General features: G+C 36.3%; 3 protein-coding genes and 3 non-coding genes across 11 annotated transcripts in view; 5 read left to right on the forward strand and 1 right to left on the reverse strand.

The window, feature by feature from the left end:
* The first annotated feature begins 3,630 nt into the window (after positions 1 to 3,630).
* Positions 3,631 to 6,779, forward strand: LOC113281696 (pantoate--beta-alanine ligase-like). Of its 4 annotated transcripts, none has more exons than XM_026530496.1 (5): positions 3,631 to 3,649; positions 4,535 to 5,174; positions 5,511 to 5,624; positions 5,790 to 5,921; positions 6,484 to 6,779. In XM_026530496.1, exons 2-5 carry the CDS (start codon positions 4,596 to 4,598, stop codon positions 6,598 to 6,600), a joined length of 942 nt encoding a protein of 313 aa, XP_026386281.1. In that variant the 5' UTR covers positions 3,631 to 3,649; positions 4,535 to 4,595; the 3' UTR covers positions 6,601 to 6,779. The 4 variants fall into 4 exon arrangements, with proteins under 4 accessions (XP_026386281.1, XP_026386279.1, XP_026386280.1 ...); XM_026530494.1 differs by lacking the exon at positions 3,631 to 3,649 and adding an exon at positions 3,733 to 4,427; XM_026530495.1 differs by lacking the exon at positions 3,631 to 3,649 and adding an exon at positions 3,733 to 4,179.
* Positions 6,780 to 10,268: 3,489 nt separating this feature from the next.
* LOC113281700 (KH domain-containing protein At4g18375-like) lies at positions 10,269 to 14,079 on the forward strand. 3 transcript variants are annotated; one of them, XM_026530497.1, is made up of 8 exons: positions 10,269 to 10,362; positions 10,722 to 11,382; positions 11,687 to 12,121; positions 12,210 to 12,464; positions 12,552 to 12,878; positions 13,071 to 13,132; positions 13,372 to 13,445; positions 13,630 to 14,079. In XM_026530497.1, exons 2-7 carry the CDS (start codon positions 10,798 to 10,800, stop codon positions 13,418 to 13,420), a joined length of 1,713 nt encoding a protein of 570 aa, XP_026386282.1. In that variant the 5' UTR covers positions 10,269 to 10,362; positions 10,722 to 10,797; the 3' UTR covers positions 13,421 to 13,445; positions 13,630 to 14,079. The 3 variants fall into 3 exon arrangements, with proteins under 3 accessions (XP_026386282.1, XP_026386283.1, XP_026386284.1); XM_026530498.1 differs by having other exon boundaries at positions 13,633 to 14,038; XM_026530499.1 differs by lacking the exon at positions 13,372 to 13,445 and having other exon boundaries at positions 13,630 to 14,038.
* A 1,212-nt stretch (positions 14,080 to 15,291) lies between these two features.
* On the reverse strand, positions 15,292 to 17,773 carry LOC113281701. The gene is made up of 7 exons (XM_026530501.1): positions 17,619 to 17,773; positions 16,451 to 16,614; positions 16,211 to 16,273; positions 16,063 to 16,110; positions 15,907 to 15,960; positions 15,711 to 15,774; positions 15,292 to 15,595 (listed from the first exon to the last, which is right to left on the reverse strand). Exons 2-7 carry the CDS (start codon positions 16,595 to 16,597, stop codon positions 15,552 to 15,554), a joined length of 420 nt encoding a protein of 139 aa, XP_026386286.1. The 5' UTR covers positions 16,598 to 16,614; positions 17,619 to 17,773; the 3' UTR covers positions 15,292 to 15,551.
* A 53,901-nt stretch (positions 17,774 to 71,674) lies between these two features.
* LOC113285008 lies at positions 71,675 to 71,765 on the forward strand. The gene has a single exon (XR_003328524.1). It is a non-coding gene; the product is annotated as a small nucleolar RNA R44/J54/Z268 family (small nucleolar RNA).
* A 105-nt stretch (positions 71,766 to 71,870) lies between these two features.
* LOC113285009 lies at positions 71,871 to 71,961 on the forward strand. The gene has a single exon (XR_003328525.1). It is a non-coding gene; the product is annotated as a small nucleolar RNA R44/J54/Z268 family (small nucleolar RNA).
* Positions 71,962 to 72,055: 94 nt separating this feature from the next.
* The window catches only part of LOC113284982, a 72-nt gene continuing 38 nt past the window's right edge, over positions 72,056 to 72,089 (forward strand). Inside the window, exon 1 of the small nucleolar RNA XR_003328501.1 lies at positions 72,056 to 72,089. This exon is cut by the window's right edge and continues 38 nt beyond it. This is a non-coding gene — a small nucleolar RNA (small nucleolar RNA Z267).

The raw sequence follows: 72,089 nt of genomic DNA on the forward strand, positions 1-72,089 counted from the left end.
AGTTAAAAACCCTTACATCACAGAAAGTAGATTTATCCAATGTAGGCATGACTGAGTTCATCCTAACATTAGATTTATCTACTTCAAGAGCATTTGTAATACAAGAAGGTGGAGTTCTACTCCAATTCGAAGTTTGTCTAAAAGCTTTTGCCTCTTTTGCTAAGAGGTCTGCTACACTATTTGCAGCTCTTGGAACATAACTAAAACCCAAAAAAGACTGATACAAACTAAAATCATTCTCGACTTCTTCCATTCTGGACTGGTTTCACCATTCAATCTCTGACTCTTTTCCATTGAGGTAGTCCATTAGACATTTGCAGTCACCTTCCACCAAAAAATTCGATAGTCCCAATTCCATTGCCCATTTTGCTCCCTGTTGTAGAGCTATTGCTTCCGCTTCTTCAGGGGAAGTAGCTGAGACTGACCCTGCTTTACATTGTTGGAATTCACCTGCATCATTTCGTAAGATTAAAGAAAATCCTGCAGGCATAGTCTTTGAGATCCATGCTGCATCAATATTAATTTTCCATTGATTTTTATTAGGAGCAATCCAGGAATCAGGAACTTGTTTTTTAATTTTTTTTCAGAGGCTTAGAATGTGTATTCCAAAAGTCTAAATGTCTTTGGATTTCTAAACTTAATTGAGAGCTAGATAATGAAGTTTTTTTGAAAACTTTATTACATCGTTCTTTCCATATAAACCATGCTTTGGTTAATATGAGCTCTAAAGAAATAGTTTGATTAGGATTTTCCATCCAATGTTTACAGATATCTAAGAAAGAGATAGTATTCGGAAAGCAAGCAATCACATGATTTGGTTCAGATGCCCAGATCTCTTGAGCATAGGGACAAAAAATTAAGAGGTGTTTTATTGATTCCTCATCCGGGCAGCCAAAGGAGCATTGAGGATGTACATCCTCCATAAATTTAGACAATTTTTGGTTCGTTGATAAAGCGTTTTATAAGCATTTCCATGCGAAATTTTTTATTCTGTCAGATATATCTAGGTTCCATAGTTTTTTCCAGAAAGAGTCTGGTTGTCCTAGATTGTAGTGGTTCATGGTCTTCTCATTTAGTTTGTTATACATAGATTTAACAGAGAAATTCCCAGATTTAGTAAGAAGCCACCTCAAAGTATCCTGTTTACCTTTTGTTATTCTAGTATTTATAATATTTTCAGATATATGATTGGGGAACATTCCTAAAATTAGAGTATTATTCCACTTCTTTGTGATGGGATCCATAAGATCTTCCACAAGTGTTAAATGGTTGTTAGTTGTTGATTTCCAGTTACTAAGATTGTTTTCCAGATTAGGGATCCAATTGTTATCCCAAATACTAGTTTTTTTACCATCCCCTATTTCTCATATGCTATTATGTTCAACTAATGTTATACCTTTAAAAATACATCTCCAGATCCAAGAACTAGTGGTAGGTTTTTTGGCTCTAAAGGGAGAAGTATGTCCAAAGTATCTTGGTTTCAATTGAGAAACCCACAGTGCATTAGATTCTGATAAGAGTCTCCAGGCTAGTTTAGCTATCATGGCCAAGTTAAACTTATGTGCATTTCTTAGACCTAGCCCCCTTTATGTTTAGGTTTACACAGACAAGAGTATGATCTGGGGTAATAAGCTTTATAGTTAGTTTCTTTACCCCACCAGAAATCTCTTTGGAGTGCATCTATTTTATTAGTAATTTTTTTGGGTAAGATGAAGCAGTCATTTGGTAGCTAGCCATACTAGTCAGAGTTGCTTTATTGAGAACAAGTAATTTGCCCATCCAGATTTTTATTTTAGTTTCCATCTTTGCAACTAAGTCTTCAAACAATTTAATTTTTGCTTTAGTGATAAACATAGGTGTTCCTAAGTAAGAGTCAAGAGGATTAATTTTTTTTATTTTTAGAATTTTACTTATCATTTTTTGATGTTTAGGTTGCACTTTTTTACTAAAGAAGATTCCAGATTTCTCAAAGTTTATAAGTTGTCCTGAGGCTTTGCCAAAAGAGTCTATAATAGACATAATATTGTGGCATTCCTTCAAGTCAGCTCTAATAAAAAACAGGAAGTCATCTGCAAAGAAAAGATGAGAAATTGGACTGTTCTTTGGGGTTATTTTGACACCATTGATTAGCTTCTTCTCTTCTCCTTCTAGCAGCATTCTGGAAAAGATTTCCATACAAATGATGAATAAGTATGGAGACAGGGGATATCCTTGTCTAAGTCCCCTGGAAGGTCTAAAATATTCCTCTGGGCTTCCATTTAGCAAAACAACAATAGAAGAAGTAGAAATACATTGGTAGATGAGATTACAAAAGTTATCATCGAAACCAAATGCTTTCATAGAGGACATTAAGAAGTTCCAGTCTATTCTATCAAATGCCTTTGACATGTCAATCTTAATACCCATTCCAGCATGCTTGTCCTTCTTCTTTTTAAAAGAGTGAATTATCTCTTGAGCAATGATTATATTGTCAGAGATTTGTCTTTTTGATAAGAAGGATACTTGAAATTGGGAAATTAAGGAGTTTAGAAAGGGTTTCATTCTGTTTGATAAAATTTTGGCTATTATTTTGTAAATAGTGTTACAAAGACCTATTGGTCTGAAGCCACTAGGATGCTTAGGGTGTCTAGATTTAGGGATTAAGAAGAGGAAAGTTTTATTTAGTTATGGATTTAAAGTACCAGTTTCAAAGAATTCTTGAATAGAAGAAACAACTTGATCACCCACAGTTTCCCAGTTAAGTTTGAAAAAACTAATTGGGAAGCCATCTGGGCCAGGGGACTTATTGGGTTTTAATTTCTTTATAACTTTCCATATCTCCTCAACTGAGGGGACAGAGTTAAGAGTAGAGTTCATGTCAGAATTAATACAAGGGCTTATATTTTGGAAAATAAGAGGATTGGGATCAGGAGGAGGAGAAGGGGAAGAAAAAAGAGAGGAGAAATAGTCTATTAAGGACTCCTGAATTTCTTCTCTCTTAAAGGAAAGCACATTGTCCTTCCTTTTAAGACACTCAATAGTGTTCCATTTTCTTCTTTTCAGGGTTTTAGTGTGGAAAAATTTAGTATTTTTCTCACCTAACTGAACTAAGTTGTCTTTAGATTGTTGTTTAGCTATGGCTTCTTGAGTTGCATATAAGCTTTCTAATTGGGAAAGTTTTTCTTTAATTTTGTTTTCCTTTTGATAAATAAAGTTAACTTTGTTAAGATTATCTATTTGGGAAAGTAATTGTTTAATTTGTTTAGAGGGTAAGCCAAAAACATGTTTTCTCCGGGAATCTAAATTAGTTTGTACATTCTTGAGGTTCAAGATTAGAGAAGTTGTAGGATCTCCATTGATTACATGGTTCCATGACTCTCTAATGGTTTGAACACAAGAGATATCCTTTTGCCAGGTATCATAAAATTTAAAAGTGTGAAGGGCTTTAGTAAATGTAGTGTCTAAATTTAGAGCAATAGGACAATGATCAGATCCTACTGCTACAAGATGAGATAATTCTGCATTTTGGAACTTATCACTCCATTCTAGATTACAACTGCCCTATCTAGCCTCTCTTGAATGTTAGCTGTAGATTCCCTGTGATTGTTCCAAGTATAATCAAACCTTTGAAGCCAATATCATGGAGACCTGCTAAATTTAGAATATTTTGGTAATAGTCACTATCAGACTTTTTGAAGGGTAATCCTCCTAGTTTGTCTTCCTGACTAAAAATCATGTTGAGATCACCAAGTAAAATCCAAGGCATAGAATTTCTATTGACCTGATTAGCTATTTCAGAGATGAAGTCCCATGCTTCATTTTTGTTAGATGGATAAGGACTACCATAGAAGCAAGTTAGAAGCCAAGGAATAGAGTTTGTATTGGTTTGAACTATGATATTTATCATGTTTAGATTCCACTGCACAATTTCAAATGAGAATCCATCAACCCATCCTATAACTAGCCCTCCTGCTGCTCCAATTGGATCAACTATATGAGTATCAGGGAAGTCATTAAGGATACTTTTCACTACGTGTCTTTTAGATTTAGTTTCGGATAAGAAGATGATTTCTGATCTATCCTTACTTATTAATTAATTTAGGTGATTTTGTGTGAAAGGGATTCCACACCGTTGGACATTCCAAGCAATAATTTTCATGGTCAGCCAACAGGAACTTTGATCAATGCGCAGTTTTTAGTGTATTCAGATCTAATTCTCTTTGACATTTGGTCAATTTTTATGCTTACTTTTCATACGTTATTGTAATTTCTTTTTTTGAACATTTGATGGACTAACATTTAACATTTTAATATGGGTTCTGATTTCTATTTTATCTTTTGAAGTTTGGAGACCTTTAGCTATAGATTGAGTGAGATCTTTAGTTATAGACTTTTATGTTGGTCAGGGTTAATATTGATTATGAGTTTCTATTTTCTTTATGCATGAGGTGGTTTTTCCTTTTCTTGTTTGAATGAATGATTATTGTGAGTTCAGGAAGAATCCTTTTAATGAATTAATCTATGTTGATCAGTTAGGGTTTTATTTGTTTTTCAGGTATTGTAAGTGCACAAGCGAAGATTTTCAGTAGTGAACAAAGAAAGAAGCAGAGAAGGCCATGGTAGAGAAAGAGATAGAGATAATTACAGACAAGGAGGTAATGAGAAAATGGTCAAGATCCATGAGAGTTCAAGGCAAAACAATAGGTTTAGTACCTACAATGGGTTACCTTCATGAAGGTCACCTTTCCCTTATCAAAGAAGCGCAAAAGCAAGCACAAGTCATTGTTGTCTCAATCTATGTCAACCCATCTCAATTTGCCCCTTCTGAAGATCTTACAACATATCCTTCTGATTTTCATGGTGATATTCAGAAGCTTAAGTCGATCCCTGGTGGTGGAGTTGATGTTGTATTCCACCCTCAAAATCTGTACGATTATGGAGAATTCATTGACAGTTATACTAATAAAGAAGAGAAGGATAAAGGAGTGGATTCTTGTATTGGCGGAGAAGGGAAATTAGGGCACGAAACGTGGGTGAGAGTTGAGAGGTTGGAGAAGGGAATGTGCGGAAAAAGTAGGCCTATTTTTTTCAGAGGTGTTGCTACTATTGTTACTAAGTTGTTCAATATAGTTGAGCCTGATGTTGCTGTCTTTGGCAAGAAAGATTATCAGCAATGGCGAATTATTTGTCGGATGGTTTGTCTTTCTTCTTCTCACTTACTTATTTTAACGATGTTATGTTTCAGGTTATTTTCTTAGTGATCACTGTTTTTCTGCCAGTATATATGATTATACATGTTCTAAGTAAATTATATATGGATCACAAGATCAAAATTGTGCTTTACCTTATTTTCAAGAGATGAAGATGTAATAATTCTTTTTGTAAAATTAAATAACTTTGCAGGAAACACTTTCGTTTCATATGGGAATCCTATAAAACAACATACTCACCTAATGTGAGAAATTAAATATTTTCTATATGAGTGTATAAGCGTATTCGGTTGCTTCACTTGTTTAACCAATTCCTCTCAGGTACGGGACCTCGACTTTTCTATTGAAATAGTTGGTTGTGACATAATGCGTGATGCTGATGGCCTCGCGATGAGCTCGCGCAATGTGAAACTCTCGCCTGATGAGCGGGAAAAGGTTAGTCTTGACATACTTAATCATTTTCTCTTTGTTCTTCTGATTCCGTCGTGAAACTTGCAGCAAGTAAGAATACTCATAATGTTCAAAATCAACTCCGGAATCAAAATGGTTCGCATATTCAAATTGTCGGTAATGTGCACGATTATGTTCATTTGTGTGTAGGCCTTATCTATCAGCAGATCACTCTCAAGAGCTAAATCTGCTGCAGAAAATGGTCAAATTTCATGTACAGAATTGAGAAACTCCGTAATCCAAGCAATTCTTGAAGCTGGAGGGAAAGTTGATTATGCTGAGGTAGGATCTTGGTTAATCTTTTCACTATCTTGTTATCACCTTTCTTGTACACAGAAGTTTCTTATTAAGTATATTCGTTGATGTTTGAGATTAAACTCAAGAAGATACTTAAGATACTGGGTCCTACCTGCGGAACATTGACCTTCACATTTGCATTATTTATGTGGCTCAGGAAGAACACTAATGGCCTATGATTTGTGTTTCAAATTATTGTCTCCTCGAATCTTTTGTAGTTTTGACACCAGTAATCCCAATGGATTGCTTTGTTAGTGGGGCATATTATTGCCAACTGAACATGCAATGTAGACATATATGTATTTAAACTTCTTGCAAAAAGGTTGAATAAAACTTACGAGTCAATTTCAGATGCCTCGACTCATCACCTTGATCTAAATAAGAATGTGCTTTCTTCATACCCAGAAATACCACATCGATGTATAGAAGACTGCTGTTTTCTCCTCCTCCTCCTCCTCCTCCTCGTCTTCTTTCATTATTATCTCATCTTATTTTAGTCAGGAGATTTAGTCATTGATCATATACTGAACATGATATTTATATGCAGATTGTGGATCAGGAGTGTTTGGAAGCAATGGAAAAAATACATTGTCCAGTCGTGTTTTGTGTTGCTGCCTGGTTTGGGAAGGTTAGACTTATAGACAACATTGAAATCAATCACTGATCAACCGTAGCCTGTCTAATATCTGGATTCTGGTTATAATAAGATGGAACCTTAAGTAAGTTTATGTTAGTCTTTTGCGTGTACCAAACTAGCATCTCGGATTGTAATAATGATCCCTCAACTGTTATACAAAATTGCATTTTGAGGCCAATTCTTTATACGTTGCTCCTTTTCTTCAATTTTGTTAATACTGCAATCTTGATTTCGAACCAAGCAAAGGAACGGGAATGCAGTTCAGTTTCTGAAGGGTCATACCAAATATTGAATAAACAAGTAGGATCTTTTATCTTTATTTGACACTGACAAAATACTGAACACCCAGATGTAGTGGTTGTGGTCTGTGGACTGCGGCTACTATTAGTTGTAGTTTAACCGTTGTCTCACATGCATCTAGTTTGAACTGTTGCCTGGGTGGTTCATCTTCCATAAAATTGGTGAATAATTAGAAGACACAGAAAGAACTGCTGTTGTTGTCTTTCTGGATTGATGTGCTAGGAATTAGGATCTTACAAAATCTAGAAATCATGAAAGGATATGGTTGCTGTAACTTTATCATTCTTTACTTCTCATTGTTAGTTATTGTTTAATTTGATCTTATATCCTCCTACTCCTAAGGATTTTCTGGAACGAATAGAACTTTGAATACGACTACTAGAAGATCTTTTAATTATAATGAACTTCTTGATTATGCCCCTAAAAGTCTTATCACACTGGCGGTGAAGATGACTTGGTCGATGCTTTAGATCATGAATTTGTAGTGAAAACAGAGTTAGAAAGAGAATCTGTTGAATATTAGGTTAAATTGCTAGAAGAGAAGGTTAATAATCTCGAAAAAGAGATTGGGAGTTTAATGTCGCAGTTACGGACCATACGGTGCCATCTGCTAGAGAAGCACCTGGGCAGGAGAAATCCGTGTTGGAAGAGGATGTTAAATGCTTTCGTTATTGTCTTATTGAGATTCCTGGCAGAATTGAAATTGTAGACTAAGGATTAGAAGAACCAGAGAAAGAATTGGATGCCAAGTTTCAAGGAAGGCGTAGGATTGCGGCTAAAAATTGAAGAAGATTATTGGAGCACGGACTCTTTATTGCTAGTTTGTGAGATGCAGATAGGGTGAAAAAGGAGTCACAAGCTGTTGACAGGGATAATACAAATGCTGAAGCTGTAACAAACGGATGGGATCTTGACTCGAAAATTAGCCACAAGTTCAAGGAGCTAAAGAATCTTTCTGTCGAATGCAACCAGGCCATCAGGAGGTAATATTCTTATACTCTTTGACATTGTTAATTATATCCTAAAATGCGTTTCACTTGAAACTTTTCCAATACATATTGCACCAATAATGAGCAGTTTTGAATGCCTTCATTGTCGTAATGATGCAAGTTTCTCATCTCAATATGAGTTTTGCTAAAACTGACACAACTATTAAATTAACCCAATAGGTAGCTTAACATCTTAATACTAGTTCTCTTTGTTGCATGGGTGAAAATTAGCATATCAAATTTATTTTCTTAATATCAAAACTCAAAACAAAACTTAGAGTTGCATGGTTTTATCAATTTTCGCTTGTTTCTAGAATGTGTATAACAGATAGGAAAAGAAAACATTCTTTAGTTGTAATCGCACCATCTAGAAATCATCGTGCAGGTTTTGTAGATTTCCACCGTTTTTGACTAAGGCAGCACTTGTGGACACTTGGTCGGGGGTGGGTGGTGGTGAATCCACATCATAACCGTTTTTGACTCGCTCTATTGCACATAACAATGTTTGAAGATTCTAGAATCTGGAAGTATTTCAGGTTAAGTTCCGTTTGGTTTTAGCATCAGATCTAAATGTTATATACCAGCTTTCTGACAGCTTTCAATGGTTGAATTCAGGCCCTGGAGAATGTTGAAGAAGCTGTAAAAAGGTTAGAGCAATTGCTTCAAGAGTTGCATGTCTCCAACTCTGATAATGGATAGAGCATTTAGAAGCTGCTTGCTCTGATGTCGAGAGGATAAGGAAGCTAAAAAGAGAAGCCGAATTTCTGGAAGGGTCTTTCAGGGTTAAAGTGACTTCTCTTCAGCAGGTTCTTATTCATTTCTCGTTTAAGCACATGATCCACAGTAATTATTGTTTATTGGTTGTATCATAATGTTCACTTTGGTTTCTCTCTCGTCATACTTATTGAGCGAAGAAGAAATCTCTCTGGCCTTTGCTATTTTCACTTGAATTTCTTTATTTATAATAGCATATTCTGATGTGCTTTTTTAAACAAGGAAAACGAAATAAGTGATAATATGGATGGTAGTGTTAGAGATGGAACCCCAGCAGATAGGTTTGTTGTCCGGTCTTGCTTACAGAAAAAAGAAACTAAGCACTTTTGTACTTGGACAAGTGTATATGCATGTTTACATGTCTGACTGTTTTAGTGTTCTTTTTTCCCAATAAACTTTACTCTATGCCAACTGTATGTTCACCTAAAAAGGCAGTATATGGCAGCGCCAAAGTGAAGGTGATATAACCTACTGCTGGTTTCGCTTGGAGATCTGCAACAATACTCGAACTTGTTAAGAGGATCAATTTTCTGTGAAAGGGATATAACCTTTTTTCTTTTGTAGGAATACGGTTGTTCTATACTGCTGCTTCTTGGTCTGTGTTCTATGACTTGTATAAGGCAATTTGCAACCTAATTGTCTTTCATTCTTGGGACGTATCCAAGTTGTGTAAAATATTTTGTAAAGAACTACTACTTCCGTTTCCGGAGAAGTGTTACTTTCACTTTTCCAGAAACGAAGGGAGTATCATTCTAAAGTTTAACCATACACATTAATTCTGGTCATGGACGAAAATGCTTTGTGCCCCCAAATCCTCCCCCAGTTTTTCCCACACTCACAAAACACACTATGGAGATGGACCAGATGGTCCAGCAGTGTTTGCATATATAAGAAGCCGTTCCATTCTTTGGAAACAAGAACAATTTGTCGTTGCCTGCTGTTAATTTTACTGGGCACAGTGTTTTAAAGTGGAATGAGCTTCAATATTGAGCCTTCACTGAAGTAGACTCTCATGTAATATTTGATGCATCAGATTTTTGATTCAACCTCTATCAAGCAGGAAGCATATTTTAGGCAACAATTTGAGTTCTTTGATATCAGTAGCGCGTTTTCCCTTCATAAAAAGATCAGTAGCGCGTTTGGACATCAGATTATCCAGGAAGTTAGAAGCAAAGATACTTTGCTTTACAAAAAATCGAACTTTTTGCTTCTAAAATTTATACCCAAATTAATTACTTGCTTTTTGACTTCTAAAAATCAAAAAGTTACTTACAATATGTATCCAAACGCATTATTAGTTGTCATTTGGATGCCCATCTGATCTTGTCTGCGGAGGTTTGCAACTTTTTGTGCCAAATGAAGGAGGGTCAAATGCAGTCCCTCCTGTAGAAGTTTTCAACTTTTGACTTCTTTTAGAAGTAACTTTTTCTTGTGAAAGGACTTACTGTGTGCATGTGTAACTGTAAATTCAGTTTTGCACGGGTCCGACTCTGACAATTCTGACCTTTGAAATTTTTTTCCATAAGTACGGCAGTAAACGTCACGTGATTACGGGTTTCCTGATTTGTTCAAGGACTTTTCTGTACATTACCACCTCTAATGTCAAAAACCCTAAATAACAAACAAAATTATCGAGTTCTTGATAATTCAGAGTCTTTCATGTCCTCTGGGATACACATCACTTTCTCTCTCCTCTGGTCTTGATTCACTTTTTTTTCCTAACAAGGTATGAACCGTTATTATGTTTATTCTGGAAATATTTTAAAGTTGGAATTTTTCTATTTTCTGTGTGAAATTTGTTGTTTTTGTGAACGTTTGATCGACTTTTGTAGCTTGTTGACTAAAATCTCACAATGGGTTTCCGATTCTAAAGTCTGGACACCTTTAGTTATAGATTTGTTGAGATCTAATTCTTGTTAGGGGTATTATTTGTGATTTGTTGATGCAAAAGGAGATTTTTTTTGGGTTTTTTTCGTGAATTAATGGTAAAGGTGACATCTTTTGTAGTTTAGAGGTGATTGTGTTTGAGTTTATTGGGAATTTTTTTGATTTAGGGTGACTGATCAGTTAGTTTTTTTCTTTCAGGTATTGTAATTTGTAAGTGGAGAAGCTGAAATTTTTGGTTGAGTAGTAAGGGTTGTATAAGTTCGATTTACAGATTATGGCTGGTCAGAGGAATAAGTATGGTAAGAGAGATCACTCTCAGGAATATCCAGATAATGGAGGAGGAGGTAAGAGGAGAAACTCTGGAGGTGATGATAGACATAACTATGCACCTGGACCAGAGGATACTGTATACCGTTACTTATGCCCAGGAAGAAAGATTGGTAGTATAATAGGTAGAGGTGGTGAGATTATTAAACAATTGAGAGCAGATAGTCAATCTAAGATAAGAATTGGGGAGGAGATGCCAGGTTGTGAAGAGAGGGTTGTTACAATTTTTAGTACGAATAGGGAAACTAATACGTTTGAGGACAATGGTGATTTGATCTGTCCGGCACAAGATGCGTTGTTTAGGGTACATGATCGGCTTATAGCTGACGAGGCAGCTGCAGCAGATGAAGATATTGAAGGGGGTCAGCAATCTACGATACGTTTACTTGTGCCGTCAGATCAGATTGGTTGTATTATTGGGAAAGGTGGGCAGATAGTTCAAGGGATAAGAAGTGATACTGGTGCGCAGATTAGGATTCTGAAGAATGAACATCTCCCTCCTTGTGCTATGGGTTCTGATGAGCTTCTTCAGGTAATTATGGTTTGTTGAATTTGCATATAATACATTTTTTTGGTTAATGCTGTCTTAGATTTTTCATTACCTGTTTTTGCTATTTGTGTATTATCTGGCATGGAATTTCTATTGTCTATTGCATAGAACACATTTCCTTGCAGTTGTTACCATTTTAAACAAACTGTACATCTACGAGGTGGCCATTATTATCGCATGAAAGATATTAGATGTCACAATGTTGCTTAGGTTTAACTTGTTGGTGTGCCAGAAAATGAATCTATGAGCTGACTCTTATCTAATCTGACGTATTTTCTGTTAATAGATAAGTGGGGAAGTCCCAGTCGTAAAGAAGGCTCTTCTCCAAGTATCTTCCCGACTTCACGATAATCCTTCTCGCTCCCAACATTTTCTCGCTCCATCCGTTCCAAACATATATCAGCCAGCTGGAGGTTACATGGGGCCAGGTGGAGGTGCTCCTATCGTGGGTTTAACTCCGCTTATGGGACCATATGGTGGATACAAAGGTGATGCGGGAGGTGATTGGGCTTCGAACCCTTTTTACCCTGTTCCAAGGGATGAGGGCTCTGCGAAGGACTTTGCTCTGCGTATGGTTTGTCCAACTGGAAATATTGGTAGTGTGATTGGTAGGGGTGGTTCAATAATCAAGCAAATCAGACAGGAGTCTGGGGCCTACATTAAGGTTGATAGTTCAGCTACTGAAGGTGATGATTGCATAATATCTATCTCGTCAAAAGAGGTATGAGTTTTTATCTGTTTCTTTCTGGATATTTTACAAAGGCAGATTATGTCGCAATTCATCTGAAATCTCCATTATGCTTCTCCAGTTTTTTGAAGACCCCATCTCTCCAGCTATCGATGCTGCAGTGAGATTGCAGCCAAGATGTAGCGAAAAAAGTGAGAAAGAGGCTGGTGAATCTTATACAACACGTTTACTTGTGCCGTCCTCCCGCATTGGATGTCTCATTGGGAAAGGTGGAGCTATCATCTCCGAGATGAGGAGAATTACAAGAGCAAATATTCGCATTCTGTCGAAGGAAAACCTTCCAAAAGTTGCATCAGCAGATGATGAGATGGTTCAGGTGATGTTCTGTTCATTAAACTTCTTGTTGGCAACATATTTTTTTTGGTGGAAACATAGTATTTATATTCATTGTTATGAATTCCAGATCAGTGGAGAACTTGAAGTTATTCGGGATGCTCTGATACAAGTAGGAACACGGTTGAAAGCCAATTTTTTTGACAGAGAGGGTGGAGTGTCTGCATTTCCACCTGCTGTTCCATACTTTCCCATGCCAGCAGAGGTCCCAGAAGATTCCAGGTATGGAAGCAGAGATAGGAGAGACATGAGAGACAGTAGAGACATGAGAGATAGCAGAGACATGAGAGACAGTAAATCGCATGGACGTGGATATTCTTCCTACTCTGGTAGTGGATATGGTGGTTCAAGTGATTTACCTCCCATAGACAGCTATGGAAGTTACGGTGGTTCACAGGTAATTTGAACCAACAGATGCCTCCTAATTTTTTGCTGTTATTCATATAACATTGTTGATTTTAGAACCATCTTGTTACTCTTTCTCTTTGGTAGTTTGTGAACCTGGCAATCTTGTGTAGTAAAGGTTCCATTACATCGTAAAACTCTTTAACCTGTACTGGCTTCATAATACTTGTGTTTCGTATCTCAGAGTGGTAGTGGTGGGTATGGCGCCTATGGGAGCTACTCTTCTGGTCGTTCTGGTAGTGCAGGGTAAGAACCAAGAAGTGTTTTATTGCTTATCTTTGTCAACCTCTATTCTTTACATGCTTGTTATACCGCAGTAGAGTTTGGTTTTTGTTATCCTACTGTCTGTTGGTGGTATCCTCTAGTCGTTAGGTTTAGAAGGTGTCCATTATCTCCGTTAATCTCGATATGAAGCTTACTCTATTGCTAATTACTGTGATTACTTCGTCTACCTCTGGACCCTGATTTTTAGCTTTTGTCGCCAGGTTATCTGGTCAAAACCCTGTTTCCCATGGAAAACATCATGGTTATTAGGCACTCTGGTGATTAGGGCTTGCAGGTAGATCGTTGCCTTCCTTACATTTCTACCCTTTGGATTAAATGCCAAGTTGCTTTGATATATTCCAGTCACATTATATATATATATATATATATATTAGTTTCCTATCATACCTAGCCAGCCCTCATTTAGATTGCTAATGCTCCTACTTTACCTTTATTGCCTCCCATTCCTACAAAAACAGCAGACATCAATGAAGCCCGAAGCCAGCCTTACTGCCTCTTTTGATGAAGCCTTCCAGCCTAGACCAGAAGACAAGCCCGGAAGAACAGCGTGTGTGAAACCAATGGCCCACCAACCTTTTGCAGACTTGAGACCAAATCTTACCAAGCTCCATTGTTTAATGCCTCAAAAGGCCAATGTAACCAGAGTTTTATTTGACTTGTAGAAACATAATCCCGTTTTCTTTATACGTTTCATGTGCTTGTGGTCACGCCTCTCTCTTTAGTGTTTGCATTTGTTTTTATTAGGAAGAGTATTTTTTTTCTTCAGATTAAATCAACTCTCCTGTGTTTGTATTTTATGGTTCTACCTTTGATGACTTGATAGTAGAAGCTTGTGTGTTTAATGGTGATTAGTGAACCACTTCCTAACTTTCAGCTTGTAAATATATATACATCATGTCAATGTGCAACCGTAAATGCGTATTTTTGTTGTTGTCAATAAGTGCACATCAGCCTTCTCACATGCTTTACTGATCTTCATTGCTGTGAAGAAACAAGGTCTGTTGTTGCCGATATTCGGTGGTTTTATGAAATCGGTCTTGTTACAGACTGCATACTGTTTAAAAGGCAGGTTTTTTTTTGGAACTTCAGAAAACTGTTAGAAGCTGGTTAGAAGAAGCTCTCTCTTGAGGTAAGATGAAATCGGTCAACTTTTGGTATGTTAAACAGGTGAGTGTGTCGGCTATAGAAGCAGCAGGTGACTTTTCTTATCTTGGGTGTATGGTTTGTGATGCCCTGTGAGGCTGCGACTTCTGTATTTCGGGTTGCCAGGTCTACACGCTTATGGCTTGTGGTCCATTTTTTACTTCTCAGTTATTCGACTCTATTTCTACGGTCTGATTTTCATCTGAAACCTATTTCATTGAAGTTTTTTGGAATTTTTGACAAGGAAGCGTCACTTCTATGTGTTTCAGCTATTCAGTTTTTTTTTTCTTCTTTTGGTGACATTTTTTTTATTTTTATTTTCAGCTATTCACTTCTATTATATATCGCATATTGGTCTCTCTTCTTGCCTTGGTTTAAATTTTCGTTTTCTTCCCTAAATAATATGTTTTGATTGTTTTCATTTAGTCATGTCCCTTTCTAGTACCCAAGTGGTTTTTTTTTGCTGGGGTTTAATTCTTCTAATTTGCATGTGTTTTGGGTTGTTTTTCAAAAGTAGTCTGTAAGCAGAAGTTCAGAAGATCCTGTCACTGTTGGTGGCGACTTACTTTGTGTGATTACATGTTGGTGGCGACTTACTTTGTGTGATTACATGTAGCTCTGGTACTAAACATGATCTGGAAACGTTGTTTGTATAATTCATCAACTTAATTAATAAAATTAAGTTTATCCCAATTTTGTTGCTCTCTGTATGTTCTTGTATTACTCTTGCATTTATCATGCCTCATATTAGCTACAATTATACAATCACCATTATTGTGGGTGGAGTGATTTTGAAAAGTTCTATAAACCCAAATGTCCATTATGATAACTAAGCTAAAAGCAGCTTGTAAAATTTCTCTATTCTATTCCCTTAAAAAGCTATATTTAAATTCTTTCTACTCGCAAAATTTCTGTTAACTAATAGACATCGGAAACTATCGTTCAACCTAATGTAGAGTTTTGAAATTGCCAAAATGGGGATGTTTGCTCTTAATTTATTTGATCCTTGTGAACGAACAGTATAAGAAACAAAAGATCAGAATAAAATGCACCAACAAACCCGGCATTGAATTAGAGGTTCAGGCTGTGTATAAGAGCAAGCATACATCAATTGAACGTTTTAACACAGCTACATAGACTTGTATTCATTATTCAGGGAAGGGGCGAAATGGACTCATTTTGGAATAGGAAACATCGGAATAGGGTCACCATTTAAGAACATACAATTAAGAGTTGCTTATTGGCTGTTTTGCTCCTCGCCATTCAGGTTACTGCCACCATCTACAACAAAGGAACACATTTTTCATATGAATCATCTAACAGGAAGCGTAACATAGTTGATGTGTGTGTGTTGGGGGGGGGGGGGGGGGGGGGGGGGGGGAGGTTGACCACTAACCTTCACCCTCGCCTGCTGGAGCATAAGCTGATCGTCTGGATCGCGCTTGCTGGTGTGGTGTGGGCTGGTTATAGCAAACAGGAAAACAAGTGAATTACTTGTTTGTTACAAAATAAGAATTTTATTTAACATCGGAACAGCATTTTATCTAGCATGTTATTTTGGGGGCAGTTGTAACTTTGAAACATAAAGATACCTGTAATTTTGGTCGAAGTGCCTCGAGTGGTCCTTTAGGCTTTGCTTTTCCTTGCTGTTCAATCAGACAATCACATACATCACACATTGAAGCAGGTAGCACGACAAACGATTAGCAACTAAAATTATGCAGGAAGTGATAACTATTATAATTTACCTTTCCAAGAGCCCAATCAGCAGAATCAAAGAATGCACGCTCATGATCCTGGAAAGAACAATAACACTCGTCGATTAATTACAGCTTAAAAAGTAGAAAAACTCGGTAGCGACTATTAATCATTAGAACTGCAGGAATGGATTGTTACCTTGGATATCAAAGGAGTTTTCTTGGGTAAAATTCCTCCATATTTCTTCTTGAGTACTTCTTCCTGAAGACATATTTAATGTTAAGTTTCTACCATTTTTAAATTCGGATTGTACCGTAAGGAATCCAACTTTGGCACTCCACGGAAAAGCATCAAACATAATCATGCCAAGTAAGCTCTAAACTGGGTTGGAAAAAAACTCTTTCCAGAAATGCGAATAAAGTAAGATTCGGTTAGTACCTCTTGCTGAGGTGATGGCATAGGATGTTCTTCTTTTCCGTCTTCGTGCATTGGGTCATTTTCAGGTGAGTCTTCGTTAACTTGGTCTTTGCCTGTATCCTCTACATGTTCCTGCTTCTGGGCATCCTCTGCATTTGCGCTTGACATTTTGTTAGCTTGGTCTTCTGCAAAAATATTAAAAAAGAAAGTAAGCCTCTAATACATTAAACAGTTTTTATTATTTTCCTCTCACACAGCTCCCTTGGCGATGAACAATAGGGTTGCATCTTGATAGCTAATGATACAAAAAAAAAAACTACAACAACAACAAGGCACTCATTTCACCTTGCAAATAAAGACTCGACTCAAGGCAAGGTGTTCTGCTATTGATTAGAACACCTTCTGAGAAAAGACAATGTAAAGACAAGAGAGAATGAGACAGACAGTTGCACAATTGTTTGATGCTTCCTGTAAGTAGTACTTATTTCAAAACCTCCACTCTACTTATTTAAAACGGAGACAGGGTAAAGGTAATAGCAGAATGACACATCATTCAAGAAGGAAGTTGAAAAACAGCAAACATCTAATACAAGATCACAAGTAAATACATTATAGATTCAAAAACCTAAGAAATCGCGAGAGTAAACAGTTTTTTATGGTAATTGGATCATTCCTAGCGAAACAAAATACATCCAAAATCATCCATTGACTTTCCAAACCAAACACTAAATATCTGTAACACATATTTCCACCACCAAATCAAAGAATTATAGTTTCCTCAAAACATGACACAGTTTCAGCTCATATCAACTAAAATGTTAATGTCATCTTTGCCACCTATAGTCAAATAACTTATCATCTCAATTCCTCAATACTGATTGATTATTCCGAATTACTCAGATTAGTCAACTGAACCAATTTCGAATGTAATCACAAAATGAGGAAATCAACAGCTTATAATCAAAGATTAACAAATTTATAGATTTCGATCAGCAAAATTTATAAGAAACAATTAGATCTATCTATGATTTCAGTAACAAGAATAATCAAGAAAAATAAAGAATCGAAAAAACCCTAAATGTAATCATAAAGATCCATGCAAAACTTCAAACAGATCTATCAATATAATAATTCGATCTAACTGGATTGAAACAAGAAATTAAAATCAATAAAGAAAAAGAGTTCTTACTTCGATGATGTAGAGTCAGATTTCTCTGGTTCTTATTTTCTCTGAGTGCGTCTGGATCGTTTTACAGAAGAAGTATGGAGGAGTGGGCAAAGGATGACTGAACAAAAATGCTTATTCTATTCCAATCCTCTCCTTCCTTCCCAGTTCCCACTACATAAATAGTATCCATAGATGATAAATATTCCCACGCACAATATTTATTTACCCTGTTTTTTCCCACTTGTGACATGACCTTTTGTCAAGTCAAAGATCGTTGACCGGTCCCTGTCTCATGGATACATATCGCCGGATAGTTGATTCTTTATTTTTTTATTTTTTCTTTTCTTTTTATTTTAATACTAGGTATCACCGGGGCCGTAAGGCCCCGGCTCAACCTCTCCTTTTAGTGTATATACTTTAGGCATACAGTGCAAATCATAGGCATACACCGCAAGCCAACGCTTCTAAATGCAGAACAAAGCATAAAGAGAGAAAATAATATACCAAATCCCTTTATATATTCCTGGTTCAATTATTATCGTTGCATTTGAGAGTAGTTTTATACTTTCTTTGTCATTACATGTTCACAATAAAATGAAATACAAAAGCAGAAAACTATAATCGAATTAATTAGTCTTCATACTGTTATTATCATTCGAAAATGAAAATAATAGACCAAACATGTGGTATGTCGATTGTATACTAATATAATTCTCACAGGAATTATATTAGCAAACATCCATTCAAATACATTAACAGACCAAATTCTCAATCAGTATTCCTTTGCATAATGTTAAATTGGTGTAAAATAAGGACCTATATGAGAAAAACTATGACTGCAATCCTTCAAGATCATATGGTTTACAGAGCCCGAAACCACCCGATATCCAATTAAAACTTTAACACCTCGTGCCATTACAACTATTTATATTAATATCTCAAAACAATATATTTCGTCAATTTAAAATAAATATTTATATCAATATTTCAGTTTAATTCACAACGTTTAAGATTAGATAAACACCTATGAGATCAAACCATTCCTTCCATTTCATGTTCCTTTCATTTCATCCTTCAATAGTTCACTAAAGGAAAGCAAATGACAACAAAAGTAACTTTATGTGAAAATGGTGACAGAAATTGGAATCACCAAACTACATGAAACTGGGTTAAGTTTCATATTTATTTTCTTGTAATCCAGCTCAAGTGTATTGTTGAAGAAGAACAAAATAAAAGGTATAATGTTGAATATGGATCAAACAGATAAACCAACAATTTTAAGCCACCATTCCTCCATAATTGGATAATGTTGTAGTTGTTTGGGTTATGGCCCCAGTGTTTAGTTAGCCGGGCCTACAATTCACCCAGTAGAAATCTGTTAACGTCAGGAAACTACACGATTAAGTTGGGGAGACCAATGTTACCTCGTTAGGGCACCTTCTTTAAACTCGACTACTACCGGCTTGCCATCGCTAAAGTCTGGAAACTACACAATTAAGTTGAGGAGACCAATTTAGGGCACCTTCTTTACAGTCAACTACTATCGACTTGCATTGCCTTGGAGTACCTCTACAATGATGCATAGTCAACAAAACAATACCAATTTGTATGTGAAGTAAACCTGTATATCCTTGTTTTGAAGAACAATAAAATGTTACTGCAAATAAATGTTTCAAAAAACGAAAAAGAAGATTTGCATTTGCTCCCCTAGGTCATCACCCTCTTGACACCCACAAATTAAATCCCACTCGAAAAATTAATTCTCTAAGAGCAACTGCAGTGGTGCGAGTATAACCAAAGACCAAAGAGGGAAAAAAAGATCAAATTTTGGGTTTAGTATGGTGTGTGACGCTATGGTGGAAAGACTAAATTTGGTCAGACGTACATTATACGTTCTCCTGATGTGGGGCGTAAACTATACCAACGCCTGATTGGGTAGATTCTAAAAAAATAAAAAAAAAAATGAAAGAAGTGGGGCGGAGGTATAATGCCCGCCCCACTAAAATGATTTTGGAAACAAAGAATGGGGCGGGGGTATAATGCCCGCCCCATACAAAATAAGTAAAAAAAAAAAAATGGGGCGTAGACTTTACGTACGCCCCATGTGAAGCGTAAACTATACCAACGCCTGGTGTGGGGTGTGGAATATACGTCCGCCTGATGTGGGACGTGCACTATATGTCCGCCTGGTGGTGGGGCGTGAAGTATACCAACGCTCGACTATATCTGGGTTTACCAACGCTCGACAATAGTCTTGGTCTGGGACCAAGACTAAACCCAGATATAGTCGAGCGTTGGTATACTTCACGCGCCACCACCAGGCGGACATATAGTGCACGTCGCACATCAGACGGACGTATATTCCACGCCCCACATCAGGCGTTGGTATAGTCTACGCTCCACATGGGGCGTACGTAAAGTCTACGCCCCATTTTTTATCTTTTTTTAATTTTTGTATGGGGCGGGCATTATACCCCCGTCCCATTCTTTGTTTTCAAAACCATTTTAGTGGGGCGGGCTTTATACCTCCGCCCCACTTCTTTCATTTTTTTTTTTTAGAATCTACCCAATCAGGCGTTGGTATAGTCTACGCCCCACACCAGGAGAACGTATAATGTACGTCTGACCAAATTTAGTCTTTCCACCATAGCGTCACACACCATACTAAACCCAAAATTTAATCTTTTTTTCCCTCTTTGGTCTTTGGTTATACTCGCACCACTGCAGTTGCTCTAAGACTTCATCTCACAATTACCAAAGCTTTCTATTTTATAACAAAGAAAGAGATGGTTGCTATGGTGGTCTATAAAGAAAAGAAGATGGAGAATAGGAAAAAATAAATGCAAAAATATAAGATAGCTTACCTGTTATTTGCAACTTCGCAGTTTCTTTAAAATCGCAGTTTCTTTAAAGTTTGAACTTCACCATGGATAATGTAAATCTAAAATCGTCATAAAAGTATGTAAGATTTTAGCAAACTCAAATAACAATGCCATCTGTAGGAGTTGAACCCACACCAACATGGTTGAGAATCATGTGCTCTGCCATTTGAGCTAAGACGGCAAGTATCATTTCCTAATGCAAGTGGGATTTAATATAATGACACTTAAGCGCACATCATTCATAGGCAAAAAGGGTTTGCAAGCATAGAACTTACCCTCAACTTACTTAGTGCAGGTACGATACAAATCATGAATATCCTTTCACCTTTGACAAAGTAGTGTTGGAAAACGATTAATAAAAAAATAATTTTTTAAAGTTTTAATAAAAAATTATAATTTATTGTTTTATTTTGTGAATGAAACTTTTTAGTCCCACATCGTGGAGTTTCCAATTTTTAGTAGTTTTAAGAAACTATATAAACCTTTTAGTCCCACATCGGGGAGTTTTTCTTCTTAAGTTGTATTTGTCAATTATATAAAGAAATTCACTACTTTTGTAAAATCTATGGGAAAGGGGTTGCTCTATATTTTAGAAGGACCCCTAAGGGAAAATATTTTATAGCGGTTTTTAAGCATTCGCGATTTTCCTTAACGGTTTTTTCGGAGTTGCCAAGCTCAAGTTGAGCATCTACTACATATGCTAGTAGTAGGTGTATTAGGGTGTTTTATCCTGGAGATATCCGTCCTATGAGGGCTATAGCATCACTCTTAAGTGTATCCGGGCGCTAATGTCTTAAGGACAGCGTGTTGAACACGTGACTCACTCTATTTTCCAAAGTTTTGCCTTGTTGCTGTTGCGGAGATACGGGGAGCTTGTTCGTTTCGTCAAAGCAATCACTTCCATTATAAAGGAGCTAAGTATCAATAACTTTCTCTTATTTGATTTTTCTTTGTTTTTGATTATTGCACCCAACAATCTTAAGACATTAGCATTTGTAATAATCGAAAACGATTGATTGGTTTGTGAATCATGGATGTTAATTGTGGAGTGAAAAACAAAAACGAATTTCTGGTCAGCTGTAGAGTTTCAATTTTATCTTTTAATATAGAAGGAATTTCGATGAACCCTTTTGACACAACGTAGTAGACATCCTGATAGTTACCCGCGTAAAATTTCAGAATATTTGGAGTTTTAAAAGTATTTTTTTGATATTTTACAAAACAGAAAAATGTTTCTGAAAAATTCTGACGAGCAGAAAATTGTTGTTAACTAAATTAATTTTTGTGGGGTAACCATGAGTTTTTTGAAACGCTGATTCAAACGAAGTTTGTATATATAGATGTTATCTTCAAAACTCATATTTTACTTTCTGATTTGGAATTGTGATTTGTGAATAAAGGTGTCATCTCCGAGGGACATGGCTAATAGCCGCATGTGGTTGGAAACAAATCTTCCAAAGATGGCAAAGGTGAGAACATCGAACGCAACTCTAAGCATGGTCTTCATGATAAAGGTATATTTCGTAAACCTGAATCCGGAATTACTTTAGTTAAGGGTGAGTGTTATGTTTGTAAAATTTCTGGCCACGCGGCAGTAAATTGTAGACAACATAAAAACCTTAATAAGTAGAAAGTTAATGCTAATTTAGTTGAAACAAACTAGAACGAGTTTGGTGGCATGATGTCAGAAGTTATTTTAATAACCAATGTGAGAGACCAGTGGGTGTACTCTGGAGCCACCAAGAATGTTTGTTGAAACAGAGACCTGTTCACCTCCTATCATAGGATAGGGGATGTCGAGAAACTCTTATTGAGTAACTCATATGCAATAGAGGTTGCATAAAAGGAAAAGGTCGAGCAGAAGCTCATATCTGTAATATTCTCACATTGAATGAAGTTTTCATGTTCCGAGCATATGCGAAAATCTTGTATCTTGTTTTGTTGTAGATGGAAAAATATTTAAGATCTTAATTGAATCTGGAAAACTTGTTGTAACTAGGCAGTGATTTTTTAAGCAAGAGTTATAGGACTTTGGGTCTATATAATCTTAACGGAAAAACTGATGATGTGAACGTAGTTGATTCTTGTGATATCTTTGTGTGATTGATTGTTTTACGTGGTAGACTTGGAACCGTAAACTTATAAGTCAATGCTTAACTGGCTAGCATAGGCTTCGTACCCAAATTTAGTTTGGATTTTGAACACAAAAGTGAAATCTGTGAAGAATCAAAATATGCTATAAAATCTTTTAGCACAAATGTTCAGAGTAATTCTAAGCCTTTAGAATTAATTCAGTTAGGCCTAGTTGACATGAGTTCAACCCAAAACCACTGTGGTAAAAGATGGTTATAACTTCCGTAGATGATTGTACGAGGTACTATCTTGTATACTTGCTTAGGATAAGGATGACGCCTTAGAAGCCTTAAGATGTATAAACTTGAAGTTGGAAACCAATTAGAAGCCTTGAACATAACAACCGTATCCTTAAGGAGATGATAATTTCCATGTTGATTAGTTCAGGATTACCTGCGGCCTTGTGGGGGGAGGCAGTCCTCTTAACTAGTATATCCTGAATAAAGTACCCTTTTAAGAATCAGATGAAACTCCATATGGTTTATGGAACGGTAGATGACCTTCTTATGAATGTGTCAAAGTGTGGGGGCGTTTGACTAAGATTGTAATTCCTCTTCCTAAAAGAACTAGATTGAAACCAAAAATGTTGATTGTGTTTTCGTATAGGGTATATTGAGTATACTTCTACAAATAGATTTTTGGTTGTGTGTTCTGATTTTTTCTGACATTGGTGTGAAATTATTACGGAATCTAGGGATGCTGAGTTCTTTGAACATGTTTATTCTAAACCTGTACCTCATTAGAGATGTGTTGTTGATCCCCTAGATTTATCTTCAAATAGTCAGAACTTATTTTAAAGGAAGATGAAGTTGATGTTGAGCCTAAGAGAAGTAAAATAATTAGACTTGAGACTTCTTATGAAACCGACTTCATAACATGCCTAGCTTAGTCTGAGCCACAGACTTGTAAAGAAGCCTTAATATCTACTGAAACCCCATTCTGGTAAGAAGCTTCATTTAGTGAAATGGACTCAGTCCGTTGGAACCAGACTTGGGAGCTTCTAGTTTACCTCCAGGTTGTAAGACCATGGGATGTAAATGAGTCTTTAAGAGGAAACGATAGGTAGATGAAACTGTGGAAAAATATTAAGCTAAGTTGGTAGCTAAAGGCTATAAACTAAAAGAAGGTGTAGATTTCCTTGATTCTAATTCAATTGTGACGGAAATTACTTCCGTTGAGATACTAATTGTTATTGCTGCCATAAAGAACGTAGAGATACATCAGATGGATGTTAAGACAGCTTTTTCTAAAACCGTGAATTAGGTAAAGAAATTTACATAGATCAACCTGAAGACTTTGTAGTGAAAGGTTGTGAATACAAAGTTTGTAATTTGAAAAATCTTTGTATGGTTTTCAAATAAGCACGTAAACAGTGACATGGAAAATTTAATCATGTGATAATGGATAGTGGATTTAAATTAATGAATCTGACAAGTATGTCTACAAGTAACTTGTTAAGGATGTCTGTGTAATTGTATGCTTGTATGTTGATGATATGCTTGATACAAACATAGATGTGATCAATTCCACTAAAAACATGCACTGAATGAGAACATTGACTTGAAAGACTTGGGCCCTTTTGATGTAATCTTAGGGATGAGGATTAGAAGATAATCAAACATTTATAAGTCTTAGTCGTTCTCATTATGTTGAGTTGTGCTTAAGAGATACAATCAGTCTGATTGTAAACCTGCTTGTACTTCGTACGATTATTCTTGTAGTCTCAAGAAAAATAAGGGTAGTGGAGTATCTTAACTTGAATACTCAAAAGTTATAGGATGTCTGATGAATTTAATGAACTGTAAGAGTCCAGACATTGCCTATATTGTGAGTAAGTTAAGTGGATATAATTGTAGTCCAGAGCAAGAGAATTCAGATGCACTGAGTAGAGTATTATGGTACCTAAAATACTCTTTTGATTTATGAAAGGTATCTTGTTGTCCTTGGGACTTTATGATGCAAACTGGATAGTTGACTCAGAGGAGTCTAAGTCTACGAGTGGATATGGTTTCACTCTAACATGTGGGTTTGTTGTTGGAAGATTTCCAAACAAACATATCGCTCAATTCATTATGGAATCTGAGAGTATTGCGTTAGATAAAGCATGAGAGGGGGCCGAGTGCCTAAGATGATTTTTAGAAGACATTCCTCTTTGGCATAGGCCTGTGCCAGCTATATCTATACATTGTGTTAGCCAAGCTATAATAGTTAAAGCTAAGAAATAACTAATCTCAATCGGCGTTATTTCCATTGATTGGATAAAGTCCAAGGAGAATATCGCGCAATCTTTGACGAAAGGTTTGTACAAAGAGATAGTTAAAAATGCATCGAGGGGGTTGGGGCTTAAGCTCATATATTAAACTTGCCATGAAGGATACTCAACCTTGTGACTGGAGATCCCATGATCAAGGTTTCGAATGAGACAACTAATTTGTGGTGGGTAAAGGTAAACACTATCAGAGATTTTCATTCTCTGTCCCTTCCCTATGGTGTAGACGTGATAGTGTGACTGCATGTGGAGGATGACTTTTTAATAAGTCTTAATGAGTTCTATAGTTTCAATTTAAGATTGAAGTGGGGTGTAGCAGTAACACTCTTTATGGAAACTCACCTATCTGAATGAGGAAGTGGGTCGCTTCCTGTGAGAATATGAGCTGATTCTCTAGAGCATTCTGAGAAACAGGATACGTCCAGGGCCAAAACGGACACGAGCTTGGCAGCAATCTTGGAGATATCACCCGTGGTTGTTATCACGAATTACATCAAATGCTAGCAGTTCAAGACATAGTTCACTGTCTCTAGCAAGTAATTCTGGTAATATCTCACTAAGCAAAGGTTCAAGACCTCATGGACACCTCTGCCTAAAATGGTATTTCCTGCGTTTTTTATGTGATTTTCATTTTGATGGTTTTGGTATTACTGGAACTTAGGACCTAAAGGTCACTAAGGGTTCACTAGTTCATGCTTTTTCACTTTGGTGAAAGATACCTATAGTCTCACCATGTGAGAATTAAAGATGAAAGCTCTCAATACTATTATGATTTATGCAATCCATAGTATGACCCTGGGGTCAACACACTTTTGTGTGAGGGAGAGGACGTAGAAATGACTAGTATGATTTCAACACTTGCACGATCAGTCTGTTTGGATCGTGAGGTTGGGATGTTTATTTACCAAGATCTATCTGTGTTTTCATGTTTTATTGAGTTTTCATTCATGTGGGGGATTGTTGGAAAACGATTAATAAAAAAATAATTTTTTAAAGTTTTAATAAAAAATTATAATTTATTGTTTTATTTTGTGAATGAAACTTTTTAGTCCCACATCGTGGAGTTTCCAATTTTTAGTAGTTTTAAGAAACTATATAAACCTTTTAGTCCCACATCGGGGAGTTTTTCTTCTTAAGTTGTATTTGTCAATTATATAAAGAAATTCACTACTTTTGTAAAATCTATGGGAAAGAGGTTGCTCTATATTTTAGAGGGATCCCTAAGGGAAAATATTTTATAGCGGTTTTTAAGCATTCGCGATTTTCCTTAACGGTTTTTTCGGAGTTGCCAAGCTCAAGTTGAGCATCTACTACATATGCTAGTAGTAGGTGTACTAGGGTGTTTTATCCTGGAGATATCCGTCCTGTGAGGGCTATAGCATCACTCTTGAGTGTAGCCGGGCGCTAATGTCTTAAGGACAGCGTGTTGAACACGTGACTCACTCTATTTTCCAAAATTTTGCCTTGTTGATGTTGCGGAGATATGGGGAGCTTGTTCGTTTCGTCAAAGCAATCACTTCCATTATAAAGGAGCTAAGTATCAATAACTTTTGCTTATTTGATTTTTCTTTGTTTTTGATTATTGCACCCAACAAGTAGAGGGTAAAGCTCTTGAAAGTTGGATAAACCCCATCGACGATTAACGGAAGAGGGTAATATCTTGAAAGTTGCATAAGTAGGTACAAAATTCTGAACTATTGTAGCCTTGACTCTTAAAAATAATGACCCACATTGAATTTGAACATATCATCTAATGCCTTGAGAAGCTCTTGATATCCTTCATAAACTTTAAGATCAACCTTTCTAAGGTAAGGAGCTCTATCCATACTAACTTTCACATAATAATTTATTAATTCTCTCGTTCAATGTTCTTCTTTGGTTGCAGATTGTTTGTCTTGTAAATCTAATCGGTATCCATGTGACTGCTTTTTGCCTGCAATGATCATATTCAAACCCGTTAGTCAATGATGGATAATATACCACATTAACCAAATACAGTACATCAAACCACATAAATATATAATTAGATGGAATTGCGTTAAATTTGCGATGACTTCTGGAGCAAACAGAAAAGGAAGAAATCCAATATCCCCATACATATCCACCATTGTTTTATATTTACTGGAGCAAACAGAAAAGGAACAAATATCAAAATAAAAAAAATGAAGATAAGAAAACAAAAACCAAAAGCATGTATATTATAGCCAAGATCAATTTTAAGCTTGAGTTTTGATACCACTGAAAGCCAAAAGAATGTCTAACACAAATGAGGCAATTGTACTTGTAACGACCATGATTCTCCGAAGTCCTGCAACTGTTCGAAACAGTCTTGAAGCCGAGCATAACCCGCAACCTAAGTGTGTAGAGATATCTCAATTTAGTAACGACCTCATGGAGCCTGAAAAAAGGAAAAACATTGTTCATAAATGATTTTGATTTCATATCGACCTGGATGATTTCATAGATGATTTTGAGCTCGTTGTTCTCTTTGGTCATTGAGTGCAGGGTCAACCAAGTAGTTAATATTCCTTTGGTCACTTAAGTATTTAGAAGCCTGAAAAAAGGAAAAACATCCTTATATAAGAAACAAAGAGTACATAAAGTCATACAGGTCGGTAACTACAACTTATCTGAATGCATACTCCTAAAAGGTCCCTTACTACTGAACCAAACGATGGTCAATTTTAAGAATAAAAACTCCTAAATGGTTCGAGAATGCATACTCTTAAATAGTTCTCTGCTAATACCAACAATATGTGAGTAAGACTTTACCCCGTGTATTCCGACATTACTTTCCTCGTTTTCCACTCTTTAACATCGGCGTGTGACACACATTTCAATGACATTCTGCAATACATTGGAGAAATTAAGTAAGATATAAAAATAAAAAATTATGAAATTAAGGGTTGTAGGATAGTTCATAAAGAATTATCAGAACTAAGTTCAAGACGCTTTATCTGTACGAAAATAAAATTATCAGAACTACCTAAATGAATTTATAAACACTAAACTGCAGCCTTGGTCTCACTTTTCTATCAAAAGAAAAAGTAATCAGTTGCTGAAACTTAACATATTATCGATAGTCACAATAGGTATATTAGAAAATATTAGGGACTCGGTATTACTTGAAAAATAATATTATTGATGTTTTAAAGGAGATGTGGGGATTAGGTTTCCCAGTTGTTAGAGTTCTCCTTTATATAGTCTTCAAATCAGGGTTTGCAATCAATGTTACCTTGGTAACAAAGCATGCAATATTCATCGTTAGATGAAAATTTGATTAGACTCAAGCTAATATCTTTCAACCGTTATATCGAACTTAGCTTGTTACACACAAATGAAAAGTGACTTCAGATATGAGTAACCGTACCTAAACGTGTGCATATTTGTTGGCTCATCAATAGTTAACTGAAGTTAGCCATATTAACACTTTCATATCAACCATATTCATCTTAACCATAACTAGTTCAAATGACTCAAATGAAAATAGTTCTAGAGTTGTTCAATTGTTTATATTCTCATAGAAGTATACAAGATACAATTGAGGCAAAACCGATTTTGATTCAATCGAATCATGTCATGAACATTATAGACACGGTTTGCAAAAGATTGCATTCCTTAATATATAAATGTATTAGTTCATGAACAAACTGATTTTAGAACATAACCCACTCAAGTATGCAAATGGATACGCATACCTAGGTGGCCGGACTAAGTTTGGGTTCGCCAGTATGCGAACGGGTACGCATACCACCAAACTCAGCAAAGTCCCGGAACTTGAACCACATGCCAGTATGCGTACTGGTATGCGTACTGAGTTTCCGGACCTTTACAAAACCAAACAGTACGCATACGGGTATGCATATCATGGTTCCCGGACTTGGATTACACATATGCAAGTACACATATTGTGCTTATATACAATTGTTCTAAACTCTTATTTCAACCATTGAAACATTATCGGAAGATGGCAATAGCTGTCTCACACAAACTATTAGCTTCAAAGCAATTTTCAAGTGATCGAATGATCAATACGAAACATTCCGAGTCCACATCAAATGAATGTCTCACACAAATTATGTAAGATGTTACCAAGTGATTTTCACATGATCATCTTTTGACTCTCGTCAAGAATATAAGATGAACTTGGTTAAAGCGAAAGCTTACCAACACATATTTCGAAAATATGTAAGCGAGTTAAACTCAGCTCGAAATATCAAGTGTGTATAATTGAAGTCTATATAGCTATGTGATGTGTTTTCAAAGTTGTTGTAGATAGTGATAGACTTGTGAAGGCAATGAATTTTTGACTTAATAAAAAATTTAAAACAAAGAAAACTTATTACAAAATTGACTTCAAGTTATTAGAAAACAACCAAGACACTGATTTCACTATTACACATGAATAAATTATGGTAAACAATCCAAAACTCTAATTATCTTTTAAGACTCTTATTTCTTAATTCACAAATAATCTGGAAAATTCTCAAACATCAATTGTATCCCTTAAGCATAGATTATCTAAACAAAGCATAACCTATCTAATTGAATCACAACTGATTAGAAAAATTACGCAAACAATTTAAAATTCTGCAAAAGCAGTGATTGAGTGAATTATAATTAAATATTAGAGAAAATAAAATAGTTACCAATTATTCATGCGTAAATAGCTTCCTCATTGCCTTGGTTGTGGGAGAAATTAGCCTCTCATCATGTTGGAAACACGCTCAAAAGTTGATTTCATTTATGCTCAAAGATGGGTTTACAAATGATGAAAAGGGAGAAATAATTCAAAACCGGGTTTGTAATAATTATATTTGTTATAAACCAGAGAACTACGACCCTCGGCTGTCACTGTAGCAAAATAAGACTGTTGCCGCTGTGTCGCAAAAACTGTAGCAAAATAAGACTGTCGCCGCTGTGTCGCAAAAACTGTATCAAAATAAGACTGCTCAGTGTGGGTCTTATGTTCTTCGTGTTCTTGGTGCAGCAGCAACAATGGAGGTTTCTGAAACTCTTATTTTTCGTCTTGTGTGTTCTCTCTCTCTCAAACTCTCCCCCCTATCCGTCCATACCTCTTCGTACTAATCCTCAACCATTTATATAGCCTTTCAACACCCAAAATATCTCGTCATAACTTCATCAATTCTCCATAAACTCGGCTTGAAGAAAAAATTTCTTCGATATTTTCTTTTTATTTTTATCACTGATATTTATTTCACGCGTTCTGAAGCTTCCATATTGCCATATTAACTTCTTCACACTCCAAATAGTGGTTAGGTTCTTCCAAACACGACGCATCACAGTCTAACTACTCTCGCTGTAATCCCGTGGATATCTTCTTCCGTGTACGTGCTGCCCTGTTTTCTTTCACTGATTTTTGTCAGCCAAATTTGATCGAAACAAACACTCATACCCACGTGCTTTGTTATGACATATCACGTCTACCCATTAAGTTTCAGACCCTTTAGTCTACCCGAATCCTTCAGAATCAATCGAAAGTTACACAAGTTGAGAATAAATTTTTCCCGCCAAACGAATTTTTGAAATTTGAAGATGTGTCCCCCTAACCAAACTGGGGGTGCGAATAGCAGGTGCCAACTGAGGTGCCCCTTATCCAAATTGAGTGTGCCTTTAGTACTTTTCTCCGGGAGTCCAAATAGCACTTTTTGAGCAACTTTTTCCACACAAGTGTATTTCTCCAAAAACACCTACAAACACACAAAGCATCAAAATTAGTACAAAAATCGAGCACTAACAATAGAGACATTGAGTACAATTTAGACACAAAAATGTGTCTATCAAATACCCCCAAACTTATTATTTTCTAGCCCTCGAGCAAAACTAATAAAAAATAAAACCGACTTAACCTCGGGAGGGTTTACCAGAGGTGTACCCACAAAACCATTACTTCTAATTGGTCACAAGTATCCAAAGAGCTATAAGGACATACATATTCTCAAACTATCTCCAAGTAACTAGAATGCCAGAGAAATTAAAGTTGTCAGCTCTAAAGCTGACTGAAGAAAAGGGGAGACACATCCGCAACATTGCTAGATAAAGAGATATCCGCTACACAGCTAGATAAACATTGTAAGATGCGTCCGCTGCTTTACAGCTGGATAAGATTAGGAGAGAGATAAAGATGAGAGGGACATCTCCTACACAGCTGAACTAATTACGTGTGATGAGTTAAACCAGTGCTAGAAAGATCTTGTGCCAGATTGAAAGCGGACTAACAAAGCAACCAAATGTATCTTTTTTCGACTCTCTCATAGTGCTCAGTAGAAACAACGTCTTATTCGGTCTTCAACTGTTGATGATAAACTATCGAACCTCATAGAACCTTGACAATTAACTCTTCTCTTCGATTTCTTGCTTGACTTATAAATTTCTACTTCCCTTTGGCCTTATTGAACAAAACGTAACGATGATTTTTTTTTTTTTTGGAAACAAAAATTACAAGATAACAATTTACATGGCCATGAGAGAAGGACTTTCAAAACTTGGATCTTCGCAACTTGTGATGTCTTGGTATTATAGATTCTAACAACTTATATCATTTGCTCTTATAACTTCAACTTTGATTTTTGAATTATTCTTTTCCATTGTTGCTTCTAAACCTAAAACGTCTTCAACTTTCTTCATAGATTTTGATGTCGCTTCGCTTGTTGATGATGATAAGCTTCTACTGAGAGAGAGTCACAATCCAGTAACTAAGTCTACATTGTGAGGTTGCTTTGTCTTTCTGGCATTTCCTGACCTACTTGCCTTTCCATCATGTATGGTTAGGTCCATCACGGTTACCCTCTAAAAGGAACAAGTTCTCTCCTGAGTTTCAAGGATCTCAATGTCTTTTTCTCTAATGTCTCAAAAGGTTGTTATCCCTAGCATTCCAATTTCTATCTTTTCGGTGAGAAACAGTATGTAAACTTAGCTAACCGGATACCATGTGACGCTAGAAGTTTCAAAAGTGCAACTAAAAAGTTCTTCCCCACCCCCAAACTTAAATCTAACATTGTCCTCAATGTTTCTAATGAAAGAGCAATACCAAAAGTAAAATAACACGAGGAGAAGTTGGAAAGATAATACCTGGGTGAAGAAAATCAAAAACTAATATACAACATACAACTTCCTCGATGGTCAATCAAGGGTAAACAGGGTCCTCCAGAGGGACCTCCTCAACATCACCTGTAGGAAATGGATCTAAAAAGGGTTTCAATCTCTGATCGTTAACCTTCAAAGAACTACTACCATCCGGTGTCTCAATTTCAACAGCTCCATGAGGAAAGACAGTGCAAACAATGAAAGGACCCGTCCACCGAGAACGTAACTTCCCAGGGAAAAGATGTAAACGGGTATCATACAGAAGAACTTTTTGACCTGGAGAAAATGACTTCCGTAAAATATTTCTATCATGCACAAGTTTCATTTTGTTCTTATACTCCTTCGCACTATCGTAAGCATCTATACGAATCTCGTCCAACTCATTGAGCTGGAGTTTCCTATGGGCTCCTGCCTTGTCAAGTGAAAAATTTAGTTGCTTAACAACCCAATAAGCTCTATGTTCTGACTCAACAGGTAAATGACATGCCTTTCCATACACAAGCCGATAAGGCGACATTCCAATGGGGGTCTTAAATGCAGTACGGTAAGCGCATAAGGCATCAGTAAGCCTAGACGACCAGTCTTTCCGATTAGGATTAACTGTTTTCTCTAATATACGTTTTATTTCCCTATTGGAAACCTCTACCTGACCACTAGTCTGTGGATGATACGGGGTAGCTACCTTATGTGTAATACCATATTTCTTCATCAGAAGCCTAAAAGGTCCATTACAAAAGTGCGACCCTCCATCACTAATTATAGCTCGCGGTGTACCAAAACGTGTAAGTATATTATTTTTCAAGAACTCAATCACAACCCTATGGTCATTGGTTTTACACGCAACCGCCTCAATCCACTTAGATACATAGTCTACGGCGACAAGGATGTATAGGTTACCAAAAGAATTAGGAAACGGACCCATAAAGTCAATTCCCCACACATCAAAGACCTCAATAACTAAAATAGGGTTCAAGGGAATCATGTTCCTACGGGAAATGGTTCCTAATTTCTGGCAATGCTCACAAGTAACACAGTAACTATGGGAGTCTTTAAACAACAAAGGCCAATAGAATCCACACTGCAATATCTTAGCAGCAGTCTTCTTAGCACTAAAGTGACCCCCACAAGCATGATCATGATAAAAGGAAATAATACTGGACTGGTCACTCTCAGGTATACATCTCCTAATAATCTGGTCTGGACAATACTTAAATAAATAAGGATCATCCCAAAAGAAGTGCTTAACCTCGGCTAAAAACCTAGAAGGATCTTGTTTACCCCAATGTTGGGGCATTCGACCAGTAACAATATAATTCACTATATTTGCATACCAAGGTGCTTGGGTAACAAAGAACAGTTGTTCATCAGGAAAGCTATCCCTTATAGGAAGGGATTCATCATGGGAATCAACAACTAGCCTAGACAAGTGGTCTGCTACTACATTTTCGGCACCCTTTTTGTCTCTAATGTCTGGAGAAAACTCTTGCAACAAAAGTATCCACCTAATCAATCTAGGTTTCGTATCCTTCTTAGACAAAATATATTTCAAAGCAGCATGATCAGTATATATGACGATCTTAGAACCTAAGAGATAGGGTCTAAACTTGTCCAAGGCAAACACAATGGCTAACAGTTCCTTCTCGGTAGTGGTATAGTTCAACTGGGAATCATTCAGAGTTTTGCTAGCATAGTAAATCACATGAAGTAATTTGTTTTCTCGCTGACCTAGCACAACACCAATAGCATAATCCGAAGCATCACACATGATCTCAAAGGGTAAGTTCCAGTTGGGTGCCTGGACTAGGGGGCGGTAGTGAGTAAAGTCTTAAGCTTCTCAAAAGCCTCTAAACAAGCATCATCAAAGACAAACTTAACATCTTTTGCAAGCAAGTTGCAAAGAGGTCTAGAAATCAAGTTAAAATCCTTAATGAATCCACGATAAAAACCTACATGCCCTAAGAATGACCTAATATCTCTTATTGTTTTTGGGACCTGTAAAGTCTTGATAAGATCAACTTTGGCTTTATCTACCTCTATACCCTTAGAAGATACGATATGCCCTAAGACAATTCCTGATCGAACCATGAAATGACATTTCTCTCAATTAAGCACTAGATTCTTTTCCTTACACCTAGTCAACACTAATGACAAATGATGCAAGCACTCATCGAAAGACGAACCAAACACTGAAAAATCATCCATAAAGACCTCTAAAAACTTTTCTACCATATCAGAAAATAAGATCATCATGCAACGCTGAAAAGTCGCAGGGGCGTTACATAGCCCGAAAGGCATGTGTCTATACGCAAAGGTACCAAAGGGACAGGTAAAAGTAGTTTTTTCTTGGTCTTCTAGGGAAATAACGATCTGATTGTAGCCTGAGTAGCCATCTAGAAAACAGTAATGACTATGTCCAGCTAATCTCTCTAGCATTTGGTCGATAAAAGGAAGGGGAAAGTGGTCCTTCCTAGTGACCTTATTCAATTTCCTATAGTCAATACAAACACGCCAACCCGTGGTCACTCTGGTCGGGATTAACTCATTGTTATCATTCTGGACTACAGTAATACCGGATTTCTTGGGAACAACCTGAACGGGGCTGACCCACTTACTGTCTGAAATGGGGTAGATAATGCCTGCATCTAACAGCTTAAGAACCTCGGTTCGAACTACTTCTTTCATATTAGGGTTTAGTCTTCGTTGCATCTCCCTAGAAGGTTTGGTATCTTCCTCTAAATAGATCTGATGCATACAAACAGTAGGACTTATACCCTTAATGTCTGCTATGGTCCACCCTAAAGCTTCCTTGTTGTTTTGAAGGACGGTCACTAGCCTACTTTCCTGATCACTATCCAAGTCGGAAGCAACAATCACAGGTAAAGTCTCAGACGGGCCTAAAAACACATACTTCAGGGTATCTGGCAATGGTTTTAGGTCCAACTTAGGAGGCTCTTCTAACGAAGGAAAGGGTAGACTTAGAAACTGGTAGTGGTTCGAACTTAGGTTTCCATCCGTTACTGTCTAACAAAGGGGTTGAATCTAACAAAGCATTCACCTCATTAATCACATTATCATCATCGAAATCAATCCCAAAGTGAGCTAGGCATTTCTCTAACGGATCTTCTAACAAAGTGTTTGGTAATGACTCCTCAACTAATGTTCCTATCATGTTTACCTCTTCTATGCTCGAGTCATCTAGTTCAGAGGGTAACTTACTAATATGAAAGACGTTCAGCTCAATAGTCATATTACCAAAAGACAATTCATAATACCAGTTCGACAATTAATGATCGCATTGGATGTTGCTAAAAATGGGCGACCTAAAATCACTGGTATCTGGTTCTCTGGGTCAGGGACAGGTTGGGTATCTAGGATAACAAAATCCACTGGATAAATAAACTTGTCGACCTCAATAAGAACATCCTCGATCACACCACGAGGAATTTTAACGGACCTATCAGCTAACTGAAGTGTCATCTGGGTAGGTTTCATATCACCAAGTCCTAGCTTGAGGTACACATGGTATGGAAGTAAATTCACACTGGCTCCTAAGTCAAGCAAAGCTTTCTCAACACGGTATTTACCTATTGTGCAAGAAATGGTAGGGGACCCTGGGTCTTTATACTTAGGAGTAGTGGTATTCTGAATAATGGAACTCACGTGACTAGCTAGGAAGGCTTTCTTTTGGACACTAAGCTTACGCTTTCGTGTACACAAGTCCTTAAGAAACTTAGCATAAGCGGGAATCTGCTTAATCGCATCCAACAATGGTAGGTTGATAGTAACCTGCTTAAAAACCTCCAATATATCATTAAAGTTCGACTCGCTCTTAGTTGGAACTAGCAGCTGGGGAAACGGGGCTCTGGGAACAAAGCCGGGCTCAGCAGGACCCTCATTGGTCTCTTTAGAGACTCTATCAGTCTCCTCATTTTCTGGCTCAGAAGGGTGAACTACAGCATGTTCACTATCAGGCATGGCAACCTTATTGTCAACTTTCTTTCCACTCCTAAGGGTTGTAATAGAGTTCACATGATTGTACGATTTCTCTGCTTTAGGATTGGGTTGAGTTTGACTAGGAAACTTACCTTTTTCCCTCAAAGATTCATTTATCTGACTAACCTGGTTTTTTAACTCAGAAATAGCTTGGGAGTTAGCATAACCTATATTTTTACTTTCTTCTATCCCTTGAGCAACCATTAGGTTGATCTTATCAGAGTTTTTAATAAACGAGGCTAGAGTGTCTTCTAAACTTGTGATCTTTTTATCCGAAGGGTTCTGAAACTGGGGTTGACCTGAAGAGTTCTTAGCATAACCAAAACCTGGGGGAGGCTGAGAATTACTAGACTGACCTTGATTCTGGCCCTTAGACCAAGAAAAATTAGGATGGTTTCTCCAACCAGGGTTGTAGGTTTCTGAGTATGGGTCAAACTTCTGACGGTTCTCAAACCTAGCGTTGTTATAGACAGCATGGGCTTGTTCTTCACTAACATGACCTTCCCAAAACGAGTTATTGGGCTCTACTCCACAACTAGAGACTTGAGGCTCTAATCCTATCATCAGGTTCAACAAGAGACCTATAATTAGGCTGATTCAATTCCAAAGCTTCTAACCTTCTAGACAAAGCACAAACTTAGCATCTGACTCGAAGCTTGTATCTACCACATTGGTGCTACTTCTATTGACCAAGAGTCTTTTAGGGGGTTCAACACAAGACTCCCACTGTTGGGATTTTTCAGCAATAGCTCCTAAGAAGGTAAAAGCATCATCAGCATTTTTACTGGTGAACTCACCAGCGCACATAGACTCGACCATGGCTTTGGTCGAATAGTCTAAACCATTATAAATAATCTCAACAAGTTTCATCTTATCAAATCCATGGTGAGGACACTGGGATAGGAGATCATTGAATCTCTCTAAAAACCTATAAAGAGACTCCCTCTTGTTGCACACTAGCACTAATTTTCTGCCTAACAGCTGCAGTTTTATGCTTAGGGTAGAATTTCATATAGAAAGCAGCAACAAGTTCCTGCCATGTTTCAATGGACTCAGGTGGTAGGTTGTTCAGCCAGGTCTTGGCTTTATCTCTCAAGGAAAAGGGAAACATCTTAAGTTTCAAAACTTCATCAGTGAGGTCTTTTATTCTAACTGTCCCACAGATTTCCTCAAAGTCCCTAATATGAAAATAAGGGTTCTCATCATCTTTTCCTAAGAACATAGGGATCATCTGAAGAATACTAGGTTTTATCTCGAAATTAGCCGTACTGGCTGGCAATTTAATGCACGAAGCTCGGTTGGTCCTAGTTGGGAACATGTAATCTTTCAAAGTTGCCATCGCTGGCACAGCTGAAGTACTAGGGGTACCTTCCTCACGAAGAGACAGATTTCAAAACTGAAGTTTCCAAAAACGGGGCTCTCAAAAGAAGAGTCTTCGAGCTCCCCGCCTTCACAAGAAGAACTACTAGGTTTATCACTAATCAAACGACCTAGGTTCTTTTCCAAGCCGCTCTTGAACCTCGGGCATACACTAGAAACAAAAGAAAAAGAAAATTCCTAAAAGGAAGGGAAGTTCTATGCAAACACAAACAAGGATGACTCCACCACAGCAAACCTACTGATTTCTATCAAACAAAAAGCATGATGGCTCCACTTAGATTGTTTCTAGACCAGCTTTTAATCCTTCGAATGGGAATTCGTTACAATTTGAGCAAACCTCTCTGGAATCAATCCGAGTCAAAGTAAGTTGAATAGAGGCGAGGGAAGCTGCGTAGAGCTTTGATACCCAAGGCCTCACCGCATTCCAAGGAGGCGCAGTCACGCATTCAACTCACAGAAACCATCATGAACTTCGAAGTATGCTCAAAAGAGTAACCAATATTTTTCGAACGACTTTCCTATTAAGCTCGTTACCTTATAGGTCTCGTTCTATTCCAAATTTTAGGTTTAGGTTCGCGTTTGGTTTTGTTTTCCTAAGGCGGGAAAGAAGAGAACGGTGATGAAATCTGAACCCTTATCTTGTATGGCCAGTCCTTTCCCTTTACTAGGAAATTAAAGCAGCCGTTTTCAAGTCCTCAGCATATATGCAAACGAAGGAATACAGTAACTCGCTGACAGGGGATTCGCGAGTGTTTCGACAAACTTACCTCCCGTTCCAGACGGGGGATGAACCGCTGAAGTCGACTCGGGCCACAACTCCAATGTCTTGTACGAACCCGAGGGGCCGAGGTGATATCGTAATCACCGTCCTTCTCTGCAAACAGTTTAATATTTAATACTACCCTTCCGTAGGGTTTAAAAATAAAAGAATGTCCAAATGTCCAAGTCCAAAAGAAAAGGAAAGTCTAAAAAAAAAAAATGTCTCTCTTTTTTTTAATAAAAACAAAAACAAAAAAAATTTCTTTCGCTCCTTTCGCTTTGTCTTTTACTCCAAGTCTTTAAGTATTCACCAAAGCTTTGGAAAAATTTTCTTTCACTACCAATTCCAAAATCTGTAAGGAAAAGACAAAAACCCAAAAACGTAAAGAAGAACAAATAAAAAAAACAAATAAAAACCTAAAAAAAAATCTAAAAACTCTAGCCTAAAGACAAGTCCGCATCGGCGGCGCCAAAAATTTGATGTGTTTTCAAAGTTGTTGTAGATAGTGATAAAAGGGTTATTTTAAGACTTGTGAAGGCAATGAATTTTTGACTTAATAAAAATTTTAAAACAAAGAAAACTTATTACAAAATTGACTTCAAGTTATTAGAAAACAACCAAGACACTGATTTCACTATTACACATGAATAAATTATGGTAAACAATCCAAAACTCTAATTATCTTTTAAGACTCTTATTTCTTAATTCACAAATAATCTGGAAAATTCTCAAACATCAATTGTATCCCTTAAGCATAGATTATCTAAACAAAGCATAACCTATCTAATTGAATCACAACTGATTAGGAAAATTACGCAAACAATTTAAAACTCTGCAAAAGCAGTGATTGAGTGAATTATAATTAAATATTAGAGAAAATAAAATAGTTACCAATTATTCATGCGTAAATAGCTTCCTCATTGCCTTGGTTGTGGGAGAAATTAGCCTCTCATCATGTTGGAAACACGCTCAAAAGTTTATTTTATTTATGCTCAAAGATGGGTTTACAAATGATGAAAAGGGAGAAATAATTCAAAACCGGGTTTGTAAAAATTATATTTGTTACAAACCAGAGAACTACGACCCTCGGCTGTCACTGTAGCAAAATAAGACTGCTCAGTGTGGGTCTTATGTTCTTCGTGTTCTTGGTGCAGCAGCAACAATGGAGGTTTCTGAAACTCTGATTTTTCGTCTCTGTTGTGTTCTCTCTCTCCCCAACTATCCGTCCTCCCTTTGTACTAATCCTCAGCCACTTATATAACCTTTCAACACCAAAATATCTCGTCATAACTTCATCAAATTCTCCAAAACTCGGCTTGAAGAAAAATATTCTTCGGATATTTTCTTTTCATTTTTATCATTGATATTGATTTTCACGCGTTCTGAAGCTTCCATATTGCCATATTTAACTTCTTCACACTCCAAATAGTGGTTAGGTTCTCCCAAACACGAGCATCACACGTCTAACTCGCTGTAATCCCGTGGATATCTTCTTCCGTGTACGTGTTGCCCTGTTTTCTTCTCACGGATTTTTTAGCCAAATTTGATCGAAACAAACACTCATACCATCTTTGTTATGACATATCACGTCTACCCATTAAGTTTCAGCCCTTTAGTCTACCCAGAACTCCTTCAAGAATCGATCGAAAGTTACACAGTTGAGAATAAAATTTTCCCGCCAAAACGAATTTTTGAAATGTTGAAGATGGTGTCCCCCTAACCAAACTGGGGGTGCAAATAGCAGGTGCCCAAATGAGGTGCCCCTTATCCAAATTGAGGGTGCCTTTAGTACTTTTCTCCGGGAGTCCAAATATCACTTTTTGAGCAAATTTTTCCACACAAGTGTATTTCTCCAAAAACACCTACAAACACACAAAGCATCAAAATTAGTACAAAAATCGAGCACTAACAATAGAGACATTGAGTACAATTTAGACACAAAAATGTGTCTATCACTATGCGACTTTTGTCTAAAATAGGAGATAGAGTAGATATACTTTTGGTGATAGATGAGTTCAAGTCTCCACATACCTTTTGTTGATGAAGTTCCACAAGCTCTCCTTAGTAGTTCTTCGTCTTCAATCGATGAACACTGTGAAGTCTAATGCTCAACTACGCTTTCTATCCTAATACGAGACTTAGCTATAAGTAGACTAGCAAGCAAGACTTATAGTTTTGGCAACTAAACTTGACAACAAGCTTGAGATAGCAACGCCTGCGAGTTCGACCGAGCAGTGCTATAACAATCTCCCCTTTTGTCAATTTTAGTGAAAAACTATCAATACACATGGAATACAAAATAAATAAACTTTGTAGCTCTCAATCCAGATGCGTGATTTCCTTGGTTCTTCAACATTACTCGAAATCTTCGTCACTTCCAAGTACTCCAGTGATTCTGAATGTGTTCAAATCAGCATCATAGTTGTTGAAGATACGTAGCTATAACAATGAGAAAACAGTAGATCTCAACCATTGTTATACAATGTCATAGTATTATTACATCGCATCAAAGTCCAATTGTATCACAACTATGACAAAAATACTATGGTGATATGTATCACTCCCCCTTAGTCAATACTTCATCTCACATGAAACCACTCCCCCTTACATAATGATCCGTAAACCATATGTATTTATAGTGTGAACTACACATTAATTCTCCCCCTTTTGTCAATATAAATTGAAAAAAAGTACGAAAACTAGTGGGATCCTAATGAAATTTCCATAGAGATACTTCATGACCAAAAGAGAATATATCAACTTTGTTTCGATGATTTCACATAGTCGAAACTAGTGTATTCATCAAGGAGTTTATAAAGATACACGAAAACTTCTTCAACATTCCACAACCACACTCCCCACAAAGATTTGACAATTAAGCACAAGTTCAATTAAGAACTCTTCTCCATAAAATGTCATTCCCGAAAGAACAACAAGAGCGACCTTACTTTCACAAGAAAAGAAGGATTTTCTTTGGACATTAACAAATCACATGAAACATGAATTTGTATCCAGAAAAAACTTAATTAAATTAACCACAAGATAACCCATGATTAATTTAATCGGAAATGCTCACATAAGAGAACTTACGGAGCCACACAATACTTTCACATAGAAGTGGACCAGGGAAAGACCCATAATACGGAATATTCAAAGATTCATTTTATTTTTCATCAATATTTGCATAGAGACATGTAATAGACTTAATCTTTGTAAACAAAAGTTCATCATATCTTTCATCGATATTTGCATAAAGACATATCAAAGACTCGGCTTGTGACATATATGGGACAATCATAGTTCACGGACGCAAACACGCATATCCCTTAACAAGTTGCAATATATAAAACCATAAAGATTAATACTGAAAAATCATCTTCCAAATAAACTTTAGAAATTAAATAAATAAATCTAAAAACATTGCAAGATGAAAGTCGTTGGAAATAGCTATGTGTACTCACGATAATGGCTATTCCAAACCCTAGTTATCCTTATTAAAACACAAGAATAAATTCTCATAAGAAGTTTCCTAGACATTAAGGCCTCTAAAAAAATCTTTATCGTCCCCGAACTCGTCATCAACAACCATGAGAACATAAGGTTCATGAAGAAAGGAGTCAATTCCAAAAAACCTTCTAGATTGATTCCGAACTAAGGCCTTTTGAATTCCGATAGTCCTAAAAAAATAGCCTTTATTTCCTGAATCTCCTTTCTTATTTCCTTCAACTCTTTGAGAACCCCAGAAACTTCTGTAGATTAGAAGGAACAACTCTTGGTTTTCTCACATTCCTCCTTTTTCTTTTCAAAGGTGAAGGTATAGGAGATTTATCTTTTTCCTTAATGATTGATGGATTAACAATCATATTAACAACTTTTCCATCAGAAGACATAATGCTTGCATTCTCCATACCAGTATGAGATCGTGAAAGGAATTCACAAATCAGACTCAACAAGAAATCTTGTGATAAAAAGAGTTTTCAGAGAAGGAAAAAGGAATGTAGGGTTACAGAACCTTTATACACTAAAAGGATTCACATACACACAACTCACAACCCTAAAGAAGGCAGAATTATCGATTTTAACCCTCTTTTATTGATCAAACAGAGTAAAGTCCTTTCAATATCAATTAGATATGAAAAGATGGAAGAATTCCAAATCGGTGAAAACAATACCAAAAAGAAGAAACAAAAACAAGAAAAAAATCTTTTTCTCTTTTCCTAAAGCCTGAAGTGTGCAAACCCTTGTCTCTTTTAAACCAGGCACATGAGACAAGATACACAACCAACACAATTAAGTTGTGCTGGGGTGAATAATAATCTGTCCACCATAACCTTCTTGAATGAAATTCTTAGAACCATGTTCACAGACTGTTTAGACCGTAATATTTTCTCTAGTGGTCTAAATTTTTCTTTGGAAATTAACTTCATTGGGGAAGAGATGAGATTACATACCTCAGACGACTTCTGAACAAGTTTGTGCTTGTTTGCTAATCGATTTGCTATTCGTTGAAGTTTGTTGTCATATCTTATTTTATGTTTGTAATTGAAACAATTTGAGAGTTCATGGCCTTTAAGAGTACAATAAGAACATGTAAAAATGAAGGATGGTTCAGACGTCATAGTTGTGCAGGCTGCTAGACAAATGGTAGAACCTGAAAAATTAGAAACAGAATTTCCAGTAGATAAAGAGAAATCTATTTTATCCTCCAAGGTGGTTGAAGTTTCTCCTGGAAGAATATCGAGATTGATGTATATATTGCTACAATTGTCAAAATCAATATTTTCACAGAGGAGTGCAACACTTGATTTTTCGTCTTTATTAGAATCATAGTGATCATACATTTCATCAAGAGTTTCAACAAGACCTTTGTTTCCCGTGTATTTTCTACGATTTGGACACTCATTTGCAAAATGAGCAAAATATTTACACTTGAAGAACCATGGCATATCCTCGTCATCAGTGTCGTCAGTATCCCTATTTTTAGGAGGAACACGATTATGAGGTTTAACTGATGACTTAGGTTTGTCTCTAGTGAACGTTTACTTCTCTTCAAAAGAAGATCTCTAAACTGTTTTGTGATCAAAGAGACTGACTTGTAAAGATCTTCATTTGATGAATCAGTCTCAGAAGGATCATCTTCAGAGATGCCAACACTTTTACTTTTATCAAGTAATTTAGTGTTCTTTTGTGCTTTGAAAGCAATATCTTTTCCAGATTTGGGTACATGCTCATGATCAAAGATCTTTAATTTCCTAACGAGAGTATTTCTGGAAAGCGCATCAAGGTTATTTCCTTCAACGATGGCATGTTTCTTAGAATCGTATCTAGATGGCAATGATCTGAGAATTTTCATCACAATGTCCTTTTCATGAAAAGTCTTACCCAACGCAAAAGATGCATTAAAAATTTCAAACACTTTGTGATTAAACTCATCAAATGAATCTTCATCTGCCATACAAAGGTTTTCCCAATCAGAATTCAGGTTTTGAAGCCTAGCTTCTTTTTTACAGGTATTCCCTTCAAATACGGTTTATAAGATATCCCAAGCATCTTTAGACCGAGTGCACGTTGAAAAAGCGGGGGTCTAACAACACCACCCAATATTTCTCTTAGCAATCTGTATGGACTAACCAGACTCAATCTAGATAAAAGTATCTCAAGGAGTTAATATCTCTATCTTGTTTTTGATATTACTCAAGCTAATAGAAATCAGTGAGTCCTAATCAAACACAAAGAATACTTGGACGGTACCAAAGACCAATGTCCAAGGATCAATCAATATCAATCAACAACCAAAGGTCGGATTTCCAATTGATGATCACAAACGCACAACCTGTATTATTTCAATTATATAACAAATATAATGCGGAAATAGAAATAACACATACACCAGAATTTTATTAACGAGGAAACCGCAAATGCAGAAAAAACCCCGGGACCTAGTCCATATTGAATACACACTGTATTAAGCCGCTACAGACACTAGCCTACTCCAAGCTAACTTCAGACTGGACTATATTTGAACCCCAATCAGTCTCCCACTAATTCAAGGTACAGTTGTGCTCCCTACGCCTCTGATCCCAGCAGGACACTGCACACTTGATTCCCTTAGCTGATCTTACCCACAACTAAGAGTTGCTGCAACCCAAAATCGCAGACTTGATAATAAACAAATCTGTCTTATACAGAAAAGTCTAATAAAGGATAAATTTGTCTCCCACAGAAGAACCCTAGGTTTTTGTTCCGTCTTATGATATGAAATCAAGGTGAACAGGAACCAATTGATAATCCGGTCTTATATTCCCGAAGAACAACCTAGATTAATCAATCACCTCTCAACAGTCTTACTTGTATAAACAAGAGGACGTCGAGGAATCACAAACAGTGAGACGAAGATGTTTGTGACTTCTTTATCTTGTCTATCGGAGAGCTCACGATCTCAAGCCAATCAATAAGATTGTACTCGTACGATAGAAGATGCAAGATCAGATCACACAACTACGATAAAAATAGTATCGTTCTGGCTTCACAATCCCAATGAAGTCTTTAAGTATCACACAGACGTGTGGGGATTAGTTTTGCCCAATGCTAGACGTCCCCTTTATATAGTCTTCAAATCAGGGTTTTGCCTTAGGTACAAAACAATCAATATTCACCGTTAGATGAAAACCTGATTTAGATTCAAGCTAATATTTCTCAATCATTAGATCGAAAACTTAGCTTGTCACCCACACTTGAGATATACGTTTACTAGGTTTGTGAAAACCGTTCCCAAACGTGTACGTGTATGTTGGTTCAACATAGTAACCCAAAAGGTTAACCATATGATCATTTCATATTAATCTTGTTCTTCTTCACCATAAATAGTTCAATTGACTCAAATGAACTAGTTAGAGAGTTTTTCAATTGCTATGAGATCTTATGTAACTACACAAGACACAATTGAAACAAAGATGATTCGATTCGATTGAACCGGCTCATGAACTTTATAGCCACGGTTTTCATACTGCATTTCTTACTAATTTAAGTTTCATGTTTAGAGCACATATTTAGATCATAACCCACTCAAGTTCGCGGACTTAAGGCAACCGGCAGAGTTTTCCAAACTCAGCAGAAAATCTCGGCAAAGAGACTTCCGCCAGTTCGCGGACTGAACACGCAAACGAGTTTTGGAAATCCCAGCAGAAATTCTCGGTAAGAGAACTTCCGTCAGTTCGCAGACTGAGTTCGCAAACTGAGTTCGCGGACTTGGCAAAGCCAATTCCTCCGGTTTCTCTCAATCAACAAAGTTCGCAAACTTCGGATTAAGGAATATGACTTATGCACATATGTGTTACCACACAATGCTTATATCCATCATTGGTTATATAGACCTAAACTCTCATTCCAACCATTGAAACATTCTTAGAGGACGTTATATAGTTTTTACACTATTTCCCCTCAAAGCAATTTTCAGAGTGATTGAAACATTATGACTTTCGTCATTAGGTGAAGATAAACCTGATCAAAGCGAAACGTTTTACCAACACATGATTTCGAGATATAGATAGGCGAGATATACCCGGCTCGAAATATCAAATGTGTATGATCCAGTCTATATAGCATACGAATTTTGTCTCATAAGAAGTAGAAGATAGAATATATATACTTTTTAGTGATAGATAAGTTCAAGTCTCCACATACCTTTTTGTTGATGAAGTTCCACGGTTACTTGAGTAGATCTTCGTTGTTGTATGATGAATCTCCATGAAGTCCTTGAGCTCAACTACACTTTTCTATCCTAGTCCGAGACTTAGCTATGTAGACTAGAAATCAAGACTCATAGTTTTGATCACTAACATTTACAAACATGCTTGATATAGCAACGCATGCGAGATCGACCGAGCTATGCTCTAACACACGTAGTCACATGGTGCTGAAGATCTGGGGTAATGGCATGGATGATTGCATTTAACCCGTCAGAGTTTTGCTTTGCAGCAAGAATCTCGACAGCATCATAATCACCGATATCCTTTGGAATAATTACATCGCTTACTGTGACAACCGGAGAAAAATATCCATTAATAACATAAACCCATGATTGAAAATCACGCGCTTGAAGAAAGGCACGCATAAAAAAATTCCACCATAGGTAATTCGAGCCATCGAAGACTGGTGGTACGTTTATAGAGATAACACTTCTATCCATAGAGTCATATCGCTACAAACACATACTTATGAGGTCTTAAACGTGTTTTCCTGCTCTGATACCAATTGAAAAAGAGGGGGTCTAACAACCACACCCAATATTTCGCTTAACAATATGTATGGACTAACTCTCATATTCTTTCAAGAGAATCAACTACACAGTCAGACTCAATCTTAAGATATCAAAGAGTTATATCTCAATTTCTCAATTCAACCCGCAATCAAACAAATAGGAATTTGCGATCCCGATTGAATATAAGAAATAACTTGGACGGTATCAAAAACCAATATCCAAGTGTCAATAAATTTAATCAACAACCAAAGGTTGGATTCACAGTTGATTGAACTTACGCACAACCTATGATATTTCAATTATATAAACAAATATAATGTGAAAAAGAAATGACACAGACACCAGAAGTTCTGTTAATGAGGAAACCGCAAATGCAGAAAAACCCCGGGACCTAGTCCAGATTTGAACAACAAATTGTATTAAGCCGCTACAGACACTATCCTACTCCAAGTTAACTTCATACTGGAATGTAGTTGAGCCCTAACCAATCTCACACTGATCAAGGTACAGTTGCGCTCCTTACATATCTGAATACCAACAGGAATCTACGCACTTGATTCCCTTAGTTGATCTCACCCACAACTAAGAGTTGCTACGACCCAAAGTCGAAGACTTGATAAACCAATCTGTCTCACACAGAAAAGTCTATGGAATAGATAAATCTGTCTCCCACAGATAAACCTACGAGTTTTATTCCGTAATTTGATAAATCAAGGTGAACATGAACCAATTGATACACCGGAATTATATTCCCAAAGAACAACCTAGCAATATCAATCACCTCACAATAATCTTAATCGTATGGTAGAGAAACAAGATATTATGGAATCACAAACGATGAGACGAAGATGTTTGTGACTACTTTTTATCTTGCTTATCGGAGATTAAATCTCGAGCAAATATTAGAGAAGATAGTACTCAATCACGATATAAAATAGCAAGATCAGAACACGTAACTACAGAGAAAATAGTTGGGTCTGGCTTCACAATCTTAATGAAGTCTTTGAGTCGTTATTGGAAAAACCTAAGGTTAAAGAAGAATCGACTCTAGTCGCAACTAGTATCACACATGAGGTGTGGGGATTAGGTTTCCCAGTTGCTAGAGTTATCCTTTATATAGTCTTAAAATCAGGGATTGCAATTAATGTTACCATGGTAACAAAGCATTCAATATTCACCATTATATGAAAACCTGATTAGACTCAAGCTAATATCTTTCAACCGTTAGATCGAACTTAGCTTGTTACACACAAATGAAAAGTGACTTCATTTGATATGAGTAACCGTACCTAAACATGTGCACCTTTATTGGCTCAACAATAGTTAACCGAAGTTAGCCATATGAACACTTTCATATCAACCATATTCATCTTAACCATAACTAGTTCAAATGAGTCAAATGAAACTAGTTCTAGAGTTGTTCAATTGTTTATATTCTCATAGAAGTATACAAGATACAATTGAAGCAAAATCGATTTCGATTCACTCGAATCAAGTCATGAACATTATAGTCACGGTTTGCAAAAGATCGCATTCCTTAATATATGAATGCATTAGTTCATGAACAAACCGATTTTAGAACATAACCCACTCAAGTATGCAAATGGGTATCATACCTAGGTGGCCGGACTAAGTTTGGGTTCGCCAGTATGTGAGCGGGTACGCATACCACTAAACTCAATAAAGTCCTGGAACTTGAACCTAACGCTAGTACGCGTACCGGTATGCGTACTGAGTTTTTGGACCTTGACAAAACCAAACAGTATACATACAGGTATGCACACCATGGTTCCCGGACTTGGATTACACATATGAAAGTTCGCATTCTGTGCTTATATCCAATTGTTTTAAACTCTTATTTCAACCATTGAAACATTCTCGGAAGACGACAATAGCTGTCTCACACAAACTATTAGCTTCAAAGCAATTTTCAAGTGATCAAATGATCAATACGAAACATTCCAAGTCTACATCAAATGACTGTCTCACACAACTCATGTAAGATGTTACCAGGTGATTTTCACATGATCATCTTTCGACTTTCGTCAAGAATATAAGATGAACTTGGTTAAAGCGAAAGCTTACCAACACATATTTCGAGAAATATGTAAGCGAGTTAAAATCAGCTCGAAATATCAAACGTGTATAATTAAAGTCTATATAGCTATCCAACTTTTGTCTCAAATAGGAGATAGAGTAGATAGAGTTTTGAGTGATAGATGAGTTCAAGTCTCCACATACCTTTTGTTGATGAAGTTCCGCAAGCTCTCCTTAGTAGTTCTTCGTCTTCAATCGATGAACGCCGTGAAGTCTAATGCTCAACTACACTTTCTATCCTAATCCGAGACTTAGCTATAAGTAAAAATCAAGACTTATAGTTTTGGCAACTAAACTTGACAACAAGCTTGAGATATCAACGCTTGCGAGTTCGACTGAGTAGTGCTCTAACAGTTTCGACCCTAGAGCCCGATTGCGCATAATTTTTTTCTCTTTTCCATATACGGGGACATGAGACAAGATGCACTATCAACACAGTTAGACCATGTTAGGGTGAACAATAATTTGTTCACCACAAAGTTTCTGCACGGAATTATGAACATCCCTTTTTATAGATCGTTTAGACCTAGCTCTTTTCTTTAGTGACCTAACCTTTTCCTTAGAAAGCAACTTCTTAGGAGAGGAGTTAAATTAACATACCTCGGATGGATTTGATTTCAGAACAAGTTTGAGCTTGTTTACTAATCGACTGGCTCTCCGTTGCAGTTTGTTGACATACCTTACTTTATGTTTGTACTTGAAATAATTAGAGAGTTCATGATCCTTAATAATACAGTAAGGAAATGTCAATGTGGAGGATGGTTCAGGCACCATGACCGAACATGCTGCTAGACAAAGTGAAGTACCTGAAACATTCATTAAACAGAGAAAAATCCATTGCGTCCTCCAATGCGGCCGATAATGTATCTCCAGGAAAAATGTCAAGGTTGATATGAATATTGCTACAATTATCAAAATTGATATTTTCTCCAAGGAGTGATACACTTGATTTTTCATCTTCTGTAGAATCATAGTGATCAGATGTTTCATCAAGAGTTGCAGCAAGACCTTTGTTGCCAGTGTATTTTCTACGATTTGGACACTCATTAAAAAAATGACCAAAACCTTTATACTTGAAGCACTGTGGCATATATCCTCATCATCAGTGTCGACAGTATCCCTGTTTTTAGGAGGAACACGATCATGAGGCGTAAGTGATGATCTAGGTTTGTCTCTAGTGAAGCGTTTACTTATCTTCAAAAGAAGGTCTCTAAACTGTCTTGTGATCAGAGAAACTGGGTTGTCAAGATCTTCATCTGATTATTCAGTCTCAATAGGATCATTCGCAGAGCTGCCAACACTTTTACTTTTATCAAGTAGTTTAATGTTCTTTTATGCTTTGAACGTAATATCCTTTCCAGCTTTAGATAGATGTTTGTGACCAAAGATCTTTAACTTTCCATCATGGTCGTACATCGCATTTGGCCAAGGGTGGTCATGTGCGGCCATCATGGCCTTGGGAGTTGATAAATGATTTTTTCTCCCCTAATTTAAGTTGTAAAAAGGTCAAGTTAACATATATAGGGAGGGGTAGTTGGTTGAAGGTGCATATCCAGACAATGCACCAAGCAAGCTTCATAGCTTAGCCGAAAGAGTATAAATGATGCTCATGCCTCATTTATAGTTGGTGTAGCCTTGCCAATGAGGCATATGATGCTTAGGCATCACTATGCCATGTCGCCGACCAAATATGTATTCATTGGATGCATTATGACCGATGGCCTATACGGACTAGGCCATTACCATTATTGCTTGGCCACGACCTTGTAAACGAGTTGACTTAAGTTTCAGTCCCTTTGGGGATGAACTACGGTTTGTGTTTGATCCCTTTAGAGTATGGAAGGGTATGTAGGCAGCCGCAATGATTTGCAGCATTTCCGGTCCAGCACTTTGGCCCCTCATATCATCTAAGCTCGGTAGCTCGACAAAGGAGATGATTGTGGCCAAGCTTGATGAGGCTTAGTTGCATGCAAGCAAGGAATGCTCATACTTCATATCAAGCTACACGTAGTTGGCATATGCTCCAATTGCAGAATTGGACATGGCCAAGAGAGTAAGCTAAGTTGGTAAGTAAAGAAGTGGAATTAGGCCTCCTATGGCCTACGGTCAAGTCCAAGGAATGCCTTATGCCTGGACAAGACTTGGTAGCCAGTGATGCATGCAAGGTGCATCAACCATAGCCTTTAAGGATTTAAAACCTTTGCAAATCAAGGGTAAGTTGAAACGGTGTAGCAGCTAAGTTAGTTGCGTCATGCTTGCAAGGGAAAATGGGCGTGCTCAACGCAAGAGATGATTGTGGCTAGACTTGATGAGGTGAGTTGCATTCCATTCCTTGGATGCTCATACTTCCTAGCAAGGCGTTCGACTTAGGCATGTACCAATGACGCATTGGGAATGGCCTCGAAAGTAAGCTACATCGATATGCAAGTTACCAGAGCCTGCATAAGCCTAAGGAGGGTATGGCATGAGCCTAATTGATGCACCCTAGGAACGAGCAAAATAAGTGCATGATTTCACCAATGTCCCATATAAAGGGTGGTGTTAGGCCTGCAATGGCCTATGCGTAAGTCCAAGGATGTATTATGCCTGGACAAGACTCGGTAGTACGACAGTTCCTCAGCTAGATAGGAAATTCAGTGATGCATCTCCTACGTTGAGGCAAGACTTTAAACCCTTTGCAGAACAAGGGTAAGTTGGAATGGTATGGAAGCTAAGTTAGACGCATCATGCTCCACGAGCATGCTTTCAAGGGAAAATAGACGTGCGTTTGCCAAGCTTTAAGGCCCGATAAGCATCATCATCACGGCGCATCGAGGAAGTTATGGCCTGTGCTTCCAGGCGCGACAGGCGTAATTTTCCGGTCCGTCACAGTTGGTATAAGAGCAAGTTCCGAGATAAATCTAGGGGTTGTGCGGAGTGGACTCGTCAACGAGTATATTTTTCCTTCAAAGGAGACAAAGTTGGAGAGTAGGCCAACTTTTGCTGAAAGAGTTTGTAACTGCTATGCCAGTTACTTTGCGAATTGAGTTGAGCTTGTTTTAAGTACTGTAAGTTTTCCTGGCCTAAGTGGCACCCCACTTACGTGTGGATATCCGGAATACCGTATGGAATGGTGGGTAGATAATGAGACTGATCATCCCCACACGTTGGCAACTGGCCAACGGTGTGCATTGTCAGGCCCGGCTAGCATCCATTTACGAGTGACAACCTGGATGACCGTAAGATACGGTTGGCAACTGGATCATGTTCCACACAGTACAACATGTTGTTGGCACCAACCTTGTGAACTTTTGGGACTCCTGAGTGTGTGGTATGAGGCACCCCCTAAGGATACCTGCTTGAGATATCCTTTTGGAAACTGGCCAATTGAGATTCTTGGTAACGTTGTGGACTCTTTTTGAATTTCTGGATATGCGGTATGGGACGTATACTCAGAAAGTCCTAATTGATGCTCCATGTAAAAACTGAAAAAACCTTGTGATTTTTGAGCATCTGGTATGAGACTTTTTCTCAAGATTCCAAATCGAAGAGCTTGTCCACAATAGTTCTTGTTTTGAATTTCGTAGACGAAATTCGTTAAAGGGATGAATATTGTAACACCCGTGTTTTTAGCATGGCGCATGCTCAAAGATGTGTCATGACCTGAAATGAAGCTCATCTAAAGCTTTCGTAGCGTAGAAAAAGGAGCATTGGCCTAGGACAATATGCTGCCAAAATGGCACCAAGAGAGTGGAAGTTGTAAACTATATTTGCCAAAGGCCAATCTCGCATCAAAGGATACATTAGGACAGTTGGGTAGATGGCCTTGAGAAAAGTAGAGCCATAATGACGCATTACGCAAATCATTGGCCTATGGCCAATATCGTTACAGGTCAGAGCAGACTGGTCTTGGCAATGTACAGCCATCACGGCTGGACATTGGAGTGGCCGATGGGACAAAGCTGGAAATACAACCATCATGGCCCTTCACTACATTTGGCTCAAGAAATGTCCAGTCATCATGGACAGACATTGGAACTGGCATGTGAGCCAGAACTGAATGTACGACCAACACGGTCGTACATCGCATTTGGCCAAGGGTAGTCATGTGCGAACATCATGGCCTTGGGAGTTGATGAATGATTTTTGCTCCCCTAAGTTGTAAAAATATAAAGTTAACATATATAGGGAGGGGTAGTTGGTTGAAGGTGCATATGAGTACAATGCACCAAGTAAGCTTCATAGCTTATCTGAAAGAGTATAAATGATGCTTAGGCCTCATTTATAGTTGCGTAGCCTTGCCAATGAGGCATAGGATGCTTAGGCATCACTATGCCATATCGCAGACCAAATATGCATTCCTTCGATGCATTATGACGGAACGGCCTATACGTACTAGGCCATTACCATTATTGCTTGGCCACGGCCTTGTAAACGAGCCTTAAGTTTCTGTCCATTCTGGGATGAACTACGGTCTGTGCTTGATCCCTTTAGAGTAGGAAAGGGTATGTAGGCAGCCGCAATGAGTTGCAGCATGTCCTGTCCAGTATTTTGTCACTCATATCATCTATTGGGGAAATGATTACGGCACATTGGCCTCTCATATCATCTGGATCGGTAGCTCGACGCAAGAGATGATTGTGGGCAGACTTGATGAGGTGAGTTGCATTCCATTCCTTGGATGCTCATACTTCCAATCAAGGCGTTCGACTTAGGCATGTACCAATGACGCGTTGGGCATAGACTCAAAAGTAAGCTATATCTATATGCAAGTTAGTGGATCTTGCGTAAGCCTAAGGAGGGTATTGCATGAGCCTGATTGATGTCCCTTGGCACGAGCTAAACAAGTGCATGCTTTCAGCAATATCCCATCTAAAGGGTGGTGTTAGGCCTGCAATGACCTATGCGTAAGTCCAAGGCATGCCTTATGCCTGGACAAGACTCGGTAGTACGACGGTTCCTTAGCTAGATAGGAAATTCAGTGATGAATCTCCTACGTTGACGCAAGACTTTAAACCCTTTGCAGAACAAGGGTAAGTTGGAACGATGTAGAAGCTAACTTAGACACATCATGCTCCACGAGCATGCTTGCAAGGGAAAATGGATGTGCGTTTGCCTATCTTTAAGGCCCAGATCGTAATATCATCATGGTGCATCGGGGAAGTTATGGCCTGCGCACCCAGGCGCGCCAGGCATAATTTTTTGGTCCGTCACATGAGCAGTGAGTTAACACGGGCACTGAGAAAAAATTAGCACTGGGTTATAAGTTAAAAAATACTAAATGAAATAAGCCTATTTCTCGTTATTTGAACCGTCTACTCGATGATAGTATATGTTAATGGTAAAACCATACTAGGTGCTTTAGGTGATCATTCAACCGGTAAGACAAATCCAACTAGTCATTTCTTATAAGTCCTTCTTAGAAAAAGAGCAACAAGCTAACGAGAAAATACAAAGTCTGAATGGTATAAAACCCACTTGGGAAATTTGTTATTATTCAACTCATCTATATGTAGATTGGGGGAACATGTATTTCTCATTCAAAAATCCATATTTGTCTATTTTGGTCACTCTTAGTTTGTCCTGCTTTCTAGTTCATTTTACAACCAAAAACGAAGGAGAAACGTACTGTCAAATGTCTGGTAATCCTTAGTTAAGAAAATCTTTGTCCGAGAATTGTGGGAAGAAGAGGGTCATTCATTTTCAAGAAAGGTACCCAATATAGTGTTCCAGTAGGAAAGTTGGAAGCTTGAAGAATCCAAGAATTTCCACTCAGTTTAATACGATAATCTTAAATATATATATGAAAACAATGATTCCATAAAAATTAATAATAAAAAATCAGATATTTTATTGATCGAGGAAGAGAAAATCCATTAACATATATTAACGGTGTTGATGCATATAATTATCCCATATTGTATCTGTAATTGAAGAATAAATTTCCGATGTTGAATATGGCTATTTATTTCTACCGATTATAAAATATTTGTTGTTGTCTTCTTGTGTTCTTGAGTCAGTTTCTTGTATGATTACAACATTTCCATCATATGAAAGTTGGGTAATAATATCCTAAACTTCGATAAAGGATCAACTAATTGTCTCACGCGGATGGGGAAAATGTTCTTGGAGTACTCTATTATGTTTATTATAACTAATAACATGCATAATTTGTTAGAGTGAATGCTCGGTTGAACCTGCATATCTTGATATGTCAAGTATGTTGTCGTATTTTAGGTGCCAAAATTATTTCTTGATATTAGTCTACCAAAGTTGGCATCAGTTTGAAATAAATTAGGTAGTAGAGTCTTAAGATTTTCCAAGTTACTCAAGCTAGTCTTAGAAATCGACGATCTACCATTTAGTGATTTTCTTCGAGATCCTAATTTGAAACTAAGATTTGATTATCTCGATAATCTAGATCTCGATTGATCTCGATAATTTGTATAACTCAAATATCTCTGATTTAGTTATTGAGATTGATAGAGCGGTTAAAGAATACAGATTAGTCCTTTATTGTCTCGGAATACAATCCGAAAGAGTTGAGTGGTAGAAGTCTTCACGGCGGCTGAAGCAACTTAAGATAGTGGGCTATATCTTAAGATTCACGTGCATTGACCAAATTGGTAGTAGGCACAGGGATACTGAAGGAACTAGGTAACTTGAAGTTAGTTTACCTGGTCTCTACTTTACGAAGTTGGTAGTAGTATTTGTATAACGAATTAAGTATGAGAGTGTTTAATAGTGGACTAGGTCCCAAAGTTTTCTGCACTTGCGATTTCCTCGTTGACAAAATCTTGTGTCGTGTTATTTAATTTTCCTTCCGCAATTATAATTATTATTTTAGTTATAATTAAAGTAAATACACTTGTATGTTAACCAAACAATTAGTTTGATCCAATAGTTGGTTCAATCCGAACTTATGGACATCTTGTGGTTGTTATCTTCTTCACATTCTATGTTTATATTAGACCACGCAAATCGTTTGTCATATAGGTTGATATTGAAAAGATTGTGGTGTACTTGGTATTCTCGTTATTTTAAAATTGGAAAATGTAAAAGAAAAGGGGATCTTTATAAACTACACAAAAGACTTATCGAGAATGGAGATAACATACCAACTTTTTAAGACGATTTCATTAAGTAAACTTAGCGTCTTCATCAAGGAGATATAAAGATACACACATCTTTTATAATTCCACAACCGCATTCCCATAAAGATATATCAATTAAGCACGAGTTTAAAGTAGAACTCTCCCAAATTTGATGTCATTCTCAAGAAAACAACACAGTGAACTTTACAAGTAAAGGATTTTTATGGACATAAACAAATTCACAAGTAAATTTATATCCATCATCATCAAAAGTTTACTCCTCATTTTCCGCAAGGAATTACACTATCAATGGCGACCAAAAGCGTATAAAAATATTTACTTGACAAAGAAAGTATATAAGTCGTCGTCATAAGTTCACATATGGACCAAGAAGGTTGCGAACATTCAAGCAATAAGGGTGTTCAATAACACTCAAGACTACACAAAAATCCACAAGCCCACAGTGATTTTGTGAATAAAGTTTTCTTAGAAGTGTTTATGAGAGTTGTAGAAAAAGTGAAAATAGTCATATAAAATAGTTAGTGAATTTCTGCTAATACTGAAACTAGACAGATTTGCAAACCTTGGCAGTTCACGTACTCAGGTCACGGGGTTTGCGGGCCTTGGAAGTTCGCGAGTTTAGTTTGTAGGAGTTTGCGAACCTACCTCATTCCGAACTTCAGATGTGATGGGTTTGCAAACCTAATTTGCAAACATATACAGTCACTGAATTAAACTGAATAGGTAACACATACAAGCATGTGCACCTTGCGCCAAGCATTTCTCTAAATCTCATAATTCAATATGAAACATTCCTAATAGCCATATACAATATGCACTATTTCTTGCGCAATTTTCAAATGATCAACATAAACATAAATAGTTTATGAACAATAAACTATTTCGAGAGTTTTACTAAGACAAGCTTGAACTCGAAATTTATTTTTCTCAATAAACACAAAAAGCCAAAAGTCATCGACTTTGTTTGGTTCTTTTAACATATATATCTAAGAACTTAAACAAAAATTAAATTAGATAATCATGAATTATACTCAAGGTATATGGATCATTAGCCGCATTGGTTTGTGTATATATCATTAGTAATTCACCTTTGATTCATTCTCTCTTAATTAATGGTGAATGATATACTCATAATCTGTGCGATTATCATGTCTTGAGAATTCAATCTATAAAAGTAACCTAAGTTTAAATATCAACATTATAATTAAATAGATTATCTAAGGGGATATCACGTTCTCGTTTCTTGCTTAGTAGTCAAATAGGCAGGGAAAACTCTACATAAGAGCATAATAAGTGTTGATACCTACATCGAGTCAATACATTTTGAACTTGCTATTATCGATGTGCTAACACCTTGAGTCAGATATAACTATGTTGATTCTTTTCAATTTATAGGTGCATAGAAGACAATGAGAAATTTGTTGATGGGGGTGTTTTTTGAAGGGGGCATGGGGGACAAATGATATGTTGACACATGTCTTTGATTCCCATGAATTTTGTTTCCAAAAATATAAAAGAAGTGTATTTTTGGAAAGAAAATTTGTTTTCTTAATTGGTGTTGGTATTTTTGGAAACATAATTCATGGGAATCAAAGACATGTGTCAATATATCATTTGTCCCCCATGCCCCCTTCAAAAAACGCCCCCATCAAAAAAATTCTCGAAGACAATTATGACAACTGTTAGAGCATTGCTCGGTCGCATCACAAGTGTTGCTATCTCAAGCTTGTTGTCAAAACTATATCTTGATTTCTAGTCTACATTTAGTTAGTCTCGGATTATGATAGAAGTGTGTAGTTGAGAATCGGATGTCACTGCGTTCTACCGTTTGAAGGTGAAGATCAACAGAAGCTTTGGAGAACTTCAACATCAAAAGTTAAGTGAAGACTGTATCACCTATTTCAAGTTTTCGCGTTTCTCAAATTAGACAGTACATGCTTGACGGAATTCGAGTCAAGTTTATTTTCAATATCTTCTTGAAATATTTATGCTTAAGAACATTTGTTCATACTTGATGAATTTGGTTAAGAACAATTTATTTTTCATGACTTAAAGTACGATTCAAGATTTAATCATTTGAAAATAGCCTGGAACAGTGATATGTGTCACTGATGTTATTCGGGAATGTTTTGAATTGATTATTAGAGAGATATAGTACTATTATTAATCTGGATACAGGACAATATACATACCAGTTCACATATTGGGAGAACTTTTATATGTCCGGAGTCGCGGTACATGTACCCAGTACACGTACTGGCGTAACTATAGTTCGGCAGCAACTTTGTGGTACGCATACTCGGCATCCATACCACAAAGTCTGTAACTCGTGGACTAGGAACGGTACACAAACCTAGTATGCAAACCGGAAAAAAACAGTTGGTTTTAATACCAAAAATGGTACGCATACACGGTACGCAAACAATAAAATATCTATGAGTTCCTGAACTCGTATTTTTTTAAGGGTATCCATACCCAGTACACGTACCATGACAAAGACATTCACGAACAGGTACATGTACTTACCTTATCGAATATTTTCAGTTTTATCAGAATTATTTATACCACATAATCGACATTTGAACAACTCTCTAAAAACACTATCTAGACGTTTTTGATCATATGTGTTATTCAAGAAATATCTTAAAGTGTTATATGAAAATGGTTAAGCATATAGTTTTCTCGGCTAATATCGGCTAACCTGCATGAACATGTCATTGTACACGGTTCAGTTACGGTTCATCCTAACCAAAGTGTATATTCTACTATGTTCATCTCAAGTCAATTTTTTCATCTAACAGTGATTGTTGATTACTTGGTTCCAAAGTTATCTTTGCTTAAACCCAAATAAATCTTGATCTTGAAAGTCTATAAAAGGAGAACCTCTAACAACTGGGATCTTTGAATCCCTAACACTATTCTTGTGTGTCCTAGTTGTAAACTAGAGTCGTCCTCTCCTTAAAACCCTTATAGGGTTTAATGACTAAAAATACTTCACTTGGGGATTCATAAAGCCAGGTCCAACTATCTTTATCTTGATAGTTCGAGTATCCGGATCTTGTTTTGATTGTTCAGTTGCTCACTCAAACAAGATAGATAGAAATCACAAAGTATCTTCATCTCAGATTTTGTTATTCCACAAGTTTCGACTTATGAGGTGAATAGTAATCTAGACCGCTATTCGGGAATCATAAGACCGGATTTTGAGGTTTAATAGACTTTGTCTATTGCAATCGATTTCCTACCTCACCTTGATCATTGATTAGAACGGAAATCACAAACATGCTTATCTATGGGAGGCAGATTGGCTTAAAGTCTTCAAATGAGTTGAAGCAACTCTTAGGCTATAAAGGATGTTAGCTAAGAGAATCAATTGCGCGGAGTTATGCTGGGATTCAAGAGGCATAAGGAGAACGACTGTAACTGAATTGTTGTGACGGTTTAATTCGGTCTCAACTACATTCCAGTCTGAAGTTCTGATAGTAGGCTAGTGTCTGTAGCGTCTTAATACAATTTGGTGTTCAAGTCCGGACTAGGTCCCGGGGTTTTTATGCATATGCGGTTTCCTCGTTAACAAAATTTAGGTGTCTGTGTTATTTATTTTTCCGCATTATATTGTTTATCTTTATAATTGAAATATCAGAGGTTGTATGTTAATCAATCGAAGTAGATACATCCATCCTTGTTTGTTTAATAAGACTTGATTGATTATTGGATATTGATCTTTGGAATCGTCCAAGTACTCTCCACACATAATCAGGTTCACGAATTTGCTTCTGTAAGCTTTCTGATTGTTAGAGAAAGAGATATAAGCTCTTCATATAATTCCTTGATCGAGATTCATTAAGTTGAACTCTCGGAATTGTATTCGAGTTTAATCCATATAGGTTGCATAAGAAAAAAATTGGTGGTGTATTTTGGTACCCCCATGTTTTCAACAACTAGTACAGAGAGCTACAGTCATAAACATTCTCACAAGTAGGTCACTTAACCTCTTGGCATGGATTTAAATTATCGTCTTCAGAAATATTAGGTATTAGCTTTAAGTATATGTTTAAAAAATTAATGATGATGATACTCAGATTTCCACCAAATCACTTAGCGAACATAATAGCTCAAAAACAAGAGTATTGATGGTATTAATAGGTCACAACATCAAACATATATAACATAAGGGTTTCTCAAGTTTATAGACATACCTTTTTTGAAGAACCAATCATGAATTCTACGACGTTACTAGATATTCAACATCTTACCTAATATAATATGTGTGCCCTAGTTCTTGTGATTCCCTCACCACGTTTCTAGGGTCTTTCTTGGTGAGGATGTACTTCCAACACAATCAAGTTGTGTTAATATGAACATCATTTAGTTCGCACAAGTAGTTGAAACAAAGTTACTTAAGTTCTCTAGTAATTTTACAACTTATTCCTTAAAACTTCCAACGACTTTTATGTACCTCATCCAGATGTTGACCCTTATCGTGTTTTTTTTATGGAGCTCCTTCTTATTGACACTTATTTCTTTGTTGATATTATTTGGTACCCATTTCTGAATGGCTTTAAGAACAAAGTCGTTTCGAAACTTTTTCGGGAGAGTACTGAAAAAACTGATATTACGCGAAATCAGTTTTTCTCAAGTTGGGAGCATCATATCTTGTTATTTATGAACAAAAGTAGATATGGTTTTATCTCTTTTATGAAATATACATCCCCTTCGCAAATGACCTGATTTTCCATAATAAAAATAGTTTTAGTATAATGTAAAAAGTGATGTTGATTATTACCTGGATGTATATGGGCTTTCTTGGGAACGAAAAAGCTGGTGGTGTAAAAAGGAGAGGGTACTAAGTACACCACCAACTTTTTCGTTCGGCAACATAAATGGACAAAAGCTAATACAATTGCAAGCAAATATGTATTAAAAATCCTTGAACAATATGTATATAAATTTTTTCCCTTTATCTTCCACAATCAATATCTGTATACTAAGAAGTCCGTGAACCTGATTGTGTAGAAGAGTTCTTGGACGATATCACAAATCAATATCCAAGATCAATCTAATCATATCCAAATCAAGAGGATTAGAATTATAACAAGTATGAAATTTGTAACATATCTTTCAAAATATAAATTCAACAAGAACAAGTCTCATTATTGATCACAATGATTAAGGAATTAAACTACATAGATTGATTAAGTGCTACTTGTGTTATTTATATTATAAAGATAAGATAACATGATACGGAAAAGGAAAAAACACAAGACACCGGAAGTTTTGTTAACGAGGAAAATTGCACATGCAGATAAACCTCGGGACCTCATTTATCAAGATTTGAATATTAAACTGTATTAAGCTGCTACAAACTTATTTGTTGTACTTTCCATATATTGCAATTGAGACCGAATTATCTGTATCCTACTATCAGACTTCAGACTGGAATGTAGTTGACACCGAATTAATCCTATAAGTAATTTAGTGGTCTTTATGTCTTTGAACCTCACAATGCTCTACACAATTGATTCCCTAAGATGACGTCCTTTACATCCTGAGAGTTGCTTCAACCTAAGTGAAGAATTTTGATACCAATTTGCATCTAACAAACCAGTATATATGATTTTCCTTTTGATACTTCGATCTAACTTTGGAAATATGTTTGCAATAGATAAAGTATAGGAAAGCTCACGAATCCGTAACACTTACGCTCAGTTAGCTGGGAAGTCTGGATAACTAACCACCTCTCAAGAACTATCCAAACAAATTAATAAAGAAGAGTTTTAGATATCTATCTTGAGGAATCACAAAGTCTGATACGAAGATAATTTTGCGATTACCTTAACGATCAATAAGAACAAAATTATTATACACGAACTATCAAGTAAAAGATAGTCGAAGCTGGCTCCATGAATCGCTAACTGAAGTTTTCAAGCCGCAAACCTATTTATGTTCACAGAGGAACCTAGGTTAATAAAGGACGATTCTAGCAAGTAACCAGGACACATAAGTATCAGGGATTATGAAGTCTTGTTGCATGAGTCTCTTTATTTATAGATTTTCGAGCTCTAGGTAGCTTTGAATTCAATATAAGATAACTTGAGAAGTAACACTTTATCAGTTTAGATAAAATTCTTGTTAGGAATTTGTGTAAGCATGTGGAAAGTCCGCCTTACAGAGAATAATATACACTATAGTATAGGATACTGGAGCTGTTTGATAATTCATGGAAAATATACCTTATGAAAGTATACAAGCATAAACTGTGTCCATTAACACTCAAGACTTAAACCATGATTCACAAAAAACAAAGTGATTTAGTGAACAATGTTGTCTTAGAAGTGTTTATGAGAGTCGTAGCAATGTGAAACGTATTTGTGAAAATAATTTATGAGCATCTTCTTAGTACGATACTTGGTATGTATGTGTAGGGGTATGCATACTTATAGACCAGTTCTTGAACTTAGGATGTTGGCGTACGCTTACTGGGTATGTGTACTCTTATCCGTTTATGAACTAAGGACATTGGGGTACGCGTACCTCCCTCCCATTCATGAACTCAGAACCTTAGGGTATGCGTACCAATCCTATTTCGGATCTCAGATTATTAGGGTGCGCGTACTGGGTACACGTGCTACCCTGTGTCCCGAATTTCAGAAATTCTGAAAACTCTCTTTAAACAATTTGAAACATTCCCAATCTCCTTAGATAATGAATATCATTGCTTGGGAAATTTCCAAATGGTCGACTTGAAACAAAAATAGCTCATGGACAATAACTTGTTCTCATCCAAGATTGTTAAGGATCTATGAACATCCATTGCTCGAATCATATTTCGATAGATTTATTAAGACAAGCTTGACTCGAAATTTCTTATTTGCAGCATAAAATCTACTAAAATCATATGACATAGTCTCATAAGATAAAATAGTAAATGTCGTGAGTAAATAGGATGGTTCGGTCTTCACATATAGAGTTTTTCTCTTTCTCATCCACAATCAATATGTCTAGACTAATAAGACTGTGAACCTGATTATGTAGAAGAGTTTATGGACGATCTCACAAATCAATATCCAAGATCAATCTGATCGCATCCAAAACAAGAGGATCGAAATTCTAACAAGTATGAAATTTGTAATTTATCTTTGAAAATACAAATTCAACAAGAACAATTCTCGTTATTGATCACAGTGATTAAGGACTTAAACTTCCTAGCCTGATTACGTGCTACTTGTGTTATTCATATTATAAAGATAAGACAATATGATATGGAAAAGGAAAAAACACAAGACACTGAAAGCTTTGTTAACGCGGAAAATTGCACATGTAGATAAACACCGGGGCCTCGTCTAGCTTTGAATACTAAAATGTATTAAGCCGCTACAGACACTAGCCTACTATCAGAATTCGTACTGGAATGTAGTTGAAACCGAATTAACCCTGCAAGTAATTCAGCTGTAGTTGTGCTCTTTACGTCTCTTGAACCTCGCAATGCTCTACGTAATTGATTTTCTAAGATGACGTCAAGTAAGCAGTGCTCTAAAAAGTTCTATAAAATCCTGGTGGCACGTAAATTGAACTTGGTTGACCTAGGCTCAAATTCATGCCTAAAGGTTCAGATCGTTAAACACAGATTATTAGGTCTTTACGATGTTTGCCTACTCTGGTGGAAATTTAAAAGGAGTGGTTAACTAGTACACCGCCAACTTTTTGGTTTGAGAACCTATATAAACAATCCTTGTACAATCTACACATTCGATTATAAAATTGTATTTAAGATTGTTTAACAAGGTAAAACTATTATGTACCATAAATGTACACGAACCGAATTCTAATAAGAACAAGTCTTGGAATCTATATTTTAAGAAGCGAATTCAACAAGAACAAGTTTTGTAGGTTCTTTACATTTGAGTTAATGCCATCTAGGTTTGAATACATACATGTTGTGAAATTTTAATTTGAATGACAAAACACTATAATGCGGAAAATTACAATCTTGTAAAAAAATCTGGGACCTAATGTAGATTAAACATACACCAATTTAAGCTATTACAATAATTTTCCTCATTCAGCTATATTCGTTCACCTGAAAAACTCTTAACAGAATACCGATTCTCTTTAAGAATTGCTCTCGTAAATTTTCTTTAGAAGATGTTGTTGAAAATCTTCTTGCAAAACATCAATTCTCTTTTGCAGATGCTTCTCAACAATTAGGGTTCACACGTCCCGCAACCTAATTGATTTTTTCTTACAAGATCACTTAAGAAAATCTAAAGATATCTTGATCTATCAAATCTAGAGTTTATGAAAAACACCTAGATACAGGTTTTGTAACTATCAAGGAATATAGCTTGCCTGTGATTTGCGATCCCCGAGTAAAATCTTCTGGAAGCTCACTCTTGTTCATGAAGAAAAAATATGTGGAAAATAACCTTATGCAAGTCACACACATTTTTCCAATAGATGGTTTATGTGGTTACATGAAAACTCTATTTATAGTGAATGATCAAGTTAGATTGCTTTAAAACAAACCTATCTTGTTTGAAACACCAAGTACTTGAGTAAAATAGGCATTTGTTAACGTATTTACGGTTTCAGTTCTCCAATTGCTGCTAAAAGCTTGTGTACAATTTCGTATTCACAAAATCAACCTTAGCCACACATATGACTGTTGCTTTAATAAATCACTCATAACTTCTTCATTATATATAACTCAAAATTGAGTGATTCTTGGCTCGTTGGATTCGTATTTTCATTCACTACATCACGAGGACCTTTGCATGGACAAAAGTAATTCTCATTATTATCTTGAACTCAAATATCCTCGAGACTATACATAAATGTGTATTTACCATGATAAGAAGGAAGAGTAATCAACATAATCAAGTGTTTCCAAGATATCTACGTGTAGTCGTCAATCTTCATTCTTCAAGGATATCTTTGATTCTATACTCTACTTCTTAAACCTAATCTAGTCTAAAATTAACTTTAATAGACTACATAAAGAATTCATTTTGACATCTACATTTGACATCTGACTTGACGTACCAACGCCAATGGGTTCAACCAAGCAATGCTCTAACAATATGCATTTATATATTTGTGTCCCGTTTGAGAAAATGCTATCATACAAAGTCCAATAAATATTTTATGCATTATCCAAGCTACATGATAAACTTAATGTGCAGTAAGGGATGAAAATCCTGAATCATTATCACTGGTCTACATATCTGAAGTAAAACAAATCCTGCCAACATGATTTTGAAATCCATTCCTTAAAATTTTATTTTGTAAATTATTACGAATGCTAAAAACATCATATTTTTACTTAAACTACAAAACTCAGTTTCAACATAATTTTCAATCCACCCTTCTAGTTTAAAATCTCCGACAAACATAAAAGGTTGTTATGTTGTGGTTGTATATAAGTTTTATCCCTCCCTTATTGATTTCTGTGAGTATTTGAAGTTTGACATAGAACTAGTACTAATATTAGTTTGTAAATGTGTGGTGTCGTCTTTATAAAATAATTGCTTGTAAATATCTTTTTGCGTGACTAGAGTCATTCTTGAGATCACTAGCAAAATCAGATCCACGAAGTTTACAAATAACCTTTTTTATTAGTCCATTGGCTATGATTTCCACCTTATCAAAATGTTTCCATACTATCAATTTTGCCTTTTTTTTCCATTCTTTGTGTTCCGATAGATGATTCTTGGTTATTATTTTTGGTTGTCTAAGTTGAAATCATCTTCACTGAAATCGAAGTTTTTAGAGTTTAAATTTCTAAGATCTTGGGGTGTTATATAATCATCCATTATACAAAATAAAATTGTAATAAACTTAACCAAAATTAAACAAAATAAAAACAAATTAAGCAATTGATTCATCAATTAACCCTAACAAATAATAATCAACTAAAAACTTACTATACCTCCGTTTCAAAATAATAATTTACACACAAACCTGCCTATTATTTTGAAACGGAGGGAGTATAATTTTATTATAAAATCTTGAACGATTCTATAAATAGGGTAAAAATGTCAATAAAAACAATAATATAGAAAATTTTGTTATCATTACTCATTGGCCGTTGCTCGATCGCAGGATTGCAGAGAAGTTTGGCTAACTATGCTCACCAATGTACCGTAGTGCTTGCTCTTATTGGACTTTTATTATCCCTTAGGGTTTTGGCCCATCATTCACACAAAAGGAAGGGGCTCCCCAATTAGGCTTAGGCTAACCCATATGGGCTAGATTGAACTGCTAGATTGGCAAAAAGTGTTGCAAATCAAGAAAAAAGTGTGGGGAAAAAGTTAACTCTACTTTTGGATACTTATCTCTCCTAGCATTTGCCCGCAATCCAACTATCAGCGAGATTGAAACGTTGAATGGTTCGGCGCTCAAAAAGTGACCAAAACGCTGAATGGTTCAGCGCTCAGAAAAATCACAAAAATCTAACGGCTGAGATTAAAACGCTGAATGGTTCGACGCTCAGTGGTCCCAGATGACGTGGACTGCTAATCTCGCTGCTAGATTAGCACTCCCATAGGACTTAGGAGGTTTCCCTATATGACGTGGATGGAAAATATAGCAGCTAGATTGGTCATCCACGTCAGCCTGGGCAAGCTCCTAAGTCCTATGGTATTGCTAATCTAGCAGCGAAACGCTGAATAAAACAGCGTTAAACCGCCGAATGGTTCAGCACTACATAATTTTATTTTTTTAAACACTAATCATTATCTCTCTCTCCACCTTTTTCCTCTCTCTCTCCAATTTTTTCCTCCCTCTCTCCCTTTTTTTCCTCCCTCCATCATGTTCTCCCTCTTTTTTCCCTCTCCCTCTTTTTCTTCTCTCTCCATCACATTCTCTCTCAAAAATTAGTAAAATATATAGAGCGCAGAATGGTTCGTCGTTTATGTCACTTTTTGAGCGTCGAACGGTTCAGCGTTTCAATCTCGCTGATAGTTGGACTGCGAGCACTTGCTAGGTGAGAGAACTATCAACTATCACTGTTAACTTTTTTCCAGCACTTTTTTCTTGATTTGCAACACTTTGTGGCCAATCTAGGACTCCAATCTAGCTCATAGGGGTTAGCCTTAGACGGCTTACGAATCAGTTTCACGTACCCCTTGTTTATGGTGGGCCGCCGAAACGCTTTCTCATAAGGAAAATTTGTTGTTTGGTCATAGGCCCAAAAAATTAGTTATAGCAGGGTCCAACCGGAGAATAATCTTAGCTTAGGGTCCATATTTGTTTAAAATATGGAAAAGACATATTTAGCCCCTGGCGTCAAGCGTGTGAATAGACCATGGTCTATCTTTCTTCCATGATCTACCTCAAACAAACAAATTTATTAGAGCTTTCTGAGACCGAAAAACCACTCTCATCCCTGTGATCATCATAATCCAGTTAAATCAAAACAACTATCACAAAGAAGAAGAACAAGAAGAAGAAGAAGAAGAAGATCGTGAATCGGAACAATTATATCTACTCAGTTCTCCTGAATCTTTCTACCCAAACAAAACAAAAAATTCAGAAACTCATCGAATCAATTACCCATATTTCCAATTTCAAGGAGTAAACAAGGAATCCAAATATATATTTATTGGATTATCAAAATAAAAAGCAACAAAAATAGCCGATACTTGAAGAAACAAAAGGATATCAGAGAAAGAAGTAATTAAAGAATCTCAAAAACACATTAGATGACCTAGATGTCATAAATTATGCATTTTATTTCACTTCTATTTTCTATTTTGTGTTTGACTTTATGATTATTATTTTCTTTGATTTTCTTTGGATTTATGATCCAATAGTACATATTTGTTGTACCGAAGAAAAACCTAGGTTATGCGTTTTTCACACAGTTCAACCATACATAATTTTTTCTTTTTTGATGAAAACAACCATACATATTTGATGTGCTTAAAATAAAGAAACCTAGATTATCAATTATCAAAGTACATATTGGGTGTACCGAAAAATAATTAGGTTGATTTAGACATTACAGATTGTCGGTACATAATGGTTGTACTGAAAAATAGTTTCTTTACTGTGTGACAAGAGAAGATGACAAAAGACCATGCCCAGATGGTAATGGTACTGGCATTGTCCTGTTATACAAAATAAGTGATACCAATCTCTTCTGTATGTGTGCAAAACTAGTAATAATACCGGCAAGCCAGTACCAAAGGCACCTATCTAGCTCGATAAATTATTTTTTTGGACACTCTTACAGCTGATCTTGTTGACCTCCTTGTAAAGAGTTACTCAAATTAGATGCTTATTGCTACGGGGTACATGGTGTAGTAGGTGCTTGCAGTTTAACCGAGTAAAGGTGCCGAGTACCGAATAATTATGGAAGCAGAGGTGTTGGATACTAGCAGTGTATATCGTTTGTACTGCTTTAGTTTCAGTGTGTATTAGTTGTATTGTACAGAAAAATTACAACGTATATTGGTTGTACTAACAAAACAAAATTAAAACTGAATCAATTTACACCTGAGGATTGTTGATGCAACTTCATGGTATTCTTTTTGTAGTGCTCACTCAATGTATAAAATAATATGTGATAAATTTCAGCACATATTTACTGCACTGTTTTAGTTTCAGTACATATCATCTGTACTGGTTTAAATTCAGCATAAAAAATATATAGTCTATATTGGTTGCACTATCCATATTGGAACTAAAAACTCCTCAATAAAAACAACATCAAGGTAGCCAAGAAGAGAGCGTAAGGGATCATGCCTTGCCGCTTGGCTATACACGTTCATCGAGCATCTAATTGGCTGTCATCTGTAAAAGAAACAACTACACCTCTTTGTAAGTCAAGTACTCAGAAATTATTCCAGTTTAAGATAGCCACTCTCGCTCTCTTTTAGCGAGTAACCGTCTTACTGAGTCGCACCAATTAATAAGCTTCCTGGTAATACAAATACAATGAGTAAACCATTTATCATTCGCGGCATCAAACACAGAAACAGACACAAAAAGAACAATTGTAAATATCTTTTCATACAAATTAGCAATATTTTTCTCTCAGATAAAACTTTAAAAGCAGCCAGCCAGACGAAACTGACTGGAATTAAATCAAGAAAACTAGATATCATTGTCAACCACATCATATATTTGCACGGTAGGGAGCACTATTCTAACTTTTGATTGGAATACCAACATCGTGGCAATAAGACATGGATTCATGTAGTCAAATGCGGTGAATCAAAATCAGTATATTAATAATGTACTCAATTTATTCTCAGTATATAAGAAAATGTCCCCATTGCCTAGTTCAATGAAATTATTATATTTCTAATCAATAATTGAAGCAGCAACACTTGTAATCCATGAACAGAAAGAGAGGTCGAAGAAGTATAAAAATTCTAGTGCACCGTAGCCATATGAACAGATGTATAAACTCCAATAACATACTAAAATTCTAATCAATCCTCACAATACCTCACATATGCCCTCCACTCAATGTAAAAAGCTTCAGCTGCATCTACAAGAGTTTGCTATTAGATATTTGAGAAATAACACAATACAACATTTATATACACTGACTTTATCTGGAGTGTAACGTTTATGCACCGAGAAAAAACACAGTACAGTACTTATACAGTGATTTTTTTCTGGAGTGCATCATTTATATACTGAGAAAATAACACACTATAAATTTTATATACTGAGAAATAACATGGTACAACTTTTATACACTGACTTTCTCTGAGGTGCAGCTTTTATATACTGATTTTTCATTAAATTAACAAACAAAATAAATAAACAAATGTAAAGTAAATGATCTAACCAATATATTCCAGCAACATGTTACTACAAGGAACAAACAATTCATCTGAACATTAATGTTTTCATTTAATTGGTCACTAAGTAATCACGATACGTGCATTCACTTGGTCATTGTCTTGGAGGTAGTTTTGAATCCAAGAAAATTACTTTTAACATCACCACAATGTACTATGCACGTGTATATAGTTTTAAACTAGAATCGTATGGGATGTCAGCAAAGATACATATACATCTGAATCGTATTAATTTACCTCTTTTGTGTTCCCTCCTGCTCAATCAAAATTAATGATTTTTCTTCCACTACAATGACCTCTAAGCTCAACTTCCATGGAACTACCATCTACCCGAACCCCTTGAGCCAAAACATTGACAACTTCGAAAACGCACAATTAGCTTCTTTTTAACTAACAGAATCAATATACATAAAATTAGATAACCTTCCGGGTTTTTTTTTTCCAGTATGGCATATATGTACTAATAGATCAAACAATCTCTAACAACTAAAAAAACATTATGTAAAAGAAATCTAACAATCAACTAGTTTTTGGTCAGTACTACATATACGTACTGTTAATTTATACACAAAAGAAAACTGAAACAACCTAAAACCAACAAAGTAGAACTAGTGTAATTAAATCTAGCAACAAACTGAGCAAAAAACGTGACTAAAAATCAACTGCATGTCAGAAAAAAAGGGAATGAATCTATGAATATAACAAAATATATACAGTTTTTTTTTTCAGTATGCCATATATGTACTGCTGGATCATACCAAATGAGTGATGAATCTATGAATAAAACTGAACAAAGAATTTTTTTTTCTCAGTATGCCATATATGTACTGTTGGATCATGCCAAAACTACGTTTTTTTTTTTAAAGAAATGGATCATAAACACAAAATATGAACAAACAAAACAAAAAAAAAAAACAAAAGTTAAGGATATATGAAATAAAAATTATAAATTAGTGATATACGCTACATAAGGTTCAATAGTATCTCAAAAATATGGTTCAATACCATCCCAAAATTAATTCCTTTGACTTCCCCCATTACCAATGGAAATCTTAAAACGTTTAGGCGTTTCGAAAACTATGCCAACTAACAAAGAGTAATAATCCCTTAAATCATTTCCAATCTACAAAAAACGCACTCAATTTCTCGAAACTACAATAAATATATACTCAATTCATTTTTCAGTCTATAAAAGATGTACTCAATTTATTTCCATTCAATTCATCAAATATCCTACATAATCATTTCCAGTCCATAAAAGATGTACCCAATTTCTCGACAGTACATCAAATACACACTCAATTCATTCAATTTTTTAAAGAAAAAAAAGGCCTCTATTCATCCTGTACATCAACAAATAACACCCCTGGTAAGCTTTTATATGTTTATAACAACAAAAATCATCCTTGAATAAACCCAATCCACACCGATTACTGAATAATCTAAACAATTTTCGTTCTCTAATGAACACATGAACTGCTCAATAAACAAATTCCATTATTCATCAGAAATACAAACCAATTCACAGATCAACAATCAAACATTCAAAATTAGATTTATACTACTGTAACTAATAGATCTAACACAATAATCACCCAGATTTTAGCAAGAACCTACAAAAACAAACTATCATAACAAATACAAAACTCGATCAAGGAAGAAGAATAGACTGAAAATGTTAAAACCCTAAAGAAAAATTAAAAATCTCGCCATTTTTTTGGGGTGCTAGAAAGGATCAATGGAAAGAGATAAAGAGGAGTAAATCTATGGCATAAAATCTTGCGGAATCTGATCAAATCGATCAAAGACCTTGGAAGAATCTTCATCGCCAATCGCCAGAGCTTTCCTGACCGAGAGAGAATGAAACAAATGAATTAGGATCTAGTTCTGTTATTCATGCATATTAAGGTTCTTTTCGGTATTTTGAAAAAGATTACACGTGTGGTTGAACCAGTGGATAAAAATTTGGGTCCAAAATTTTTATTTGTTATAAAAAATGGACCTCCGATTACTGGGCTTTAGTGGGTGGACCTGCCACTAACTAAGAACACTATAATAGTACCTATAGGTAATTCCTACTTCTTATAATACATCTTTTTTTTGTTGCCCTAGTTTCAGTATCCTATAAATTGGCTCTGCAAAACTCTAGGCATCATAAACCCTAGCAAAAACAGTTCCAAATAGAGTTTTATGGTTGCGCAGTCTTTTTTCTTCTTAAGCTATTCCATCAACCTTAATTTTTTAATTTCTTCTGTTTTTAAGATTTGGGTTTTCTGTTGTTCTCTTATGCAAGTGATGATAAAACAGACAGAGACATCAGAAATCCTTTGAAGGATAATAAAATGTTGACTCGTCTTGGGAATCTCTCGATGCATATGGATGAACACTATCTTTTGTGACCTGTGATTTCAATTTTAGCTTAGATTTTAATTCATTTCGAGTTTCGGCTTTATTAAAATTTCTTGTTGAATTTGATTAGAATTTGCAAGCGATGATAAAACAGACAGGGACATTAAAAATCCTTTTAGGATAATAATATGTTGACACGTCTTGGGAATCTCTTTGATGCATATTCATAAAATTTCATGGCAAGTTTCAATTTGTTTTTCAGTTGATTTTAGCTTATTAGGGTTTTTTTTTTTTCTTTTTTGTTCTTTGTTCTTTGATTAGTGTCAATGATGGTATTAAATATACTATGAG

This window comes from Papaver somniferum, chromosome 5 (assembly GCF_003573695.1).
Source record: "Papaver somniferum cultivar HN1 chromosome 5, ASM357369v1, whole genome shotgun sequence".
NCBI classification, from domain to species: domain Eukaryota; kingdom Viridiplantae; phylum Streptophyta; class Magnoliopsida; order Ranunculales; family Papaveraceae; genus Papaver; species Papaver somniferum.

Bases quoted from the DNA above. Each gene is read 5' to 3' on its own strand.
- LOC113281696 (XM_026530496.1), top strand. From the start codon at position 4,596: ATGGTAGAGAAAGAGATAGAGATAATTACAGACAAGGAGGTAATGAGA. The intron at 5,175-5,510 runs GTTTGTCTTTCT...AATTCCTCTCAG, and splicing joins GGCGAATTATTTGTCGGATG to GTACGGGACCTCGACTTTTC. The intron at 5,922-6,483 runs GTAGGATCTTGG...ATTTATATGCAG, and splicing joins GGAAAGTTGATTATGCTGAG to ATTGTGGATCAGGAGTGTTT.
- LOC113281700 (XM_026530497.1), top strand. From the start codon at position 10,798: ATGGCTGGTCAGAGGAATAAGTATGGTAAGAGAGATCACTCTCAGGAA. The intron at 12,122-12,209 runs GTATGAGTTTTT...ATGCTTCTCCAG, and splicing joins TATCTATCTCGTCAAAAGAG to TTTTTTGAAGACCCCATCTC. The intron at 12,465-12,551 runs GTGATGTTCTGT...TATGAATTCCAG, and splicing joins CAGATGATGAGATGGTTCAG to ATCAGTGGAGAACTTGAAGT.
- LOC113281701 (XM_026530501.1), bottom strand. From the start codon at position 16,597: ATGTCAAGCGCAAATGCAGAGGATGCCCAGAAGCAGGAACATGTAGAG. The intron at 16,274-16,450 runs GTACTAACCGAA...ATATGTCTTCAG, and splicing joins TGCCATCACCTCAGCAAGAG to GAAGAAGTACTCAAGAAGAA. The intron at 15,775-15,906 runs GTATCTTTATGT...TGCTATAACCAG, and splicing joins CACTTCGACCAAAATTACAG to CCCACACCACACCAGCAAGC.